Genomic DNA, 72,089 nt, shown 5'->3' on the forward strand with positions numbered 1-72,089 from the left:
GTGGAAGGGAGAAGTGGAGCTACAGACACTGCTCAAATCAGTCTCTCTCATGTGCCTCTGCACACCATTTTCACCAAAGGGCTTAGATACTTTTATAAGAGCTGGGATAAATTTTTGTCCTGGGGTAGGAGCCACCGGGGTGTTTTGTTTCTTTCTCAATGGAGGCAAGATCTCCTCCAGCCCTGTTGTTGTTAGGTGCCGTCCAGCCTATTTCAACTCATGGTGACCCCATGTTTCAGGGTAGAAGTACTTTATAGGGTTTCCTAGGCTATAATCTTTACGGGAAAAGATTGCCAGGTCTTTCTCTTGAAGAGCCACTGGGTGGGTTCAAACCATCAACCTTTTGGTTCCAACCAAGTGCTTAACCTTTACACCACTAGAGCTCTGTCTTTCAGCCCTAAATTCCATAAATATTCTGGCTGGATTGCTTATCATGGAGCTATGTAGCAAACAAAAGTGTGTTGGGGGGGACGGTATTTGGAGAATCATTCTAATAAGGAAAAGACTTAAAGAACTGAGCGAACTGGGTAGTGTAGATGGATATTCCTGCACAGAGGACACTGGCGTGAACTTCTCGGTGACATGAAGCCTCAGGAGCCTGATTCTGATGAAGGCATGGCCGAAGGGCCAGAGCTGGCCATGCTGCTATGGTGACCCTGCTCTGTGGGTCCAGATGCAAGCAGTCGGAAAGGACCTTAATGCTCACACACACCTGATGGGCATCAGAACATCCTCAGAAATTTTTGGAAAACACACATTCCTGGGCCTTCCCCAGACCTACTGTAGAATTGTCTAGAATTTGACTTTTTAGCTTCACTACATTGATATTGATGCTGCCAGCTGGTCATGGTCCTTGGACCTGTAACGAACACCATTTATCCCCAGTATCTATGCCATTGGCACATAAAGAAACATTGACTCAATATACTCTTTCCTCTGCAAATGATTGTTTTTCAAAATTCACAATTAACTGTGTTGCTCCTCATTGACTATCTTACTTATAATCAATTAGATTCATCAGATGAAAAAAAAAAGCCATTACTTATTTATGAAACATACTAGATTATTTGAAGGTCCTTGGGTGACACAAAGAGTGTGTGCTTGACTACTAATCTAAAGTTTGGTGGTTCAAACTCACCCAGTGGCACCACGGAACAAAGGCCTGGCAACCTGCTTCCACAAAAATTGCAGCCAAGAAAACTCCATGGGGTCACTAGGAGTCGGACTCGACTCAACAACAACCAAGTCTACATTATGTGATCATCCTTTCTAAGGTGAAAAAAACATAAAGCTCCTGCTTTTGAGGTTAACAGAACAAGGAGCTAGAATTAGGAAAGCTGGATAAATGAATACGTTTGGCAGTCGACTGAATGACTGAGTCAACACACTTCACCTGCGACCGTTTTTCCACTCTTCGCTTTCTCCGATTTTGAAGTGTTAGTTCTCCAACTCTTCTCTGAGTCACTGTATACTATAAAATACTACAGCTTATAAATTCAGTTTAAATTTGGAAAAGACATCTCAGGCATGAGCTTTGTCACCGGTAAAATCAAAAACAAATTAAGGGAACGCCCATCACTCCTCTCCTCTCTGACCAAGACACAGCCAGCGGTGCAGAGGCCGCTCAGCACACATCATCATATACATATGTGGAAACTTTAAAGAGAGTGCAGCCTAGTTTTATTTTTCTGCGTTGCTAATCATTCACTTGCCTGTAATTCATCACAGTGTGTTTAATTTTGAAATTAACTCCCCAGCTAATTTTAAGATTTATGGCTTAGTCTTTGTCTCAAACACCGATCACGTTATTAAAAAAAAAAAATTTCAATTGAAAAAATAATTAATCTGCTATTTTAAACTGCCTTCACTTTGGGTTTAGATGGGTACATTATCAATCCAATGAGCTAAATCAAATTTTTTAATAAATTAAAAGCAAATATATATATATGACCAGAAACCAAACCCACAGCTGTTGAGTCAACTGTGAGTCATAGCAACCCTATAGGACAAAGCAGAACTGCCCCAAAGGGTTTTCGAGGCGAGGCTGGTGGATTTGAATTGCTGACCTTTTGGTTAGCAGCAGAATACTTAACCACCATGCCACCAGGTCTTCACGCACATATAAGCAGTCATTTAAATTTTTCAGCAAGTCAAGCGACCAACTATGTCTTTAATTCTGGAAGAAAAACGTCATATCTCAATGAGGGGTCTTAAGAGAGAAATGACCATGATTTAAGTATCTACACTGCAAGGTCTCTTATTCAGTCATTGTTTGTGGTCTCTGGGGAAGATAGTATCAACTACATTTTATGGGCAGATGGGGAAAACAAGGCACACAGCAATTATACCGTCTGCCTGAGGTTGGCACACACCTGGAGAGTCCCCTACCTCCCCCACCCTCCATGCCAGCCTCTCCTCCTGCTTCACCTGTGCTCACAGGCCTCATTGTGAGGGCTCCACCAATAGGTTAAGCTCTTTTCTGACTTAGGGACTTTTTGCACTGTTCCCTCCTCTTTGTCAGGCTTTTCTCTTGCTCCTTCTAGTACTTCAGGTCTCAGCATGGGTCCCTTGAGGCTTTCCATGATCATTGCATCTGAAAATAGATCCAAAGACCCACAGGGCAAATTCAAATTATTTAATGTGTTTTTATCATCAATCAACTTCAGTCTTCCTTTCAGGATGCTGGCTTCCTAAAATGTTCTGGAAAATATACTCTTAGTCTCATGTTATCGGTCACAGGGGCTCCAAGGAAATCACATCTTAATGGCTGCCAAGGGGTACAAAACAGCTTTTTTCCAGAAGGAGCTGAGAGGCATGGCTTGAGCACATCATTTGGGAGAAACTATTACATGAGTTTGAGCCATATCTCTTTCCCATATCTGATGTGATTCATTGCCTACTTTGGGGTCAAACACAGAGTTCAGTGAAGAAACCAGGTCAAACAGGTGCTCTCTGAGAGCTCAACCCTTCATTTCCCCTGGGAGTCCAGGCAAAGGTCCAAGCTGTCGCTTTCTGAGCTTCACACCAAAATTCCTCAGCCTGTACCCAACACCTAAAGGATGCTAGTCATGTTGGGCCATTGACCTAAGAAAACATGGTGAGGACAAGAGCAGAGGAGATGTACTTGGGGTAAGAGGGACAGATGGTGCTTTATTTCACCTGGCCATCCAAGCAAACCAAACACGTCGATTTTGACTTATGGTGACTCCAAGGGTTGCAGAATAGAACTTTACTCCGTAGAGTTTTCAACACTGTGACCTTTCAGAAGCACTCACCAGGGCTTTCCTTCCAGGCATCACTGAATGGGTTAAAACTGCCAATCTTTGGTTTAGTAGTCGAGCACTTAATGGTTTTTGACACCCAGGGACTCCATCATCTGCCCAAGTTGTTGTTGTTGTTAAGTGACATGGAGTTGGGTCCAACTCATAGTGACCCTACGTATAATAGAACAAAATCCTGCCTGGTCCTGTGCCATCCTCACAATCGTTGCAATGTTTGAGCCCATTGATGCAATGATTGTGTCAATCCATCTCATTGAGGGTCTTCCTCTTTTTCACTGACCGCCTACTTTACCAAGCACGATGTCCTTCTCCAGGGACTGATCCCTCCTGATAACATGTCCAGAGTATGTGAGACAAAGTCTCACCACTCTCACTTCTAAGGTGTGTTCTGGCTGTACTTCTCCCAAGACAGATTTATTTGTTCTTCTGGCAGGCTGTGTTATATTCAGTATTCTTCACCAACACCATAATTCAAAGGCATTAATTCTTCTTCAGTCTTCCTTACTCATTGTCTGGCTTTTGCATACATATAAGGCAATTGAAAATGTCAGGGCCTGGATCAGGCGCACCTTTGTCCTCAAAGTGACACCTTTGCTTTTTAACACTTGAAAGAGGTCTTTCGCAGCAGAGTTGCCCTATGGGGGGGTGAGAACTGTCAACCTTTTGGTTAGTTGTTGAGTGCTTAATCTTTTGAGTCACCCAGGGACTCCATCATCTGCCCACGGGGAGGCACGAGTCAGGAGACTCCATGAAGCAAAGGGAAATATGAATTCTAACAACGTTGGATGTAAGTTTTTCTAGTTGCCATATGTAATATTCTTCAAAAAATTTTCAAGATAGATCTTTAAAAAAAAAATTGTATGGCTCAGTTATAGTCTCTGTAATTTGAAAAAATGGCCAGTATTTGTTCTTCCCTTTTTTACCACCACAAATATATATATCAACCAGTTGCCTTCTACCTCCCTCACCCCTCACCCCCTCCCCCGGGGAGCTATGCAGTTGTTATTTATCAACCGCCAGTTGGTTTAACAGGCTTATTACTAGAAGGGGACTCAGTCAGCTTTTCTAAGGCCTTTCAGGTGTCTGAAGATCAGAATGCTCACATAGAAAGTGAGAAAAACCTTTGTCTGATACCTTTCCAGGTCATTCTACCTCGCCACTGCTGTGTTTGAACAATGAAAGCGTAAGAGGGAAAAGATAACTAGGAGAGATAAATAGTCTGGATTTGACATTGTGCTTTTTGGCATGAAAATGTTTTAAAAACCTTTAGACATACCAAGTTTGAAAAAGCAATAACTGTATTCCACACTTACAGCGTCCATCTGTAGATTATCCCGCTGACCAAACGATGAGTGAACAACCCCAAAGTTGGCTATTTAATAGAAAGTATAATTTTTGAAGGTTAAAAACAACAAAATCTTGTATTTAATATGTGCTCGATGTACGTGTAAGGATGATTTGATATGATTTTAAGCCACTTAAACAACCAAATAGCCAATAAAATCTATCTTGCCAAAAAAATAGCTCCATTTATATAGCTAAAAGCATAAACCGTTAATTCCCATGGAATGGAATATGTAAGGGCGGAATGTTTCTTCCTGTGTTTGATTCTTGTTTTACAATTGTTTCATCATTAAACACACTGATCAATATATCAATAGAAATAGTTAAACATAATTTTGCAAACAACTAAGGAAATAAACCAAACCTGGATAAATATTAAAGTTTCACATCGATGCTTTAGCATTATAAATAAAAGTAGGTTTTATTTTTCTCTTCCAAACACAAAACTGGATAAAAAATGAAAATGTAATTCAACTGGGATTTGAGGCCCTGCAGCTTTAAATAAACATCTGGATTACCTTTTAACCAAATTCATTCATTGCTTTTAAACCACATACAATGAGTATATTTAAATACTTTTTAAGAATACGGGAAACAGAAAGATTTTATATAAAGATGATTAGAAAGACGACTTATTTTTCTTGTATATTAAGTAAGCTAATACAGAAAGTGATTTTTTTAAACATTTAAAAAAATATCTTTAGCATCCATGAGACATAAGTGTATCAGGGTTCAAATTTCAGCCTGCAGCCCAAAATTGTCCCATGATCTTAGGAAAGTAACAAACTCTCTAAGCTTCAGTTTCCTCATCTATGAAGTAAAGAGAATGACAGTTATCTACTGTATAGATTTGTCAAGATTTAAAAGGACACTGGATGTGCCTCTATGAACAACTGCTTCCTTTGCCATGAGACCAGAAGAACTGGATGGTGCCCAGCTTCCATTACTGAGCATTTTGATCAAAGATTCTATAGAAGAATCCTAATCAAAAGGAGGAATATGTAGAACAGAATTTCAAATTCTCAAGGTCTCCAGACTTGCTGGATCCAAGAAGGTTGAATGAATCCCTGAAACAATTGCCCTGAGATAATCTTTAAACCTTAAGCTAAAAATATCCCCTGAAGTCTTCTTAAAACAATAGCTTAGCTTAACTAGTAAAAAATGTAGGCCTTGTGCATTATGTTCTTTTAAGAACTAGCTATATGGGATCATATTGACACCGGCAACTAGAAAGATTAGATAGGAACATAACGGGGTAATGAGTTTATGTTAACGGGGGAGGCACATAGCTCGAAGACTGTAAACCACATCACTGAATACTAGATGTAGAAACTGTTAAATTAGTATATGTTTTGCTGTGTATATTCCCAACAACAACACAATAAATAAAATTACGTACGTAAAAAAAGATAATGCATGTGGAGAGTTCAGGATGGTGTTTGATATTTTAAGTCTGTGGTATTTCTTAGCTGCTATCATTATCTTATCATCATCATTGTTGCCTTCCAAGGTTCTACTGTGCTTGTTAAAAATTCAATACACTAAATCCTGCAAAAGTCGGAACCTGTGTAAGGCGGAAGCCTGTCAGAGAAGGAAAACCCAAATATTTTCCTCTAATCAAGAGCAACAGAAAAGTGATAAGACTGCACCCTGTCAAAGGGGGAAAACTTCTGAGACCTCGAAAAACAGAGCAGTCCCACGGAGCTCTGGCTCTCACAGGTTTCAATGTATTTCTAACCATAGAATCAGGAGTCACCAAATGACTCAGCAATCCACTGGTAGACATATACTCAAAAGAACTGAAAGCAAGGACTCAAACAGATACACCAATGTTCATTGCAGCTCTATTCACAATAGCCAAAGGTGGACACATCCCAAATGTCCATCAACAGTTAAACGGATAAACACTGTATGGTATGTACATGAAAAAAAATATTATTCACCCATAAAGACAAATAAAATTCTGAGATATGTTACGACACGGATGAACCTTGGAAACATTACGCTAAGTGAAATAAGCCAGACACAAAAGGACAAATACTGTGTGATTTGACTCATATGAAATATCTAGATTAGGCAAATACATAGAATCAGAAAGTAGATGAGTGGTTTCCAGGGGCTTTCGGGATGGGGGTGAATGGGCCCTGAGCTTCTGTTTGGGGTGATAGAAAAGTTTCAGAAACAAACAATGGTGATGGTTGCACAACATTGTACCACATTAATGCCACTGAATTGTACATTTAAAATGACTAAAATGGCAAATTTTAGGTTATATATATATATATAACCACGGTAAACAATTTAATTCAATATTTTACTTGATATCAAGCTTTTTTACTTGCTATCTTACCTTTTTAATAACATGATGTTGGTTTTGGGGAGGTAAAACACACCTGGGATAGTCAGAAAGCACTCTTTAAGGCTACTCCTATCTGTAGATCAAAGTATGGAGACAAGGGAAAATGTAACGGCAACATGAGGGAAACACATGATGAAATGTGTAAGCGATTTTATATCAAATTAGAAAAACCTGCCACATTGTAAATTTTCATAGTAATGAATTTGTGTGGCGTGTGTGCCCTAGAAATGCTTTTATGCTGAGCATCTCGGACTCTCTTTCCATTTATGATAAAGGACAATAAATGGTACAACTGACGTGTTCCGATGACTTGCTAGACTCTCCGGAACAGCCTACGAGAGGCCATTCAGTCCATACTCAGTGGTGCCACAGTTTATAAATCCTTCGGGATTAGCTGCTCATTGACAAGCAAGCCTGGGAAATGTCTTGCGGGTTACCTTTGGTTCCAGTTCGTATTAATAAACGTTAAAATACTTACCTAGAATATTCGGTGCTGATTAGATACAAACCCTGAACAAACTAAAATCCAATTCAATGACTAGCTTTCAAGTTTGGGAGGTTTTCTCTCTGTTTCAGGAAAGCGCTAGAAGAAGCATTAATTGCAAAGCACATTTAAATATAAAGACTCCATGGAGCAATCAATGCTTCCTTAGGTGGACTTTCAGTAGGAAAAAAATAGGTCTTTCATGAAAAACAATCTCAAACTACTCCCTTCCACTCAGAATTCATCATTACGCTTAATCTGCCGCTCCTCTGGCTCGTTTGCAAGTCCTGTTGGCAGGTAGTGAATACAAAATCATTTTAATGGGGGTCCCCTGGGAATGGAGCAAAAGTTTTGAGCATTCACCATCTCACAATGGAGTACGCCCAGCTGTTGGGCGCCCTGAGTGCCAGGGCCCCAGCTCCCCCCGAAGCAGGCATTTGCACGGGTGGCTTCAGGTTAGCGACCTGGAAAGGAAGAGGCGTCTCTGAGCAAAGGGTGGCCCTGCGTGAGAATGGGAAACGCGAGAGCTCAATAGCACGGGGCTCGCCAGCAACAAAGCGGATCGCGGAGCCAATGAGCCAGACAGGGAAGCGCTCACGGGATACGGCGATGCCCAGCGCGGGGTGCGCTCAGGCCTGCGCTCCTTTGGCGAGTGCTGATGAGAGTGGGGCTCTCCGGAGAGATGGGAGATGCTTGGCTCCGTCAGAGGAGCCATTCAAAGCTGCACTGTCTCCACCACCCACTCATCAACTGCCAAACCAGCTTAAATTACTATCCTCTCCGCATACCTTAAAGGTATGTTTACTTGGGGATGGGACAGACAGGGAGTAAAAGAGAAAACATTTCTAAATGTGTGTGTGTGTTAGATGCTGTTATGTTGAGTGCATTGTGATTGCGTACGTGTGTGTTTTAATCTATATTTAAAATAAATTTGAAGGGACAATATTACCAATTCCAAAGAAAGCGGTTTATGTTTATCAAAATCATTCATTTATTCATTCATTCACTCATTCATTTAAACAGGTGCTCTTCAGTGTTTAGGGCATTAGATTATAAATCGCCTTTGCCCTTTAAAAAAATAAAAATAAAGCTGTTGTGAAAGAATTTTCTTTAGCTGTTTTTTTTAAAAAAGACGCTCATTCTCCAGCTGTCAGCATTTTAAAGAGGTACTGGTGGCACAGTGGTTCAGAGCTCAGGCTGCTAACCAGAAGGTCAGCAGTTCAAATCCACCAGCCACACCTTGAAAACCCCCTGAGGGAGTTCTACTCTGTCCTATAGGGTGGCTATGAGTTAGAATCGACGCTTGGCAATGTTTTTTTTTTTTAGATAGTTTGCTTTTTTTTTTTCTCTTGGGAAAATGATTTTTACAAACAAAATGTATTTATTGGTCATTCCTGATTTCTCTAGTCCCTTAATTAGAGGTAAAGATTATGTGTGTGCGGATATACATGCATTATTTGCTAATAAAAATATTTTACTAAGCACCTACTATGTGCTGGTCTTTGGAATAAATGCTAGGTCCCTGGGTGGCTCAAACAGTTTGCCCTCACAAACCCACCCAGAAGTGCTGTACAAAAAAGGCCTGGTAGTTGGCTTCCATAAATATTACAGCTAAAAATACCCTATGGAGCTGTTCTACTCTGTAACACATGGGGGCGCCCTGAATTGGAATCAGCTCCCCAACGATGTTTTTGTTTTGCTTTTTTTTTTATCTAAAGAGTAGGACACAGCCATGCCTCCTGAAACTCTCCCTGGTAATGGGAAGATGTGCACGCATGTCAGCAAGTCGGGAGCTGAAAGCTGTTAAAGGCTCTGCGAGTAGTGAGTATCCGGCATGATTGCAACCCAAAAGAAAAATGTCCTCAACATCACGGAAGGTCTTAAAGGAAGATATACTGGACTTGGATCCTGCAGCTATAGTGAATTTCTAACTAGTATCTCTCTCATTTTGAGCAAGCCCCATAATTAGGTTATGGTTGGTAAGGCTTAAAAAAAAAAAAAAAAAGGCTTATGGAGTATTAAATGGGCAAGAGCCACACCTTGAGTGGGAGCCACAGAGCCCTGGACTGACAGGATGGAGTGATCAGAGAGCCTGCACTTCTAATATGTGCATTTTTCACATGGAAAGCCCGAGGCCTGCACAGTGAGAAGGAAGATGTCTGGAGTCATTGGCTTGGGCCCTTCGGCCCCTTTAGAATCCAGAGACACCCCAGCAGCTCAATAGTCAATTAAAAAGGGAAGAAGAAAACCCTAGATCAGGAGATCTTTTAATTCAATACTTTTTCATTACAGGGGAACATTTATTAAATGTTTCTAGAATCTAGAGTTTTTTTGTAATCTTAGCTGGCTATAGGATATATAATACACACTCACGGGCAGGTGAGCATACGCACAAATGAACACTTCCAATGGCAGTAAAATCAAGTACAGTCCCTTCTTAGGTTGTGTATCTGGTATTTGTGCCTCTGGGTCCCTGACAGTTGGCCAATTCCTTCATCAGCAAACATATATCAAACACCAATTTGTGTTAGGCACTATTCTAGTGACCCGCAAAGAGTTCAAAGTCAAGTGGGAAGGTCAAAGAGGTGAATTAAATTAAAAATTATAATATGGCGTAAAAAAGTATAAAGATAAAAACATGAACAATGCCGAACAGTTTTTACTACTAATAGTAAAGCCACTGAATAAAGTAAGAATCCAAGAGTCTAAATGGATATAAAACCATCACTAAAGGAAAAGTGAAAGCCAACTAACGAGGCATGACTAACTTTTGGGTGAGAGTGAGAGACAGGTAACAGAAAAGTAATTAGTGCTCAAGAATAGAGAGCAGGCAAACAGTAAACTGAGCTCACCTGGATTCATGTGTTTCTGTGTTTGCTTAGGACCAGTTTATAAAGTACAAGATGATCTTCACTAGCTGCTGTTTCATTCTGCTGTTCCAGCGTTTTCAGTGCTTCTACTTCAACAAACTGCATGGAGTTCTTGAACCTGTGGTCTTAGAAACCAAGGAACAATTGAGTAGAACCCAAAGACTGTGGCTAAGCTTTATACATATACCTATTATGTGTACGTACACAGGCTGTATGACAAGTGGTGGTGCTATCATCTAATTGTCGATACTCCCACATTAAAAATACTGACAAGGATTCTGGCCTCACTGTAATGTTTTTTTTTTTAACCCTCCCAACCCCAGGAGTCCCTATCCCTTAATCTGGATCACTTGAGAGTAAGTAGTAGATGTGATACCTTGCACCTCTGAATTCTATATCCCTCGTTATCACCTGAAATGTTACTTAACTTGTATTTATGTGTTTGTCTCCCCAAAGAGTAGGTAAGTGTGGTTGGAGCAGGTAGGTAGGTAAGTGTGGTTGGGGCAGGTAGGTAGGTAAGTGTGGTTGGGGCAGGTAGGTAGGTAAGTGTGGTTGGGGCAGGTAGGTAGGTAAGTGTGGTTGGGGCAGGTAGGTAGGTAAGTGTGGTTGGGGCAGGTAGGTAGGTAAGTGTGGTTGGGGCAGGTAGGTAGGTAAGTGTGGTTGAGCCAGCACTCTATCCTCTGTCTCAGCACATAAAAACTCCTCAACTACTATGTATTAAGTGAATCAATGTTTAATGCTTATCCTTAAGGATACGTATAGAAATAGAATGCTTGTAAGCATATATATGTTTTCTTTAGTCAGGCAATTTTTAAATCTATCAAAGTTGGACCCAGATTTTTTTTTACTAGTGTTGTAAATTTATAAAATTTTAATCGCAGCTCTTCTGGGATATGCCCTGGTGCATAGTTACAGGGTCAATTACCCCTGGTTAGGTTGGCAGCCCATAAGGGACCCATCAGTGCCCCATGGCCATAGGTCTCCTTGGGACAGACCCTCTGCCCTAGACTGGTCCGTCCAACCACAAGCCAAGAACCGGCCACCTTTGACCACCACGTTTCTGTGATCTCCCCTAAGGCTCCAACATCTCTTAGAATGTTTTTGGGATTCTGTGAGGGGTTCACCATTTTTGCCTCTATGGGTTAGGGCTGGCAGGAATAGTTCCTGAGGAAAGTATCACTGTGAATTAACTTCCTCAGAAAACAACAGATTATTTTCTCTATGGCCTTTTTCAATTCCTCTTTCAGAAACCTTCCCTGCATTGGTGGGAGTAGGACAAAACATCTGTGCTTAATATTCAAAAGCCATGGCTTATATTCAAACTGCTGCTTTCCTAGTGGGGGAAATCTCAACTGGTAGCTCCTAAAAGTTTTTAACTCCTTCCTGCCCCATGACTTCATTTTATGTGCAAATATATATCTAGGTCTTACAGTCTGGTTCAGGTAACGATAAGGCAAATACCACTTACCTAAGGAATCAGGATGGTATGTCGGAAAGAGTACAACGTTAAAGTCACACAGATTTGGGTTTGAGCCCTAGTTCTTCTACTGGCTTTGCCTAACAGGTGACCTTGGATAAGGGACTTAATCTCACCGGACTTTAAGTTTTTCAGAGGTTTTAACTTCTGCTTCAGGGGGGCTTGAGGAGGATTAAAAGAGAGAACAGATGTGTGCCACCCAGCACGGAGCCTGACTCGGAGTCGATGCCGATTGGTTAGAACATGCGCATTGCATTAACCAGCTGCTGCGGAGTTGATTCCAACTCATGGTGACCCCGTGTGTACCAAAGTAGAACTGTGCTCCACAGGGTTTTCAATGGCTCATGTTTTAGAAATAGATCACCAGGCCTTTCTTCCAAGGTGCCTCTGGGTGAACTCAAACCTCCAACCTTTCAGTGAGCAGTCAAGTGCATTAATTATTTGCACCACCCAGGTACCCCCATTGCATTAGACTGGCACATAGTAGGATCTCAATAAATATTTGTAGGATGGATGAATGAATGCATGTCTGAAAAATGTGAATTCCATGCCCCCTCCCTTTGCCAGAAGCTCCAGACCCATTTTATCCCCCAAATTTTCATAGAAATAGTAGCATTAATGTTACTAAAATTAATCAGTGTGAATGCTTTGATATTGCATCCCTTCTGGTCATATTCATTGCCAGGAAGGTCTTAGAGATGTATTTGCTTATAGAGATAAACAAAACACAGAGAGGAAACAATACTTTTGTTATTATTATTTTTTCCTGTTAGCAAAAGCCTCAGTACAGTGGGAAAGCCAAATTCCCTAGCAGATGGCTCCGCCAGCAGTTGCAGGGGCGGGGGCATTTCTTAGTTATCTACTGCTGCTGTAACAGAAATACCACAAGTGGATGGCTTGAGCAAAGAGATATTTATTCTCTCACTGGCCGGTAGGCTACAAGTCCGAATTCAGGGCGCCGGCTCCAGGGGAAGACTTTCTCTGTCAGCTCTGGAGAAAGTTCCTTGTCATCAGTCTTCCCTTGGCCTGGGAGCATCTCAGCATGGGAACCTCAGCTCCAAAGGACACACTCTGCTCCTGGTGCTGCTTTCCTGGCAATGTGAGGTCCCAGCTCTCTGTTTGCTTCCCTTTCGTTTTATTCTTATAAGATAAAAGGTGGTTACAGGCCACACCCCAGGGAAACTCCCTTACATTGGATCAGGGATGTGGCCTGAGCAAGGGTGTTACATCCCACCTTAATCCTCTTTAACACAAGGAGAGATTATGATATATAACACATAGGACAATCGCAAAATGGAGGACAACCACACATTGCCTAACCTAGTTAAAACATGTTTTTGGGGGACACAAAATGAGATATTCAATTAATATATAATTCTGGGCCCATCCATCACAGTCATTTATTTTATTTTGAGTTGTTTGATATCTGAAGACAACTTTTCAAACTGAACTGATATGGCAGGTCATTGACTAACTCGGCCACCTATTCTTCCTCACTGTTTATGACAGAGACATATGGATAGTCCCAAATTTTATAGTCTCTTCTTCCACCTGTGTCATAGCTAGACTACATTTCCCAGTTTCCCTTGCAGTTAATTGTAGCTATTGTCTAATTTCTAGCCAATGTAAAGTGAGCAGAAATGAAGTACACCACTTTCAGGCATGTCCCATGAAGCTTCTCACTAGCTGCCTTCCATATTTTCCTCCCTCTAGTTAAAGGAAGGAAACCCTGGTGGTGTAGCGGTTAAGTGCTACAGCTGCTAACAAAAAGGTCAGCAGTTTGAATCCACCAGGCACTCCTTGGAAACTCAAAGAGGTAGTTCTGCTCTGTCCTATAGGTTTACTATGAGTCGGAATCGACTCAACGGCTATGAGTTGGTTGGTTGGTTGGTAGAGGCATGGAGACAACCCCAGGGTGACCTCAGAAGCTACATATTGAAGACGGCTGCAAGTCTTTAAGTCCCAATCTCTGAATATTTTGTGGAGAACAGCCATCTGCCAACCTGTTCATCTGCTTTTATGTAAGCAAAAAGTCAACTTCTTGTGTGTTAAACTATGGTGACATGTTGAACCATGGTGACCTCCTGTGTCGCCGTGAGTCAGAATTGGCTCCATGGCAAATTTTTTTTTTTTTTTGGTATTAAACTGTTATACATTTGGGGGTCAATTCGTTATAGAGTTCATCCTCTATTAACATACTGCAAAGAAGCAGACTTTCCACATCAATCATATCCTACAGAAATGAAAGAATTATAAAATTGGCCAATCTCAAAATGGGTACTCAACATACATATAACCTTACATTGCCTTTATTTTGAAATTCTTTATGTTCAAGCATTTTCAGAACAAATATAAGAATGTTCCACCAGTGTTTGTCATAATGTCTTAATACATTTTGCACTGAGCATTTCTTTAGCTAGTACTGAGATAAATGATATCTATATTCATTTCCGGAATCTTGGTGGTGCAGTAGTTCAGAGCTTGACTGCTAACCAAAAGGTTGTCAGTTCTAATCCACCGGCTGCTCCTTGGAAACCCTATGGTGTAGTTCTACTCTGTCCTATAGGGTCACTATGAGTCAGAATCAACTTGACGGTGAGTTTGGTTTTGGTTTATATTAATTTCCACATTTCTATTATCAATCCTTAATTATTAAACAGATACTTTTTAAAAAAAAATTACTTTTGTTGTACTTTAGATGAAGGTTTACAGAACAAACTAGTTTCTCATTAAACAATTAGTACACATATTGTTTTATGACATTGGTTAAAAACTTCACGACATGTCAACACTCCCCCTTCTCATCCTTGGATTCCCAATTAGCAGCTTTCCTGTCCAGTCCTGCCTTCTAGTCTTTGCCCCAGGGCTGGTGTGCCCCTTTAGTCTCGTTTTGTTTTATGGGCCTATCCAATCATTGGCTGAATGGTGAACCTCAGGAGTGACTTCATTACTGAGCTGATAAGGTATCCAGGGGCCATACTCTCAGGGTTTCTCCAGTCTCTAAACAGAAACACTTTTTAAGGAATTGTGCATCCTATACAAATTTCAACAGCCTGCATATTCTTCCTTCACTCCATATGGTGAAATACGTGAGGGGAGGTCCGGAATATCTTATCTAGGAACCTCTTGCACTTAGTAGAGTGCCTAGCATATAGGAGGCACTCATTAAACGTCAGAAGAACAACTGAAGCATTTGAGTTCTGGTGTTGGTGAAGAATACTGAATATACCATGGACTGGCAGAAGAATGAACAAATCAGTCTTAGAAGAAATAAAACCAGAATGCTTTTTTAAAAAGTGAGGATGGTAAAACTTAATCTTGCATCCTTTGGACACGTCATCAGGAAAGACCAATCCCTAGAAAAGGATATCTTATTTGGTAAAGTAGAGAGAGGGTCAGCGAAAACGAGGGAAACCCTCAATTGAGATAGAATAGCACAATAGCCATAACAATGGGCTCAAACATATCAAAGACCATGAAGATGGTGCAGGACCAGGCAACATTTCCTTCTGTTAGACATAAGATCTGAATGAATCAGAGTTGACTCGATGACAACAACAACATTAAACATCAAGCTTTTTGCAATCAGAGAAACACAGTCATGGGAAATATATTTTTGGATTAACTCAATGTTTCTATAGTTTTAGTCAATGGATGGCAGATTATGTATTCAATATTTGCACAGCAACAATACAGACTATTTGAGAAATGGCAAAAATGGAAAAGAAACAGAAGAAATGCTCTCTTTTATTAATGAGTTTCATGAGAAGCACAACACAACAGAGATACAGGGTAGGAGGATGTGGCCCCAGCAAGGGACCGGTGCTAAGTCAGAGAAGACTCCATGTCGCTCTGGTTTTTCGCCCATTGCATCTTGTGTACACCATGCCAGATACAATGCTTCTGTTAAAGGCAATTTTAAGACTCAGCAGCCTATAAGCCCTTCTTCTTCTTCTTTTTTTTTTTTAATAAAGAAGCTTTCCTAAGCCTTTTTGTTACACAAAGAAAAAGCTGTTTCTCCAAAAATAAAGGATTGCTGAAAGCCAGAAGCTTTTGATTTAACAGAAACCTCCAAACTCATCGATTTTAATCAACGCCAAATTGGTAGCTCTCAGGATCTTAGATTTTGTACATTTCTTAACATCCAGTGTTTTATAGAGTATTTAATTAAATCAGCTACCTGAAAAAAATAGAGAGTCAAGAAAAAATACAGCAAAATGTCTCAAGGCTTACATAGAGACTTCTTTTATTCATTGAAAAAGCTGTAGGTTCATGGGCCTATAATCCAAGAAAAATTAATTCATTCATCTTTAGCCATATGCATATATGTGCCTCTGATATTTTTTACCCTGCCGACACTAATTCTTAACTGTCCATCAACTTTTAAAGCGTTGATTATGTCTGACGATCTAGGTGAATTTAGCCGGCCACCTTTTAAACTCCTCCTACAAATCATTATACTTCCTTCGGTGTCAATGATAACCACCTAAATGGAGTCAGTCTTCTTTTCAAAATCATATTCCCTATTCCCTTACTTGCTATAAGTCAGTATGAAAGGCTTTGTCATTATTATGAAAGTAACATGCACTTAAATACCACACTAAAGACATTAGCTAAAAGAACCAATTTTCATAATATGAAACTGTTCAAATTTGCTTTTAAGACTTCTTAACCTTCTTGGAAGTTTTAACAGTTTATGTTTTCTTCTCTATTATGGCCGATAAATTATTTGCCAACATTTAAAATTCTTAAAGTATTCTGGATGTTGTTCAGGAGCCCAGCTTTGCCATCAAATGACCTACAAATCTACCTTAAATGTTCGATTTAATGAACCACATGTGGGTATGACCACATTTCAAGAATCAATGCCTTTGAATTATGGTGTTGGTGAAGAATATTGAATATAAAGTGAACTGCCAGAAGAACGAACAGATCTGTCTTGGAAGAAGTACAGTCAGAATGCACCTTAGAACAAGGATGGTGAGACTTCATCTCACATACTTTGGACATGTTACTAGGAGGGATCAGTCCCTGGAGAAGGACATCATGCTTGGTAAAGTAGAGGGTCAGCAAAGAAGAGGAAGGCCTTCAATGAAATGGACTGACACCATGGCTGTAACAATGGGTTCAAACATAGCAACGATTGTGAGCATGGTGCAGGACCAGGCAATATTTTGTTCTGTCGTACATATAGGATCGCTACGAGACCAAACCAACTTGACAGCACCTAACATAACATCACATAACCAATCCGCTTTGGAAAACAAAAAAGATTATGTATTACCTTTTATAGTAAATGTTGTATTTTTTAGTTTTTGTTTGGTGCATTGTCTTTTAATTTATTGAAGTGAAATTCATGTAACATAATATTAACCATTTTAAGGTAAACAATTTAGTGCCCTTTAGTACAATCACAATGTTGTCCAACCACCAAGTTTATTTAGCTCCAAAACATTTCCATCACTCCAAAGTAACTTTGACCTCATTATTTTAACCCTTTTCTTCTCCACTGTCCCCACCAGACTCCCACGTTCTCCTCCTCCCAGGGCTGCAAAAATCCTTACATGTCAACAACACCAGAAAGCCTTTTCAAACAGGAAAAATAAGGTATAAAATTATAGATCAACATAATTATTCTACAAGTTCATCTATTATTTCCTGGGGAAATACGTGTATTTGCATCTTTGTTGTCTTAAGAAAGCTCAGTGGTTCTCTAAGTATCGAGAGGCATAAGGTTGAACAAGATCTCTTTAGAAACTCTAAACCTTTCTACATTACTACATATCTCACAGGCGTTTAAAATGCTTTACTACGAGGAAAAGATGATTTTCAGTTTGTTGACAAGATATGCTATGCGTTACTGGGATAAGCATAGCATGTTGATAACAAAGATTTGGCCTCATAGATTGGTCTGTAGTTATAGAGAACATTTTCACATTCAGAGCAAAAAGAACTGGAGGTATGAATTCCCCAAGACAAAGAGAAAATGGAAACCATTTCCTAATTTATCATCTGTAAATTTGTATTAATTTGCTAATGATAACATCCCTTTCTGCCAATAATTTACAATTTTAAAATTCATTAACTAGGACCACTGAGATGACTTAGGAGTGTATGTATATATATATATATATATGTGTGTGTGTGTGTGTGTGCGTGTGTGTGTATGTTTAAAACCAAAACAGTTGCTATCGAGTCAATTCCAACTCATAGCAACCCTATACAGCAGAATAGAACTGCCCCATAGGGTTTCCAAGGACCAGCTGATGGATTCGAACTGACAACCTTTTGGTTAGCAGCCAAATGCTTAACCACTGTGCCACTAGGGATATATATACACATATATATATACACACACACACAAAAATATATATACACATGTGTGTGTAAACCAAACCTGTTGCCGACAAGTCAATTCTGACTCAAAAAAAAAAAAAATACATATAAATAAAATTAGAAGTACATATTATTAGGAATAATAATATATCCATGTAAGCTGTTCAAAATATAAGATTATGTCTTTAGGTAGATGATTAAATTGAATACCTGCTTCATTCATATGGTGTTGTAAATAGACACCAGTAATCCCCAGTCCTTGACAGCCATAAACCTGCATATGTATTCATTTATTAGAGTTGATATTTATTAAGTATCTCCTGTGAGTTGTGGATGCTGGTAGGCACTGGGACATAGCAATGAATAAAAGATCTCACCATCATGTAGCTTACATCCTAGCCAAGCCATACAATTAAATATGTTCCTCACGTGAACCACACATGCAAATGTGCTCTTTATTTTGTTTTCATTCTATATTTAAGTTAAACACATTCCCAAAAAGCAAAATAGTCGTCATCATTCCACTCAACTTCAGTCTCTTAAGGACAAAAAAAAATGTGTAGGCTTGTAATAGTTTACAAGTATCTTTTTATAGAAAGTGTTAAATGTTTTTGAAGTGTTTAAAAATGTCACGTTCAAGCAACAAGTTTCAGTGAATTTAAAAATATCTTGAGATTTTCTTCCTCTCTGCTCTTCCATTTGTGTTTTTAAAGTAACACTTTATACAGATATACCTGTAAGTATATGTAGAATAAAAGAATGAATATTTTTATGTGACGTATGAAAAACCTGGTGGTGTTGTGGTTAAGTGCTACAGCTGCTAACCAAAGGGTTGGCAGTTCGAATCCACCAGGCTCTCCCTGAAAACTCTATGGGGCAGCTCTATTCTGTCCTATAGGGTCGCTATGAGTCGAAAACGACTCAACGGCACTGGGTTTGTTCTTTTTTGGGTTTTGATGAAAAGCAATATTTGAATCTTTAAAGACCAGCTATGTTTCCATAGATTTTTTTGCAGTTCCAAAATCACATACAAAAATTATTGGTGTTGTTTTTTGTTTTTGTTTTTAGTCTTTTTCCCCTTACTGTTCTTTCCCCTTGTCATCTTTTTTCCCAAAATGGGGTAACTGGAGACGGGAGAAACAAATCTTTGTTTTTATTTTAACGAAAAGATACCTCTTCCCGTGATGACTATTCTCTGGCCCCCACTGAGACTATCCTACAAACTTTCTAAAATGGTCAGCTGATTCTAATGGCCCTAAGGTTTCTGTCTGACCACTGAGTTTAGTGTCAATGCAATTTTTACTTTGTCAAAGCTTCCAAAACAATCATTGAAGTGGTCCCTGGTCACCACTGCTTTTAAGCCCAACACCATGGTGCATCACAACCACAGAGCCTATGAGAAGTACAGTGTCTGAGAGCTCATTTCCCAGTAACTATAGGGTCGCTGTGAGTCGGAATCCACTCAATGGCACTGGGTGGTGGGTGGCGGATGCCATTTGATGGAGCCCTGGTGGCCCAGTGGTTAAGAGCTACAACTGCTAACCAAAAGGTTGGCAGTTCGAATCCACCAGCTGCTCCTTGGAAGCCCTATAAGGCAGTTCTGCTCTGTCCCATAGAGTCTCTATGAGTCCGAATCGACTCAACAGCAATGGGTTACGCTGTCTGATGTCGCATTGAGCATCTATAAAAATATAGGTGCAAAGCCGGGCAGACTTTTCTTTGGAGCAGTAGGAGCGGCTGCATAGATGACACAAGCTAATGCTGGTTCCATAAACAGCAACATGGAGGAGGCTTCTCCTACACTAAAACCAGAGAAGGCACGCCGAATGAGAAACCAGCCTGAATCTGAGGACTTTTTCAGACTATCCACAAATTGACTATGACTTAATAAAGAGTAGCCCTTTGGCTGTTTGCTGATGAATCCGAGTCAGATATCCACAGGATTCAGAGTACAAGGGCCGACAGCAATATTAGAAGCTGCAACAGCAAGCAGTACGCTGTCAAACCAGATTCCTTGAATAAAATAAGCAGGATGTAGGATGTAAGGAAGAATAGCTCAGAAAAAGAGGGTGAAAATGGCTGCACAACTTGAATATGATCAATGTCACTGAACGGTATATGTAGAAACTGTAGAATCAGTGTGTGTTTAGCTGTGTATATTCACAACAACAGCAACAAAATAAAACTTAAAAATCAGGATGTAAGTAACTACTATTTACATATAACAATTTTTTTCTCTCTCACTGTATCCAATCTAGAAAAACACTTTCCCCTCCCACTCATAAACATCTCTTTTTCACCCATTTGTAGGGGTGGGAGTTTTCTCTGTATCTTGGAAAAGAAAGAGGAGGTTTTGGTAACGGCTTTAGGAAAGGAGTGGAGAGGTTTAGACACTGTCTCTCGCTGTGTCCAGCTGAATCATGTTGACCTACTACAATGACCAGGGATTAAAGGCCAAAGTTGATAGGGTTATTCAAAACAGACTGTGTGGAACTGGGTACAAGGTGATGGGACCTTTTATCACGGAAGTGAGCCCTGATGGTACAGCAGTTAAGCGCTCAGTCGTGAACGAAAAGGTCAAGAGTTTGAACCCACCAGCCACTCCGAGAGAGAAAGATGAGGCAGTCTGCTTCCTAAAAGATTACAGGCTTGGAAATCCTATGAGGCAGTTCTACTCTCTCCTCTAGTGTTTCTATGAGTCGGAATCAAGTCGACAGCAATGGGTTTGGTATCAGAGAGAGACGCAGGGTGGGGTGGGATATAAACTCCTCCGACCCTGAATATATCTTGGAATATTGGTATAATTGGAGACTAGGAAGTGTTAGAGGCATCCAGGGACACTGAAGTTACCATAGACCATGGCAATGAAAAGTTTTCTAAGTAGTGTGTGGATACACATGGATATGTGGGAGCCTGAGCTGGAGAAAACACCAAAGTCAAGTTTGTATAGACTCTTGCTAACAGATCATCTTGTGGGCTCATGTGAGGCATTCCTTTAAATGCTCCCCAAAATAGCTCAGGGCTTTCTATTTGGGGTGGGCCTGAGGTCCTACTACTAGGAAGATTGCACTGTTACCTAGTTGTCTAGTGCTGCCATAACAGAAATACCACAAGCGGATGGATGCCTTTAACAAAGAAAAATTTATTTCCTCATAGTAAAGTAGGCTAAAAGTCCAAATTCCAGGCATCAGCTCCAGGGGAAGACTTTCTCTCTCTGTCAGCTCTGGAAAAAAGGTCCTTATCCTCAATCTTCCCATGGCTGAGGAGCTTCTCAGGCACAGGGACCCTGGGTCCAAAGGACGCACTCTGCTCCCGATGCTGCATTCTTGGTGGTATGAGGTCCTCCTGTCTCTCTGTTCGCTTCTTTTATATCTCAAAAGATTGCCTCAAGACACAATCCAATTTTGTAGATTGAGTCCTGCCTCACTAACACAACTGCCACCATCCTCCCCCATTAACATCATAGAGGCAGGATTTACAACGTATAGGAAGATCAAACAATGCCAGAAATCATGGCCAGCCCAACTGATACACACATTTTTTGGGGGGACATAATTCAATCCATGAGACAGACTGTTTCTTGAAAGCTTGTTTGGAAATTCTAGCAAAAGAGGCCTATAGCTTATAAAAACATCTTTGAAAACGTCCTTGTTATTTTTTGCTTGAGCAATGTCAGACAGGCTGTACCTGAAGAAGCAGCCCAACCAGCCAGATCAGTCCAATCAATCCTGGGATCAGCAAGGTGACAGACAGACAGATGTAATAGAGAGATAGATGTCTCAGCCAGATTATTCTATGTCGCTGTTCTTTCTGGAGTCAAAAGATCTTTCTAGCTTTTACTTTCAAGGAATTTTGTCTTTAGCTTGTTCAGTGAAACAAACTCTCCTTCCCTCATCCCACCTCATTTCCCCCACCCCGCCCCATCCCCTGCCAACATTTAAGTAACTCCTTACCTTGTCCTAAGAAAAGGTCAGTCTTTTAGGTATACTAAATGCCACCACCTGTCTGTCAGTTTGTCATATTGTGGTGGCTTACATGTTGCTAAAATGTTGACAGCTTGAATCCACTAGCCACTCCTTAGAAAACCTATGAGGCAGTTCTATTTTGTCCTATAGGTTCGTTATGAGTTGGAATTGAGTTGATGACAATGGGTAACATTTTACTATGACGCTGGAAGCTATGCCACAATATTTCAAATACCAGCAGGATCACCCAGGGTAGACAGATTTCAGCAGAGCTTCCAGACTGAGACACGTTAGGAAAGAAGGCCTGGTGAACTATTTGTGAAAACTAACCAATGAAAACTCTATGGATCACAATAGAATATTGTCCAAAACAGTGCTAGAAGATGAGCCTCTTAGGTTGGAAAGTACTCAAAATATACAGTGGCCACAACAATGGACTTGAGCATACCAATGATCATGAAGTTGGCACAGGACCGGGAAATGTTTCGTTCTGTTGTACATGGGGTGACCATGATTTGGAGCCAACTCAATGGCTACTAACAACAACAAAAACAACAAATGGCCTACAATGAAATTTACCTAAAAAACTCTGTAGCTCTCCAACATCCTGGTTTTTCTTTCTCTTTAATTTTTGTTGTTTGTTTACTTATTTTTGTTTGTTTTGTAAACTCCCTTAAATAGAACATGGTGCTCCAGTACGTACTGTTTCTCCAGGTGCTCTCATTTGCCTATCTGAATCAAAGTGTATATTACTTAAGCTTGGCAGCTGGGCACCCTTACTTTACTCTTGTCCTTATTTTCAGCTCTCACTCTTCCCTTTTGATCAGTGGTACCTGTAGCTCCTCTACTATGATTACCTATGTCTAAATTTTTTCTTGCTAGCTTTGATCAAAGCTCTTTTGATGTATATTTTTATAATGTAATCTATCTTTGGTTTATATTTTCATCATACTTTAGAGAAGAGTCTTTTTATGTAGTACTTCATGGTGGCCACCATCTTTATTTTATTGTCAATATTTAGCTCACAAATGAAACACTACAGGAAATGTTATCTCTATTCTAAAGAGCCTAATTTTACTATATATTTCAATTTAAGCTTCAGCCAAACTTCCATATCTTTCAAACTTGGTTAAGGAGGACTTGGTATCATTTTGATGTTTAAAATATTCAAGTTGAGAAGGAGTAAAGCTTGTTCGTTAGGAACACATACCCTGAAAGTAAACTGAAAAAACAAAAAAAACAAACCCACTGCCGTCGAGTCGATTCCGACTCATAGCAACCGTATAGGACAGAGTAGAACTGCCCCATAGAGTTTCCAAGGAGCACCTGGCAGATTCGAACTGCCAACCTTTTGGCTAGCAGCCGTAGCACTTAACCACTACGCCACCAGGGTTTCTGAAAGTAAACTACGTGGGCTCAAATCCCAGCCCTAGGCCTTCTAGCTATACGATCTTGGGTAAGTTACTTAACCCTATCCACAGTTTCCTCATCTTTACGATGGAGACACACTTGCATCTACCTCATTAAGTTATTGTGAGGATTGTATTAATTAATGTAGGGATTAGAAAATAGCTTGGCACAGAGTAAGTGCTACGTAAGGGCATGCTATTAACAAATATTGTGTGTATTTTTGCTTATACAGAAGAATCATTGAAACATTCCTTTAACTCGAAAAACCTGGCATCTTTGCTGTCATTGTTATCTAGCACCGCTGTAACAGAAATACCACAAGTGGATGGCTTTAGCAAGGAGAAATTTATTTTCTCAGCCTAGTAGGTTACAAGTCCAAATTCAGGGTGTCAGCTCCAGGGGAAGGCTTTCTCTCTCATTCAGCTCTGGAGGAAGAGTCCTTGTCATCAGTCTTCCCCAGCTCTGCTCCTGGTGCTGCTTTCTTGGTGGTATGAGGTCCTCGACTCTCTGCTTGCTTTCCTTTCCTTTTATCTCTTGAGGCCACACCCCAGGGAAAGTCCCTTTACACTAGATCAGGGAGGTGACCTGAGTAAGCGTGGTGTTACAATTCCACCTTAATCCTCTTAACATAAAATTACAATCACAAAATGGAGGACAACCTCACAATACTGGTAATCATGGCCTAACCAAGTTGACACATATTTTTGGGGGGACACAATTCAATCCATGAGACTTGCCATGTATCCTTGCCTTCCTCTGTTACTGGCAAAATAATATTAGCAAAAGTTCCCCCCATCACCCATCTGTCAGTTTGGCATACTGTGGTGGCTTGCATATTGCTGCGATGCTGAAAGTTATGCCACTGGCACTTCAAATACCTGGAGGATTATCCACAGTAGACAGGTTTCATTGAAGTTTCCAGACTAAGACTAGGAAGAAAGGCCTGGTGATCTAATTCAGAAAATTAGCCAATGAAAACCCCAGAGGTCATGGCTCCCAGACTCTCTGTTAGCTCAAAACTAAAGCCATTCCCGAAGCCAACTCTTCAGACAAAGATTAGGCTGGACTATAAGACATAAAACGATACATGAGACTATGTGGGCAGCTCCTCTCTGGAGGCAAGGTGAGAAGGCAGAGAGGGGACATGAGCTGGTTGAATGGACACAGAAAATACAGGGTGGAGAGGGGGAGTGTGCTGTCACATTGTAGGGAGAGCAACTAGGGTCACATAACAATGTGTATACAGTTTTGTATGAGAAACTGACTTGAATTGTAAACTTACACTTAAAGGACAATTAAAAAAAAAATTATGAATCACAGCAGAATATTGTCTAATATAGTGCTGGAAGATGAGCCCCCTAGTTTGGAAGGCACTCAAAATAAGCCACAAAAATGGACTCTAGCACACAAGTAATTATGAAAGGTGGCACAGGACTGAGCACCATTTTGCTCTGTTGTACATGGGGTCTCCATGAGTTGGAGCCAACTTGACAGCAATTAACAACAACAACAAAGTTGCTCTCATAGTTCTAAATATCCCTGCATCTGGTGGGGTTCAAGATAAAACTATTTTATCCTGAACTATGCATTATAATGTTTTAAGAGGAGCCTCTCCTAGGACATCCAAATTATACTATGGTGTTACATATTGAAGAAATTATCTTCATATTTGGCAATTTTGCAGAAAACTGGCTAGACTGCCTGTTGGTGTGAATTAGTTTGGAAACTCTTATGTGCTTTGTTCTTGTGCAGTTTAAGATACCAAATCCTTGGGTTCATATATTTTTGAGGGAGGATTACATTTACCAAGTAAAATTTTGAAAGGGCAACAAGAAGGGGTTGTTGTTGTCAGGTGCCGTGGAGTTAGTTCTGAATCACAGCTACCCTATATACAACAGAAGGAAACACTGCCAGGTCCTGCACCATTCTCACAATCATTGTTATGCTTGAGACCGTTGTTGCAGCCACTGTGCCAGTCCATCTTATTGAAGGTCTTCCCCTTTTTCACTGCCCCTCTACTTTACCAAGCATGATGTCCTTCTCCAGGAACTGATCCCTCCTAATAATATGTCCAAAGTATGTGAGATGAAGTCTCACCATCCTTACTTCTAAGGAGCATTCTGGCTGTACTTCTTCCAAGACAGAGTTGTTTGTTCTTTTGGCAGTCCATGGCATAGCCAATATTCTTCACCAACATCATAATTCAAAGGCATCAATTCTTCTTTGGTCTTCCTTATTCATTGTCCAGTGTTTGCATGCATATCAGGTGATTGAAAACACCATGGCTTGGATCAGGGACACCTTAGTCTTCAAAGTGACATCTTTGCTTTGTAACACTTTAAAGAGGTCTTTTGCAGCAGATTTTCCCGATGCAATGTGTCATTTGATTTCTTGACTACTGTTCCAATGAACAATTGATTGTGGATCCAAGTAAAATGAAATCCTTGACAACTTCAATCTTTTCTCCATTTATCATGATGCTGCTTACTGGTTCAGTTGTGAGGATTTTTGTTTTCCTTATGTTGAGGTGTAATCCATACCGAAGGCTGTATGTACTCTCATCTTCATCAGTAAGTGCTTCAAGTCCTCTTCACTTTCAGCAAGAAAGGTCGTGTCATCTGCATAATGCAGGTTGTTAATTAGTCTTCCTCCAATCCTAATGCTCCATCCTTCTTCATATAGTCCAGCTTCTCTGATTATTTGCTCAGCATATAAAAAAATTGTGTAAATGTGGTGCAAGGGTATAACCCTGACACACACCTTCCTGACTTTAAACCACACAGTATCCCCTTGTTCTGTTCAAACGACTGCCTCTTGATCCACATACAGAGTTTTCATGAGCACAATTAAGTGTTCTGAAATTCCTATTCTTTGCAATGTTATCCATAATTTGTTATGATCCACATAGTTAATAAAACACAGATAAACATGTTTCTGGTATTCTCTGCTTTCAGCCAGTATCCATCTGACTTCAGCAGTGATATCCTTTGTTCCACCTCATTTCCTGAATTCAGCTTGAATTTCTGGCAGTTCTCTGTTGATGTACTGCTGCACCCACTTTTGAATGATCTTAAGCAAAATTTTATTTGCGTGCGATATTAATGATATTGTTTGATAATTTCTGCATTCAGCTGAATCATCTTTCTTGGGAATAGGAATAATTATGGATCTCTTCCCATCGGTTGGCCAAGTAGCTGTCTTCCAAATTTCCTGGCATAGGAGAGTGAACACTTCTAGGGCTGCATACATTTGTTGAAATATATCAGTTGATATTCTGTCAATTCTTGGATGCTTGTTTTTTGTCAATGCCTTCAGTGCATCTTGGACTTCTTCCTTCAGTATGATCAGTTCCTGATCATATGCTACCTCCTGAAATTGATGAACATTGACCAATTCTTTTTGCTATAGCAACTCTGTATTCCTTCTATTTTCTTTTGATGCTTCCCTGTAGAATCCTTCAATATTGCAACTCAAGGCTTGAATTTTTTTTCTTCAGTTCTTTCAGCTTGAGAAGTGCTGACTGTGTTCTTCCCTTTTGATTTTGTACCTCCAGATCTTTGCACAAGTCATTATAATATTTTACTCTGTGTTCTTGGGCTACCCTTTAAAATATTCTGTTCAGCTCTTTTACTTCATTATTTCTTCTTTTCATTTTAGCTACTCAATGTTCAAGAGCAAGTTTCAGAGTCTTCTGACATCCATTTTGGCCTTTTCTTTCTTTCCTGTCTTTTTAATGACCTCTTGTTTTCTTCATGTATGATGTCCTTGATGTCATTCCACAATTCGTCTGGTCTTCAATCATTAGTGTTCAACGAGTCAAATCTTTGAGATGGTCTCTAAATTCAGGTTGGATATACTCAAGGTCATACTTTGGCTTTTGTGAACTTGTTCTTATTTTCTTCAGCTTCAACTTGAACTTGCAAATGAGCTATTGATGGTCTGTTCTGCAGTCAGCCCCTGGCACTGTTCTGACTGATGATACTGAGCTTTTCCATCATCTCTTTCCACAGATGTAGTCCATTTGATTCCTGCCTATTCCATCTGGCAAGGTCCAAGTCTATAGTTGCCCTTTACGTTGTTGAAAAAAGGTATTGACAGTGAAGAAGTTGTTGGTCTTGTGAAATTCTATCACGTGATATCCAGCATCATTTCTATCACTAAGCCCATATTTTCCAATTACTGATCCTTCTTCTTTGTTTCCAACTTTTGCATTCCAATCACCAGTAATTATCAATGCACCCTGATTGCATGTTCCATCAATTTCAGACTGCAGTTGTTGATAAAAATCTTCAAATTTTTCATCTTTGGCTTTAGTGGTTGGCGCCTAAATTTAAATAATGTTCATATTAACTGGTCTTCCTTGTAGGCGGATGCCTATTATCCTATCACTGACAGTGTTGTACTTCAGGATAGATCTTGAAATGTTCTTTTTGACTATAAATGCAAGGTCATTCCTCCTTAAATTGCCATTCCTGGCATAGTAGACCATATGGTTGCCCAGTTCAAAAAGGCCAATACCAGTCCATTTTACCTCACTAATGCCTAGGATATGATGTTTATGCATTCCATTTCATTTTTGAAGATTTCCGATTTTCCTAGCTTCAAACTTCCTACATTCCAAGTTCTGACCATGAATGGATGTTTGTAGCTGTTTCTTCACATTTTGAGTCATGCCACATCAGCAAATGAAGTTCCCAAAAGCTTGATTCCATCCACGTCATTAAGGTCAACTCTACTTTGAGGAGGCAGCTCTTCCCCAGTCGTCTTTTGAGTGCCTGCCAAACTGAGGCACTCAACTTCTGGCACTGTATAAGACAATGTTCCGCTGCTATTCATAAAGTTTTCATTGACTAATTCCTTTCAGAAGTAGTCTGGCAGGCCCTTCTTCCTAGTCTGTCTTGGTCTGGAAGGTCAGCTGAAAACTGTCCACCATGGGTGACCCTGCTGGTATTTGAATACCAGTGGCATAGCTGCCAGCATCACAGCAACATGCAAGCCCCTACAGCATGACAAACTTACAGACGAGTGTTAAAACAACATGGTTCCCAAGTTGCAATGATTAGATGGCTGTGAGCAATGCATCCCTCCCTCCACCTTTTGATTTATTCCTCCTATAGAGATATTTCCCCCCTCCCCCCCCGTCCCCAGGAGATGGTAAAGTAACAAGACTGGTTCTTCAATATCTACAATCGTTTGCCAGACAACCCAAAGAAAAGAACAGAATTAGGTCTTCTGAGACAGTGCAATGAATACTTAAAATGAATGTCAGGATTTCTGAACCTATAATGAACTCATGTTCTAGCTATTTATAAGGATCTTTAGACTAGGTCAAATTTCAGAATTAAAATATAAGCCTCAAATATTTCTACCAGATTATTAGACTTTTACATTTTATATTCTTTAAAGCTGTATTCATGACTCTGCTTTACAAGTAAAAAGAAAAATATAGTTGTAAGAGCACTTATGTGTGTGTTTGTTACATAATGTAAATACCTTCTTTGATCAATATCATTGAATTGAGCAATTGTTTTGGTACCATTTTGAAATGTGAAAAGGATGGTGTAGAACTGCGCTCAAGTTCAGGTGTATTTATAGTGGAACAGCCTGGGTTTGAATGTCACCCTTTTCTCCTAATAGCCTTAGGCTAGTTACTCAACCTCTCTAAGAATCAGTTTCCTCACCTGTAAAATGGGAATTAAAAATACCTCCCTCACAGTGTTGTTATAATGATAAAATGAATGATAACAAGGGCTTGGTCAACACCAAAGACAGCTTCTACTAGTGCTAGAAGATTCAGACGCTGTCTAGATACTAAGTATCTGATATGTCTTTCTTCAAGCATCTAGTTTATTCTACAAGTCTTAATCAGATTTTACTTTTGTTTTCTTTAGGTGTTTACTTGCTTGAGCGAAACATGAAGCTGTATGTAGGAACCCTGTAGGTTCATTTTAGGAATCAGTTTGATATCTTAAACCAAAGTGTCGCCTGAATAGGTTTAATTTCTAAACTGATTTCAGTGCATTTTTGTATGTTGACTGGGGTGAGGAGATGTGTGCTAGTGCTGAATAAAGGCTAAGGCCTACGAGATTCCATCTCTGTGAGTATCCTTGTCTGCTCAGCCTGCTCTAGGTGCAGTGGAAAATCTAAAAGAAGGTGACTGTCTTTTGTTAACAGCTTTCACACAAGGTGAAAAGAAAAACTTGAATATGAGGAATATTTGCAATACACTGTGAGTGTACATCAATACAAGAAGGAGTGTTCTGTGAGAGAAAGGGGGGAAAACCTATTAGGAATTCCATCAATATTTCTCACATTGAATTGCACTGAGTCATTTTAGGCTGCATTGCATGAGAAGGCTTGGAGGAGTGTGGCTGAGATACTGGCAGTGAGTGAAAACACATTTGAAGCTAAGGGAGTATAAATGACCATTGTTAGAAGTGAGTGTGGAGGGAAGAGGGAAAGGAGGCACCTAATTACCCCAACAAGACAGAGCATTTGTGTGGAGGGAGGTTAGGCAGAGCCACAAGCCCAAACAGCAGGACAGCATGTTGTAGGGGTGAAGGTCAGTGCTTTTGGGACACAGTGCCTAAGGTCAGCTACTGGCCCTTCTGATTAAACCCATGTGACCCAAACCTCACCATGTCACGGTATCATCACGTATATAATAGAAAGGAAAACACTGGCTCCTCCATTAAGAGGTTGTTATGAGAATTAAATAAAATGATGTAAATGAGCCACTTAGCATAGAGCAGGACGCACAGCAGTCAATAATATTAGCTATTAATATATATTGAGTAGTAACTGTGTAACATATTTATAAATGCAGCAGCTACTTAATACTCAGACAAAGTCATCAAGTGGGTGTTTTGTCTTCATTTTGAAAGCTGAGAAATCAGAGGCTAAAAAAAGTGAAGTAAGTTGCCAAAGTCACACAGCTGCTAAGTAGTGGATTCCATACATGACCCAAGGCCTGCCTGCTTTCATAGCCCATGTTTTTCCCGTTATACTATGGTACTTAAGCCCATCAGATTAAGTAAACTGGAGCTGGTTAATGGAAGGCTTGGTAGCAGCAACATGGTCCAAAAACAGACAAGTGGACTAGCAGCAGTCATAATCACCGGGGAATTTGTTAGCAATGCAAATTTTCAGGCAACACAGCATACCTACTGAATCTGAAACAGGGCTTTAAAATTCTGGTTTGACCTCCTGCTGAGAATTTGCATTTCTACCGCACATATACTGAATCAGAATCTACATTTTGACAAGATCTCCAGGTGATTTTTACGTATATTAAAATTTGAGAACCACGGCTCCACTAGTGGTTCTCAGAATTGGTCCCTAGGCAGCACCATTAGTATTGTCTAGGAACTTGCTAGAAATGCAAATTCTCAGGAGGGATTCAAACCTGAACAAACCAGTCTGAAGCCCCAATCTAAAACTCTGGGGGCAGGGCCAGCAATCTAACAATCAGTGACTTAACAAACCATCCAAGTGATTCTGACGCATATTAAGTTTGAGAACCACTGCTCTAAGTCCTATGACTTCTGTCTTATCTAGCGCTGTTATAACACAAATGCCACAAGTGGATAGCTTTAACAAACAGAAATTTATTTTCTCACAGTTTAGGAGGCTAGAAGCCTGAAAACAGGGTGCTGGTTCTAGGGGACAGCTTTCTCCCTCTGTCATCTCTCGAAGAAGGTCTTTGTGCCTTCAGCTTCTGCTTCCTGGTGCCTTGGAGATCTCCATGTGCCTTGGCATCTATCTTACCCCATCTCTCCTCTGCTCACTTGTTTAATCTCTTTTATATCTCAAAAGAGATTGGCTCAAAATACACCTTGCAGTAATCCTGCCTCATTTACGTAACAAAGACAACCCATTCCCAAATAGGATTATAACCACAGGCATACAGGTTAGGATTTACAACACATATTTTGGGAGAACATAATTCAATCCGTAACAACTTTGAAAAGATAAAAAAGATAATGGGACAGAGGATTTGTGGCACAGTGGTTAGGAGTTATGACTGACTGCTAATCAAAAAGTCAACAGTTTGAATCCACCAACCGCTCCTTGGTAACCCTATTGGGGCAGTTCTACTCTGTCCTATGGGATCTCTATGAGTCAAAATTGACTCAGCGGCAATGGGTTATGTTTTGTGGTAAATTCAATAGGATAAAGTAGGCAACTGTCAAAGTTCACGTGTCAGCCAAAGATTAAACAGGCCTTTTTTATAAGATTAACAAACAAAATGGAAAAAAAAAAGAATGACGTAGGCAAAAAAAAAAAAAAAAGTGGCAATGACTGTGAACTTCAACAGTAGGCTTCAAGTCACACCACCAATCAAAGGCACTGCTGATGAATAAAGTCACTAAAGAAAGGTGGTATTAGCTAAGAACTTGTGAGGCAAATTTGCAGAACCACAAAGAGATCGCCTAAGGAATACATTGAATAAATCTCTACCTATACTCATCAAAAGGAAGAAAGAGAGCTTTACACACACTGTATGCCTACTGTGTCCTTCCATCTGCAGTCCAGCCCCAGGTCTTGCCACTGTCTGCCTCGATTATATTTAGCAGTGAATTAATTGCAACTTTCTTCCCCATTGCATTTGTCACTATTCTTCTCTGGAATGCTCTGACTTTCCTTCGTCATCTGGCTGACTCCTGCTCATCCTTCCAACTTCGTCTAGGTGTTATCACCTCCACGAAAGCTTCTCTGATGCCCCAAACCACTCTAATGCCCCGAAACCTCTCCCTCTATTCTCAGGCTGACTGCTGACCCTTTCTCTGCTCCCAGAGATCCTTCACACTGAGCACAAGGAAAGCCTAGTGGTTCAACGTCTGAACCCTCGAATTTAACCTCCTAGGTTCTAATCTAAGCTCCAACAATTACTTGCTTGAGCAGCTTACTCGAGTTCTTTGTACCACAGTCTCCTCATGTATAAAGTGAAGATAAAAATTGTATGAGACACATAAAATACTTAGCACAAATAAAAGACTTATAAATCATTGTTCTTGGTGCACCATTTATCTGAGTGTTTGATAGGTTTCCCAGCTAGACTTCTTTTATGGCCAATAACAATAGAGTTAATATATATAATAATATAGTTACTTCCAGATTTGTATCCCCAGCTCCTGGTATAAAGTCTGACATATAGTAATATTAAACACACACACTCACACACACTTGTAAAAACTAAACCAGATATAAATCCCAATCCTGTCAATGGAATTAAACTTTTTATTTTGTGTCATAGATCCCTTTGGCAGTCCGATGAAGCCTATGAATTCCTTCTAGGAATAATGATCTTAAATACATAAAATGTGTCCTAGGGTTACAAAAAATTATTGATACAGAGTCATTAAAAATATATAAAGACAAATTGGTGACATCATTTGGTCTCTGCTTATTTCATATGAAGTAACAAGATCTAGCAGCTGATCTAACAGCCGTAACTTCAAAGAAGTGATGCGTTTAAACAATATTGGGAACTATCTGCAATGCAATATGAAAATAACTGTGACCACTAGGGTGACACAGTCAATGGCACTGCTAACACTATGGTGGCAAGTTGTCTTGATTCATAACTGAAGGAAGTGCTGCCTTCAGTTAGAGGTTAGTGAAGATATAGACCTAATGTTTTCCAATCTACGTTCACAGTCTTCCCTTGACACCAGGTTAAGGTCCACAAGCTTGAAGCCTGATTGATAAAAATCCACACATTCCACTACCAGCCTGCCATAGTGATTGGACCAAGCTGTCAATTGAGCCTTCACTCAAAAACTTGACAGGCTAAATCCGCTCCAACACCTTTGATTGGTAAGGACTGTCCAGCGTGATTGATTCTGCACACCAGGTGGTGATGTCGCAGAAACAATATGGCCTCTCCTGGCCTTTCCTAATTCTTTCCTTAAAAGGTAGTACCATTGAGAAAACTCCTACTTAATGGATTCATTATTGCATTCAGAAATGTAAATATGATACTTTGGCTTTAGCTGGAGAGGAAATATGTCCCATTTACAATGCTGGCACTGTGTCGAAGTGTGAGGCAATTTGCACTAGAGAGAGATGGTTCTCCTTTGGACAGGAGCCAGGACTCACGATAATGCTCCTGTTCATCAGAGTGAATCCTCGGCTGCTGCCCCGTTAAGATGTTCAACCTCTTTTCATTTTAATTCTGCCTTTTTAATACAGTACCAAAATCAAGCAGGATTCTATACTCCCTGTTCCTGTCCTTTAAATGGTGTTAATTTGCATCATTTTTGTGTAGGGAGAAGGCTTGGGGAAGGTGAGAGAGACATGAGTAATTTTACCAGTGTGTCTATAACTACTTCTGCAGAGGAAAATTGGACATCATATAGATAATTCCATATTTATATATTATTAAAACGTTTTTATTTATTTGTTTTACAATGAATTCAGAATCATGCATTACTTTAAACTGAAAAGGCAACAGGAAATGACAAAAGCAGATGACTTTAGCAAGCCCTTTTTTTTTTTCTTCTTGGGGGACCTTGAGGAAGCCTGTGGCAGTCTCTAGGCACCACTTTGCTGATCTGTAAAAATGGGGTCAGTGTGGCATTCTTCACAGTGCTGTTGTTGTTGTTGTGCACCGTTGAATCAATTCTGACTCATAGGGATCCTATATGACAAAATACAACTGCCCCATAAGGTTTTCCAGGCTATAATCTTTAGGGGAGCAGATAACCAGGTCTTTTCTCCCTCAGATTCACTGGGTGGGTTGGAACTGCCGATCTTTTGGTTATCAGTGAGCACTTAACTGTTATGCCACCAGGGCTCTTTTGTGATGCTGTTAGGGGGATAAAATTGGATAATGTAACAGTTAATTTTATATGTCAACTTGACTAGACTAATGTGTCCAGTTGTTTGGTCAAACACTACTTCATTCAATCAGTTGAAGGTCCTAAGAGCAAAAACCGAAGTTTTCTGGGGGAGAAGATTTAGTATTGAGATTGTCACATAGCTATCCTGCCAGAGTTTCCAGTCCGCTGTTTGACATACCCCGACAAATGCAAATAACATATGTGAAAAACATGCTGTAAGCTATAACCGAAACCAAACCCATTGCTGTTGAGTCGATTCCAACACATAGCAACCCTATAGGACAGAGCAGAACTGCCCCATAGAGTTTCCAAGGAATGCCTGGTGGATTCAAATGCCGACATTTTGGTTAGCAGCCATAGCACTTAACCACTATACCACCAGGGTTTCCTGTACGTTGTAAAACCAAAAAAAAACAAACCCAGTGCCGTCGAGTCAATTCCAACTCATAGTAACCCTATAGGACAGAGTAGAACTGCCCCATAGAGTTTCCAGGGAGCCCCTGGCAGATTCAAACCTCCAACCCTTTGGTTAGCAGCCATAGCACTCAATAACTATGCTACCAGGGTTTCCTGTATACTATAAAGCACCATGCAAATTGTAGTTTAATTATTAGATTATCCATATTACATTCTCTATTTTATTTTGCTGGTACAGAGCTATTGTAATGATAAAAGTTATGTAATATTTGCAGTATTAAAATGATTCAGCAAGATAGAAATTAAAAAAGTGCATTTCTGAAGATCAATATATTTTTTGGTAGATTGGGAACCATGACAAAAAAAATGTTTTTTCTAAGAAATATTGGAATTACTAAACCTTAAAGATAGTTTATAAATGCTAGTAGAGTTAACACTTAAAAGCTGTGATGATCCAAAGGCTATCCAACACCCTGAAGACTGGCATAGACATGCTCAACCATTTCCTAAAAGTAGAACAGCTTGTTGAGTAGGCAGTTTTACAAGGTATGCTCTGGTTTGAGGATTGGTATCATACACTTAGTGAAAAGACGGAAAGCTACTTTAACTCAAAGGCTAGAATCCTTTTTTTTTTCCCCCTCCAAACATCTGAAATATCAAGCTGCCCTGGATTGTTCTATTAAAGCAGTGTTAATGTTAGTTCTCTTCATACTCCAGTGTAAGACCCATAGAGCAGGGCTGAGAAAAACGTTATCCATTGGGATTGTATATTTGCAAAACATAAAAAAAACACACAGCCCATAAACCACTGGAACAAAATAAAGAAGTTCTGAGTTCCTTCAATGATGAAAGGTAGAAATGTGTCCTTAATTATATTATAAATCACAGTAAAGACATTGTTATAGAAATGGCATTGCACCCTTGCCACTCTGTTCATTCAGTTTTCATTCTACATAAGGTTTGGGGGCTATTAATTCTGTCAATAAGAAGAGTTCTGTAATTACTTCTGTAGTGTTATTTGTCTTGTGCACTTTTTTCTTCCTTTTCTTTATTCAAAAGAGTGAGGCGTGTATGAATGAGCAGTGACAAGCTTAATAAAACTTACAGTTGGGAGAGATTTATAGCAGAAACATGAAACTTAAACAGCATTCATATTATTTTGTGATTTCAGAAGTCCTCTTTTCCATTTCATAGGATTATTACAACTTAGAATAAAAATTGTAATGTCAATAACAGATAAATGTAATACTAGAAATTACAATTGTAGATTGTATTTATGCAGTTTAGATGTCTGAAGCTGTAGTGTACCGTTATTCTATGTGACAAAACTTTGCATGCTTTAAAAGGTAATCTTGCAATCTAAGGTTGACATATTTTCAAAGAAACGAGGGTTGGTTTTAAAGGAACTGTTTGAGGCATGCAGTAAAAAAAAAAAAAAAAAAAATTAGGTGATTTCCCCTTAAAATACGGTCTATCTGGTTTGTCACAGCTCATCCTCAGGGCCAAGTCACGTGGCCAGAAGCTGAATGCAGGGCTTTGCTGAACCAGGTGGACCTTATTTTTACAGACTTACGTCCAGTTTGCTGTCTGTCATCACATGGACTGAATGCTGGGAACTGACAGGTTTCAGATATTGATGGGCCAACGCTGGTAGATTCAGAAACTTGGAACTTGCCCAAAATATCCAACTCTCACAAGTCTGCAAAATCAGCCAGGGAAGCAGGCTGTGTTGTGAAATGTCCACAGTCTCCTATTTTCACACAGGATTAAAACATGCACACACACAAGCAAAAACTGTCCTTTTGATATCTTAACACATGAATTTTGGGATGTTTCAGCACCTGGGTTTGGAACTTACTTTAGAACAGGTAATACACCCCTGTGAGACAGACGGAATAAATCTTTTCAAGTATATTTGAGACTTAAAAATTTTTCTGGGGAGTACTTGTTATTTATTTATTTTTTCATGAATTCCTTTTCCCCTGTAGTTTTCTGGGTGTGTCAAGAGGGAATATGAAATCCACTCACTGCTTTAGAGAGTGTCATGGGCTCTCAAGTAAGCCTTCTATCTACATGGTCTGGTCTCGTTTTGTGACAAGTACACTACCTGGAGTCTTGTATGGCTCAAAGAAATCCATGTTGCTTTTTGGCTTTGCTGCCCACTGTATTTTTTCTTTTATGTATTGAAAGAGGAAACAAACAAACAAAAAAAAAAAAAAACCAAACTCATTCCCGTCGAGTCAAGTCCGACTCATAGCAACCCTATAGGACAGAGTAGAACTGCCCCACAGAATTTCCAAGGAGCCCTGGTGGATTTGAACTGCTGACCCTTTGGTTAGCGCCATAGCACTTAACCACTGCGCCACCAGAGTTTCTGAAGGAGGGAAAGACAGGTGAAAATTGTGCTGCCTGTGTGTAGACAGACAGAGTGTGACCAGGCTCTCAAGCACTTCTCACCTGGAGGGTTGATCTGATATTCTTAATTATTCCATGCTAACCTTTTTGTCCATGCTTGTGTTTGTGGCTAGTACTGGGGAATTGTTGAACGTGTAAGAAAATAACCGTTCCACACCATCTCTATAAAGTTCTTACTCTGCGTGTGTATGCATGTTTAAGACACAGATACAGAACCAGGTTGTGCGCACTTGAAACTCGAAGGCTGAAGGAGAAAGCAGATTTTGGGATTTGAATAATTTCATTTAGTCAATAAAGGGATAAATCGCTCTGCAGTAGCTATGTTTCCTTGACACGACTTTGGATTGGAAAGTCAGTCCATCTCAGAGAAGCACTTATGCAAATAATGCTAGCAATTGTGGTGCAGCGGATCACGTTTAAACTGGGGGTCACTGGATTACCTGTGCTGCTGTGATGAAAAGATCAGTGCGTTCCATGTTCATGCTGAGATGAAATGAGACAAGGCATTGGATCGTGTCATCAGCAAATGTCATTTTAATAGGACTACAAATCAGTGTGATATCAACAACCTCCAATAAATCTTCTGAATATTTAAACGCATTGATTCTTCCTTGAAGGCCAATGAAAGATGTAAAAAAAAAAATACCAAAGAGAATATTTCAGTCACAGAGATAGCAACATCCAGAAAGCAGAGTTTTTCATTTATTTTAAGCTATAAACTAACCTAAATGACCAGAGGACACGTGATGTGGTGGCTTTTATGGGACTGTGGATGAGTAATTTCCAAACGACTTACCATCGAATCAATGCCAGTGTTAAAGGCATGAAGAACAGTGGTACATATATATTATAGGCAGGAAAATCAGAAAAAAACATATATATAGGTTCACTCTTCATCTCTCTTATCACTGTATTCACGAAGAAAAAAAAATGCTCTAGGAAGCAAGGACTGTTTCTGGTAGTAGTTTTCAAGCAACCTGGATTTTGGTAATACGTAGGTCATCAAACCTGGAATTTTCTTATAATAGAACTACTCAAAAGAACTATGATGTCACACACTACTTTCTTGATCACAATATTCTATGATCCTTCTATGAAAAAAAAAAAAAAAACCTCTACAACAAAAAGAAAAATAAATAATCCCATTAAAAATGGGCTAAGGATATAAACAGGCATTCACCAAAGAAGACATTCAGGCGGCTAACAGACACATGAGGAAATGCTCTCAATCACTAATCATTACAGAAATGCAAATCAAAACTACAGTTAGATACCATCTCATCCCAACATTACTGGCATGAATTAAAAAAACAGAAAATAACGAATGTTGGAGAGGCTGTGAGGAATTTGGAACTTTTATGCACTGCTGGTAGAAAAGTAAAAAGATACAAACATTTTAGAAAATGATATAGTGCTTTCTTAAAAAGCTAGAAATAGAAATACCACACGATCCAGGAATATTACTCCTAAGAGTACATCCTAGAGAGATAAGAGCTGTCATACAAATAGACATACGCACACCTATGTTTATTGCAGCATTATGCACAATAGCAAAAAGATGGAAACAATCTAAGTGCCCATCAACAGATGAATGGATAAACTATGGCACATACACACAATGGGATACTACACAACAATAAAGAACAATGATGAATCTGCAAAACATCTCACAACATGGATGAATCTGGAGGGCATATGCTGAGTGAAGTAAGTCAATCACGAAAAGGACAAATACCGTATGAGACCACTATTACAAAAACTCATGAAAAGGTTTACACACAGAAAGACACAATTCTTGATGGCTACAAGGGAGAGGAGGGGCAGAGAGGGAAAAACACTAACTAGACAATAGATAAGTGGTAACTTTGATCAAGGGTAAGACAGTACACAATATTGGGGAAGTCAGCACAACTTGACCGAGGCAAGGTTACGGAAGCTTCATAGATACGTCCAAACTCCCTGAGGGATCAAATTACCAGGCTGAGGGCTGAGAACCACGGTGTCACAGAACATCTAGCTCAATTAGCATTACATAATTTATAAAGAAAACATTCTTCACCCTACTTTGGTAAGTAGCGTCTGGGGTCCTAAAAGTTCATGAGCAGTCATCTAAGATACTCCACTGGTCCCACCCATCTGGAGTGACGGAAAATGAAGAAAACCAAAGACACAAGGAAAGATTAGTCCAAAGGACTAATGGACCACAGTTGCCACAGCCTCCACCAGACTGAGACCAGCACAACTAGACAGTGCTCGGCTACCACCACCGACTGCTCTGACAGGTATCACAACAGAGGGTTCTGGACAGAGCTGGAGAAAAATGTAAAACAAAACTCTGACTCACCAAAAAAGATCAGACTTTCTGGTCTGACAGAGACTGGAGAAACCCTAAAGTATGGGCCCTGAACACTCTTTTAACTCAGTCACTCCAGAGGTTCACCCTCCAGCCAAAGATTAGATAGGCACATAAAACAAAATGAGACTAAATGGACACACCAGCCCAGGGGCAAGGAGGAGAAGGCAGAAGGGGACAGGAAAGTTGGTAATGGAGAATCCAAGGTGGAGAAGGGGAGTGTTGACACATTGTGGGGTTGGCAACCAATGTCACAAAACAATATGTGTGTTAATTGTTTAATGAGAAACTAATTTGCTCTGTAAGCCTTCATCTAAAGTACAATAAATAAGTTAACAGCCCATGCCCTAAATTATTTTGGCAATATTTGAATCAACTAATAAGATCAGATGAGTAACTAGGAATGTCCTAGAAGCTATGGTAATTATATAGTAACTGTGACTTTGAGCTCCATCGAATATGCATAAAAAATAAGACATACAAAACAGTACATTTTAAGCATTAAGTAGTATTTTATACTTAGCTGTGCTATTATTATTCCTTTTTTTTTTATTATTCCTTTAGTTTATTTCAAATTATTAGAGACTTAGAAGAGAAAGAGGAGGGAAGTAATAGAGTAAAAAATCAATTTGATGCGTCCTTTGGGTGCCCTTTAGAGAAGTAAATTTAGGGCAGCCTTTAAAACACTTATTGCCTAAGAAGAGTCATTCTCTTACCTTCTTAAAAGTACAAAAAAAGGCAAATATGAAGCCACAAATGCTATGATTACAACAACAGAATCCTCAGTAAAGCCAGGAAAAGGAATCTTGGAAATGTACTCTGAGATTTGTTAGATCCCTCTGGCTGGAAGTTCGGTGGGTGGGATACTGAAGGCAACCACAGACATTATCCACATGAGGGTATTCCAAGCCGCGCTGATTTGTACATCTTTAGAATACAAAAGTGTTTATGATGTGTTCTGTCTGCAGATGAGAGTGTGTGGTCATACTTGAAGCTATATGGAGGCCAGAATCATTTCAGATTTAATAAGACAATGCCATGTAAAAATGGCAAAAGATTACTGAAAGTGTAATTTTGCAGAAGTTTAGGAAAGAATGAAAATAGCTTATTTATTCTACCAACATGGATTCTCCAACCTCCCTCACTTTGCAGCCTAGTCATTGGTGTTGGCACCCACAAAAATAAACTATTTCCCCCAATTACAAGTGGGATATCCATTAGTCTCATATTGTTTTCGGAGTTTTTTTCCTAGATCAAAATGTCCCCTTTTACCTGTTTATTTAAAAACACACCAGTCTCTCTGGGAAAATCCTTTTTGCTTATCTCCCATTTTCTCTTAATATCCTAGATATACGAAGGCTGCTTTGCCAATATTTACATTCATGGTGACACAGGGGATCATGTTGTTAGGCTAGGTGGAAACTTTTCAGTACTGGACATACTAAATATCACTTGCTAAAAATGCAAAATTATGCTCATGGCCATTTTCTCCCATTGATGAAATTTGATATAACAATTACACTATGAGAATAATGGTATCGTTTAACTCTTTTTTCCATTCCAAAGCTTAATACATGTTCCCTACTGACAACTGATTTTCTTATCCAACCAATTCATGAACTTGTCAATGTATAATTTACTTCTAATCATTTAGTCTTCACATCTTCCTAGCTTAAAAAAAAAAAGTCTCTAAGTAGAGAATCTCTGGAAGGTTAATTACTTAATGAACAGAAGGACATCTTAACCCTAACAGCACCCCTCAAAAAATTAAACTCTAACATTGAAAACACTACTTTCTCTTCATTTTTAACTATATAATTATAAGCTCTAACTTGTGTGGCGTTATATAGCCTGGGCTGTAGATACATCTTCACAGAGCTAGCTGTGCATTTAGTAATGATTCGACAAGTGAGGTACAGGCCATAAAGGCTATTATTAGAAGGTATGGATTCTCAAGAACAATCATACTGAAGAACTGAATTTTCTCAGGATTTCCTTGGGATTCTCCAAGTCAAAAAGGAGTATGAACAAAGTTGATATGTCTGGACTGGGCACTGTTGTAAATAAATGAGATAAGACATCCTTTGATAAGGAAGATACAACCACAAAGGGTAATTCAGACTTTGGAATTTTAAAGGAGTGAAAAAAAAATTTTTTAATTGTGTGACCTATATGAAGTTGTCAACCTAATGTCGACATTAATGACATTGCTATTAATATCTACCATCTACTAACATACCAAGAGCCCTGGTGGTGTAGTGGTTAAGAACTTGGCTGCTAACCAAAAGTTTGGCAGTTCAAATCCACCAGCTGCTCATTTGAAACCCTATGGGGCAGTTCTACTCTGCCCTATACGGTCACTATGAGTCAGAACCAACTCAACAGCACCTAGCAACAATAACAGCAACTAACATATCACTTAGAAAATGTTTAAGAATCAAGGACAAGTCTTTAAATTCATTTAATTTTTTTTTAAATCATTTTGCTACAAACTAGTAAAAACTATTTCATGGAATTGCATCCATTCCTTTGCCAACATTCGTGAATCACTTAGGTGAATGTGCCCAAACTTAATAGTCAGACACCTTGATCATTTATTCCTTCATTTATTCACTCTAAAACTATTCACAGAGTACCTTCTAAGCACTGGTCACTGGCATAGACACTGGATAAGGTTGAGGAGCCAGGACAGACACCACTCTAACTTACGGGCTAGCACCTCCTTTCACTTAGCTCTGTGACCTCATAGTAGCTACGTGAAAACTGTGAACCTTGATGGGTGTCCTCTTGGATCACATTGGAAAAACAATACCGCCGTTGAAGAGCTGAGAGATTAACTGACATCCAACAGACATTTAACCAATGAGAGTTATCATCATCAAAGATCATGAAATGTTGAGCCATCTGTGCCAGGCTTGCCCTGGGAGGAGAAGCACACAGAGAAGTGGCAGGTTGTCCTTAAGACATTTCTAATTTCCCAGGCCCTGAGGGCACAAAGACAAATGCAGTTACTTCTGAAGAAATGACTATGGTACCAGCACAGACAGATACTTCCCTGATAAGGTGCCCACAAATCTATTAAATGTGTCTGAGGAATAATTTCATCAGTTATTGGGTACAAGTGCACACAACCGCCTCTTAGAATGAAAATTTACAATTTGTCATAGGGAAATGGCCAAAAGATTTGAGATAAAATCTGAATGGTATCATCTCTGGGCTCCGGAATTACATTTTTGTGAAAGGTTGTACAGCTTAGAAGAATCTAATAAAACATCTGACAAAAGCAATAGATTCCAGCTGACAGCATAGCCTGCAGGCATGCACTCCCACTGCCGAGGAAGTTAAGATGTCACAAAAGTCTTCCACCTCTTTCTTCATTTTAACCTCTAAGTATTGGATGTGAAGTAGAGTAAAGGCACTGTCAAGTGTAAATTTTAAATAGATACGTATGTAGCAACATCTTTTTTTAGGAAGATTTCTGACTCGTTTCTCATAGAATCCACTGTCAAGAAGCTAATAAAGCCTTTCCATAAACTGTGTTAGGGCCCTTGGTGTCAGCGGTATCGTCATCTATGCACAAAGCACAACCTTGAAGAAACTGTCTTGATAGTTCCTAATTAAATGACATACTAAATGTTTTTCCATAGAGTCTGCTAGGGGTAGGTTTTGCAAGTTCTCTCCTCCTTTGTCAGTTTATTGTACTGTGGCAGCTTCCATGTTGCTACGATGCTGGGAGCTGTGCCACCAGTATTTCAAATCTCAGCAGGGTCACTTATGATGGACAGGTTTCGGTGGAGTTTTCAGACTAAGACAGACTAGGAAGAAAGGATTGGCAATCTACTTTTTAAATCAGCCAGTGAAACCCTATGAATCACAACAGAATATTGCTTGATATAGTGCTAGAAGCTGAGCCCCTCAGGCGGGAAGGTACTCAAACTAGAAAAGAACATCATGTTTGGTAAAGTATAAAAACCAAAAGCCAAATCCATTGCTGTCGAGTCAATTTTGACTCATAGCGACCTGACAGGACAGAGCTGAACTGCCCCATAGAGTTTCCAAGGAGCACCTGGTGGATTTGAACTGCCGACCTTTTGGTTAGCAGCCCTAGCACTTAACCACTGTGCCACCAGGGTTTCCTGGCAAAGTATAGAATCAGTGAAAATGAGGGAAACCATCAATGAGATGGAGTGACACAGTAGACACAATAATGAGCTCAAACATACCAACGATCAGGAATATGGCACAGGACTAGGCAATGTCTCCTTCTGTTGTACATAGGCCACCATGATTTGGAGCCTAACTAGAAAATAACTAACAATAAAAACTCCTGGGTCCTCCTTCCTACTTGGTTAAAATAGTATCTATAGATCCAAGCCAACAGCACTCTCAGTTTTCTCTTTATGTTTGTATGAGTCTTACTCTCAGATTCTTCATTTTGGCTGAAATGTAATAATCTTTATTGGCTCATTTATTTTATACAGATATGTGCTAATATGCTAGGTACCAGGGCAAAGTGTTAGAATCACAACAGACAGGTTAGGGATAGAAATTTAACAAAAATTGCTCAATAGGCAGGGTTCTGTCCCTAAGGAAAACTCAAATTCTTCCTCTGAGACAAACCCTATGGGTGTACACTGCACCTCAGGACTCTGTGCTCTGGTGCTCCATCAACCCTCGGCATTGCAGGAGAAAAAGAGGGAGGAGGCCAATACTGAGTGTGTAGGTCTGGCAGATACGTTTCGTGTGAAAGCTTTCAGTCTTCTTCTTCATGTAGGTTTAACGACTCAAGATGAGGAAATATTTCAACAAAGAAAAAGATATTGCAAAATAGGGCTAATTGTCTCCTGAAATCACAGACATCATTTTTTTCCTTTGCTCCACCAGCACATATTTGGTTCTGTTTTAGTACAGTCTATGGCCTGTAATCTCAAAGCTCCAGGTAACTACAAGATGGTTGGTTTCAGTGCAGGCTGCACGTTGATGGCTATCTCTCCATGATATTCCTACAGCCCATGACCATTCAGTCCTGAACACGTTTACCTCACAACACCTCTCACACGGGTCCTTCTCTTCATCTGCCTTGTGTTGATCAACCTCTTTCAACTTCACAACAGGGTGGTTTGTATGGACTCCTAACTAGATTTCCTACCATCATACATACACCACCACCAGCACCACCACCCTGCCCTTCATCATCAATCCATTCAATGACACGCACCATGGTTAGGAAATAGGCAGCAGGTTCCTAAAATGCTGCTTTTATCCCCTTACTCCCCTCAAGAACTTTCCACTACTCTCAGCTATGGAGTCAGTAAATAATAAAATCTAAATACCTCAGCTTAACAACCAAGACCCAATCTTACCTGTTAATATTCGCTGTACAAACTTTATGTTCCTTCCACCCTGGTCAGCTCAGCAATTCCTGAGCATGCATTATGCCCCTTCTCCATATTATTTAAGCTGTTACCAATTTTCTATCTTTAAGTCTTTCTCTACGCCCTCTCTGACCTTTGAACTTCTTGATACACTTTCAGATCTAGTCCACCACCAGACTGAGGGAAGGGCTCTGCTGGGAGTGTCATCATTCCTATCATTTACTGGTAGTTACTTTTGATGTGAAAAATGTTCCCCCAAATTGCAAAAATATCATAATGTATTATCATTCAGAATCTGGTGCAATGATATTTTAGGGAGTTCTACATCTTCTTGATTTTTTAGACAAAGATTATTTTTTCTAATGTTCCTAAACATTTTCCTGGCAAAAGATAAAAAGGAAACTAGAAAGTGGTAGAGGAAACAGATTTTATTGCTCAAAAGTAATCACATAGTTATCTTTCCATCATTCCAAGAATAGTGGGACGGCACTAGTAAACAGCAGCAATGGCTCCCAGGTCTTTTTATATAGATCTGATGCCATTCTAAGAAGAATGGCACAGGAGACTCAGGGACTTACGGCCAGTGGAAGTCAAGAAGAAGTCAGGATAGAAAACACAAGTCCCATCAATCTGAAAGCCTTACAGCAGAGTGGTTGTGTGTTGCTGCTAATCTTAAAATGTGTGCCCAGCTTCATGAACTACTGAAAGCCTGTTGTGAAGAATGATTCAGAGTGAGGCAGACTGGATTCTGATCGGGTGGACAGCCAATGGATGAAAAAAGCATTCCTAAACAATTAGAAATGGATACGGAAGATATTGTTGAACCCATTCATTCATTGGTTAGTTTCTGGAGATACAATAAGGACGAAAACATGCATGGTTCCTGCTGTCATGGATCTTAGGGTCTAGAAGTTGGTATATTGCAGCTGAGACAAGAAGGGGGAACTCTTTTAAAAGGAATCTGATAGTTTATTCCAAACCTGGGCTCCAAAGAAAATAAAACCTTGCCAATTAGAGAAGTGAAATTTAGTTATGTTGCATCCTTATTACTGCAATATAATATTGTCTATTAATTGATCCTCTACCCTACTCCTACATTTCAGTTTTTCACTAGTCATATAACATTTACCCATGTGAAATGTGAAGGGTGTTTTGCTTTTCAAACAGATAATAAAAATGATATTCTGACAGCCATCATACAGAGATTGAATGGGGAGGGGAAGAAACTGGCCCTGTGTAAATGACTTCTATTCTTATTCACTGAACACTCACCTGTATTTTACAAGGTCACTTTGATCTTCCCACGTAACAAAAAGAATTCTAAAGATCTTTGCAAACCTCATAGATAATATCAATGGATTTATAGAAAGAAAGGAAGATGTAGAAACATTTGAATATATGCAGGAGCCCTGGTGGTACAGTGGTTAAGTATTCAGCTGCTAACCGAAAGGTTGGTGGTTTGAACCCACCAGCCGTTCCAAGGGAGAAGGATGGGGCAGTCTGCCTCAGTAAAGATGTACAGCCTTGGAAACCCCATGGGACGGTTCTGTTCTGCCCTATTGGGTCTCTATGAACTGGAATCAACTCTATGGCGGTGGGTTTTGTGTATTACACATACAAAAATACACGGACTTGTGCAGGCATATGTATAAAAAAATACATTATGTATATACACACATACATGTGCACATACATGGATCTTATACACAGACATACACGTTATTACACATACGACTGGTGCTGTCTCCAAGAAAAAAACTATTCTAGATACATTAACCTTAGGTCGTTTTCTTCTCAAGTTGTCTTTTTTTTTGTTATCTTTAATGATTACTTAAAGATTTAAAAGAAAGACAGTATTTAATGTTAGCAAGGATTTGGAGAAGTGGATACTCCTATATACTGCTGCTACCAACAAAATTGGTAAAAACTTTCTGAACAGTAATTCAGCAATACAAATCAAAAACCATATGAATGTATATGTCATTTGATCCATTAATTCCATCACTAGATATTTTCTAAAAGGGCTATAAACACATAAAGATGTATTTATAAGGACATTCCTTATAACATGATCTATTAACAGAAACAATTAGACCCCATCTACTTATGATGAAGTACCCTTAGTCATAGAAATGAATTCTATTCAGCTAGCAAAAACGAAGACATAGATATGTATTTACTGACATGCAAAGATGTTCACGATATATTAGATGAAATTATCACAATAACTAATACTTACATAGTGCTTACTTACTAGGCACTAATAAAGCCATTCATTTAAACCTCACTCAAATTATCCCTGGTTTGTCAAGAAGAAACCAATCCCAGAGATCTTAAGTGACTTGCCAAAGATAAAACAGCTAATAACTGACAGATCTGTGATTTAAACTTAGGCAGTCTGGCTGCGGAGTCCTCACTCTCAATCACCCCAACATATGCTGTCTTTGTATAGTTGCATGTGAGATTTTGCCCATAAATTTACCTTTATATGTATACATAAAGCCAAAAAACCAAACTCGTTGCCATCGAGTTGATTCTGACTCATAGTGACCTTATAGGAAATGTAGAACTGCCTCCTACGGCTTCCAAGGCTGTAATCTTTATGCAAGCCAACTGCCACATCTTTCTACCACAGAGCAGCTGGTGGATTCAAACTGCTGACCTTTCAGTTAGCAGCCAAGCACTTAACCACTGAGCCACCAGGGCTCTTATATGTATACATACAGAAAACAAAATACACAATGACATCCATTAAAATTTAGTATGGTTATCCTTGAGTGATTGGATTTTATTTTGTTTAATATTTAGTGAACAATAAGAGGGGAAAAAAGAGCAAGGCCTACAAATACCTTCTGCTCAGCTGTAGTCAGGATATATACCATGTGGCAGTATTCACACCTTCCCGACCCAGCTCATGGGCATAGCAGCTGAGGCACTCCCAAAGGCCACAGATAATTCCCAGCACGGGCAATCTGCGTGTGGATAATTGAAAGCTGAGTAAGCTTTATTCTCTTAGCTTCCCTTCTATGCACTTCCTTGAAACTGAAGCACCTTGCGATATTGAATTAGAAGGCATCGAATTACTTCTTCCTTAGAAAATGCTAAATAGTGCCGCCGTGGCCTGAAGGAGCTCATGTGGCATCCCGAAGTGTCAGACTCTAATACAACCAGGGTTCATGTCAGCTGTTGAAGCAGGGGGCTCTGAAGTTCATTTCTAGGTCTAATTTACTTAAAACTTATGTATGTTGTTGTTTACATATGTTGTTGTGTTGATGAGTCCATTCTGACTCATAGTGATGGCATGTGATACAGTAGAACTGTCCATGGGGTTTTCTAGGCTATAACCTTTACAGGAGCAGATTGCCAGATCCTTCTCGCGCAGAACCACTGGTGAACTTGAACAGGCAACCATTCAGTTAGCAGCCAACGGCTTAACAGTTGTGCCACCAGGGCTCTTTTGCATTTTTTTTTTTTTTTTTAACATATAAGGTATTGCAAAATACAACTAGTCACAGTTTCAATTTGCTTCAATTTTTAAATTTAACCAGTTTGGTTTGTTTGCTACTTCCTTTTTTTTTTTTTTTTTTGGCTCAATAAGCTTTAAGAAGAGAGTGCTGAAGACACCTGAGAAGAACATGCTCCTTGAATGTATTTGCTCTGGACGGAATTGAGCCACATTTCCCTTGTATCTCAGAAAGGAGATTTCCGTTCCTCCTGGTTGCTTCCACCAACAGTGCCCTCCAGGCCTACTCAGTAATAGAGTTGTTCTTGTTTGTTTTGTTTTTTGCCTTTCTGGTTATCGCTGCAGTAACAACAATAGTCCAATGGAAAGATAGTCCTTCCTTTTTTTTTTTTTCTTTCTTAAATAACCATCCCTTTGTTTTTATGCTGTTTTACAAGCACTGTCCTACGAGCAGATTACACAAGCTGAGCACAGCTTCCTTCAAGAGGTCTGCAACGTTGTCCGTGCTTTCGGGAAAAGCCACGTTTTCAGGGACTGAAACTTCAGCCCTTGCCGCTTGCTGCTCTGCTCTGAGCTCTGAGATTGCTTCGTTATTTCTCCCCTGAGGATTCAATGGATTTGGTTCAAGCACCATTGAACGTGATGCTGTATTAATTGCCCTGGAGGGTAGCGAGGCCTTTGAACTGTAGCTGTGAGGGATATTTCGCTATAAGACATGTGTCAGCACTTGGCTGGTTAACTCTGGGCCTGGGCTGTGCAGCATGCTGGGACCGAGGGTCTGGAAAACTACTTTGCATCCTAATCTTAACATCTGTTTTCCATCATGCGGCGGGACTGACTGGCCATTCTACCAGGGAAGCATCATTCTGGAATAGCCGGAGTCTAAGTACAAATATTGTACTGTCAAAGAATATTAAGAATTTTCCATCATTTTTTCAAGTTCTCCCCAACAGCTGGCATACATAGGTGAATGGCTGATGCAACGGACTAATTACCTGACCTTTCACCCCACGAGGAATCGTCTGTGTGTAAGTTAGGTGTCAGCATTATGATACTGAAAGTTAAATGGAAGCTGATGCCTCTGCTTTCAGCAAAAATAAAACCGTGTTTTCCATTGGCCTGATTTTGAACCCATCAGGTGAGTCTTCGTTCCACAGGGCCACTCAGAGCTTATTCATACTCAGCTGCAACACAGAGTTACACCTGAATTGTAATCAACATTCTTCTTCATAAGAGCAGTCAATTCACCTGCGATCGTTTCTTCTTTCTTCCAAACTTTTTGGGTAGTAACTGCCATTCCCTTTGCTACAGGTGGGGACACCTAAGAAAGTTTACAATCACACAGCAAGTCCATGGTTATACTTCTACATTGTAATCATGTTCTTGGGTGCTACCTAGTAGATTCCGACTCATAGCGACCCTACGTGACAGAGTAGAACTGCTCCCTGGGGTTTTCTTGGCTGTAATCTTTACAGAAGCAAATCTTCAGGTCTTTCTCTTATGGAGCCTCTGGGTGGGTTTGAACCTCCAACCTTCTGGTTAGCAGCCAAGTGCTTGCTTAACCAGCGCATCACCAGGGCACTTCAGTGTAATCATGGGACTGTAACTACATTGTTAGACTTCTGAATATCAGATCGCTCATGTTTCCTTGGGAGGCTATGGCTTCTTAAACAATATTGGTCATTGTTAGTTCAACAATATTGGTCATTGTTGCAAGTCAGCTTTTAATGGTTATAGATATACTTGGCAAATGCCAAATGCGTATACTTGGCAAAAGAATACAAAAAAAAAAAAGAAAGAAAGAAACCCAAACCCGTTGCCGTAGAGTTGATTCCAACTCGTAGCGACCCTACAGGACACAGTGGAACTGCCCCATAGGGTTTCCAAAGAGTGCCTGGTGCATTTGAACTGCTGACCTTTTAGTTAGCAGCTGTAATTCCTAACCACTACGCCACCAGGGTTTCCTGGGAAGAATACAGCAAGGGCCAAATTTCCACGGAAATGTCAGTTTTAAGAGTCATTTGTTCACAAAATTTTGCAATGAAAAGTAAATGTGAAGATAATTGTTGCCTGTCTCCTCATGTGCCACTTTAAATACTTGACCCCCTAAAATGTCTGCATACCTCCTGCTTCTTGGGTGAAGGGCAGAGATTGGAAAGCAGGGCCTGGTAAGAGTACTTCCATAGAGTGTGTGGGAGGAGAAAAGTGATTGATGGTGTGGATGTAAAGCCTTTTGCAGGGAAACCTCGAGACGTGCATTGTGCTTTTCCCTTCTAAAAATAAAGTTAATTTTTACTGATTGACTGCTTAGCAGATTGAGTTGTAGAAAATGCCACCATACTCATGATTGCAACAGAGCTGACAGAGCGTGTTGAAAACTGTCCTGCTTTCCTTTCCATATTTTTAATTCCAGGGTTGATTTTAGCAAGCTCTTTGCAGTCTGGGATCTGGCTTAGAAAGGCTCTACATATGCTCAAGACAGATCCTAGAATATACATTAATGGAAAGTGGCCCGGTGGGCAGTTTTCGAGGCCATTGATGCTTGAAGTAGACCAATGCCTTTGGAGTCCTAGAATCTGTAGTTCATCCCCTTTCTTCCTTAGACCTTTTTAGGGGCCCATCTCAACAATCTTTGGGCAAAGTTTTTACTTCTTGGTGTTAGTACTTGGTTACTATGACTACTGTTAACACAGATGCATGCCTTTTTAATGGGCATCTGCTCATTCACTCAACAACTATTTATCGAGCTCTTTCTGTGTGCATACATGGGAGAGGTAGCTTTGCCACAGAGAATCGATCACTATATGGAAAACTATGATCTAGTCATAATATAAACTAGTTTCTATGGAACTACAAAAATGTTGAGAGAAATCAGGGCCAACGCATTGTGAAAGTATTGTGTCATTCTAAAACACCTTGAAAATGTAAGCTCTTATTACAGAGAAGAAAGGATAAACAAAAGAATTTCAATCTGACAAAGTGCTCAGGTTGATTACAGTGATCTGTAATGGTATGTTGGGCACTAAATTTGCAATCTGTGTTTTAGGGTCTTGTCTTGCAAGTACCACCTCGAATTAGTGGGGGGGAAAAGGATGGATTTGACTTCTGGCTTTTCTATTTCTAGGTCAATCCCCTTAACCTCTCTGAGCCTAAGTCTTTTCATCTGTTATTTGGGAACCAATATGACTTGTGAAAAATAAAATGATGTTTGTAAAAGGCCCAGCAAATCGATGATTCTCAGTAGATGGTTAGTATTATTTTAGTATAATTATTGTTATTATTATTATTGTTACATGTTACTGTTATACCCCACCCCCCCGGAAAAAGTATTATTTATAGTCATAGCTTCTTCTTAGAAATAAAGAACAATGTCTATATTATGGCTAGATTTATGATGACTAAACCATTTGTTTTCTATTTTAAGCAGTTGTGACTTTATATAGAAATAGAAAAGCTTCTCTAAAGAAAAACTATGCACGTCATGGAATGTCTGTCAGAGAAATAATTCTGCTTTCACAAAATATTTAAGTGTGAAGTACTGGCAATATTTTAGAATATTTGAGAGACTAAGATTTAACATCCTATTCTGTGCCATCCTCCTTTAGATTAGGTTGTATTTTTTTTTCTATAGCATTTGCAGTCTAAAATTGGTGAAAATTGATGGAGTTGATAATGAATTCTTGAGCCAAATGCATGATAATTAGTTATAAATTGAGATTTAAGTTTCCATTTCTTTGTCCTAATCCATGTTTCATATATAATTATAGAAAGATACAGATATCATTAAGAGCAAAGTGAATTCACCACCTACTATTCACTAGAGTAGAATAGTAAGGGCAGATGAGTGAGGAATAAGGTAAAGGTAGGAATAAACAAACTTGAAAAATGAGTATTGTGTACAACAGAAAAAGAAAGCTTATTAGCAAAAAGAACGAGAAAATTTGAAGGTTCAACAACAGAGTCATGGTTAAACCAATGATGGTAGAGCCTAAGATGAGTACTTTTATCACCCCAAAAAACACGTTTTATTCTTCAGTTATCAGTTCAGCCAATGGTAGCATTAACTCTAGATCCACCCCCAGAAGAGCCTCTGATTAAGACGGATCTGTGACTTGAGAAAAGCTTTACGTTAGTGCAAGTCAATAGAGGTTCCTCTCCCAAAGCTGCCCTCCATGGCCTGGGGCCCATCCCATCACACGTTCTCATTTACATAATATGACTCTAGGTTTTTATAAGTCTTCTCTTTTGCCATACTTTTTCATACATTTTCCTATACATTATTTAATGTAATCCACACAGCAACTTTCGATAGAGGAAAACAAGGCTATGAGAAGTTAGTGATTTCCCAAGGAAATGGCCATTTTCAAATCCAAAGGCCTTTACTTTTGTACTACGACTGCCTCAGAGATGGACCCCTAATTTCTATTTACCCTTTCCTTACTCTGGCAAAAAAAAAAAAAAAAAAAGGCTCACTGATGGTAAATACCTATGGTTGTGCTATAGTAAGAACGAATATTATAGCAACAGTAACTAGAGCACTTTACTATTTGTAAAGCATCTAGCCCAAAGCATGGCTTATAGTAAGTGCTGTGTAAGATTTTGTTAAACTCAAGATGAATAGATTGATGTAGCCCTTATAATTCAAGAGAGTAGGCTGCCACAACCTAGAGATGAACATGGAAAAATATTGTATATGGCTGACTGCCCAACTCGACACTAAGGTCCAGGTGCTTGTGTGTGGAGAAAGGGCAGCACTGAATTCCAAATCGGTACTAATTTTGCTTGCTGAACTGTTAGTGACTGATCTAGAATCCCTGACCCTGTTCTGGTCTGCCAGCATCCCCACGATCCTGCCTTTCTCTATTCCTTGCTGCCCTTCCCCGGGAAGCACTAGAATGCGCTTATCTGAAAATACCTTTGCTAAATTCTTTGCCCAGACTTCCCAGCTACCAATGAATAGTAACATACCTCCATCGCCATACCTTTCTCTAATACCTTATATGGTTGCCAAGATGGTACACATAAATATTCTGGTGCAGCCAAATTATTCTTGGGTAAATTATCTAGGTGTTTCCCTACAGACTTAATCACATTTTTCTCCTGAGAGGGAACATCCCCATTCTTCTCTGGACTCTCAAATCTCATCCAAACTGTCAAGGTTTGGGTCAAATCTCATTCCCTCCTTAGAACTATAGCAAGGTATAGCAGAAAGCGGTCAATTTTTTTAATCCTTAGCTCTACCATTTACTACCTACATGACCTTGGGCAAGTCACTTTCCACTATGACTGATTGCTTCATCTATAAAACTGAAAATATCTACTTTACAGAATTTTTGTAAGGATTACTTAAAATGGATATAAAGCACAGAGTAGGAACTCAATACATGATACTTTTTAAATTATATTTCAAAGAGTAATTGTTTTTTCTTTCTATCCAAAATTTATCAGCCCATTTATTTTACCCTACTTTGTTTGATACTGCAGGAGGTTTTAAAATATATCCACAAATTCTTTGGCACACCTTTCATGTAGATATTGAGGCTAATTTTCTTCCCCTTGAATATGGGTTGAGTATCAACTGGCTTTAGAAACTTGCTTCTAATGAATAGACTAGAATGGAAGTGACACTGTATGGCTTCCAAAGCCAGGTAATATGAGGTGACAGAACTATCTTTTGACTCTCTTTCTTGGGACGTTTGCCCTTGGACCACAACCACCATGTTGAGAGGAAGCCCAGCTACACAGAGAAGTCCATGTGGAAGGGAGCCAAGACTCCCAACATTTTGTCCCTTTTTCACTCCCATCTAACAGTAGAACCAACTTGCTGGCCATGTAAACGAGCCATCTAGAATGTAGAGCATCCAGCTCTCAGCCAAGTGGCCCCAGCTGACACCACGTGAAGCGAGACCAGCCTTCCCTGCCAAGCCTGGCCCAAATTGTAGTTTCATGAGCTAACTAAATGACTGTTGTTTTAAGCCACTAAATTTTGAGGTGATTTGTTATACCACAATACCTAAGAGGAACAGGATTTATACTCAAAGCCAAGTGCTAGAAGACATCATCTTACATGCAGGTATCTACCTTCTCTAAAGACACTTCTCAGGGATAAAAATAGCATGTTGTCTGCCCAAATATCAATACTTGGAGCACAATAAATGCTATGCTATTATTAATTCATTGATTGATTTGGATGTATTCATAGACCCAAACACATTGTTTTTCTCTTGTTTGAATTGAATAAGTATGTTGTATGGCTAGAAAAATATGGCATTAGAACAAAAGTGTCATATTGCAATTTTCTCCTTTGAGATCAAAACAACTTTTAAGAAGCTGTTACTTAAGCTGAAAGTTACATTTTACAAGCTAGACATTGCTTGTCACCTTGAAATATTTGGGAGAAAAAAATATATAGAATTGGAAGTTTAAATAGGTAGAGGTGACATTTTCCCATGACAAGAACTGTCTTTTTCACGCACCTGCCTTCTTTGTTCACCACTGATTATATGTCAGATTGGTATCCTGAGTTTTTAAAATGAAGAACAAAATATAACCCCCTAAGTGGATGAGTTCTGAAACCTGGAACATGAATACAGCCAACTGACTTTGGTATTTGGGGTCTCGGAAATCCTATACTCTTCAATAAAGTTCAGGATGGGAGGAAATTAGAGCCATTCAACTTTTATAAATTCCTTAAAGTAGTGACTTCCTTCACATTCAGGGAGAAAAGAATATAAAATACAGATAGAAATTATATTTCTTGTTTAAAGCAATAATGAAATATGTGGGAAGTGTAAGTTGTTGTTGTTAGGTACCATCAAGTCAGTTTTCAACTCATAGTGAGTCTACGTGACAGAGTAAAACTGCCCCCATAAGGTTTCCTAGGCTGGAGCCCTGGTGGCAAAGTGGTTAAGAGCTCGGCTGCTAACCAAAAAGTTGGTGGTTAGAATCTATCAGCCATTCCTTGGAAACCCTATGGGGAGGTCTACTCTGTCCTATAGGGCCACTATGAACTGGAATTGACTAGTTGGCAATGGGTTTAATCTTGAAAGAAACAGATGGCCAGGGTTTTTTCTCCCTCAAGCTGCTGGTGGATTCAAACTGCCAACATTTCAAAGACAAGCCTAGCATTTAACCATTGCGCCACCAGCCTCCTAGAAGTATAAACAGACCATGTTAGTGGCCCACAGGTTTCCAAAGGATGTTTGGTAGGAGAAATGGACTGTGGATAAGGAATCTATTTACGACATGGGGAAGAAGGTGCCATTCAACTGTAACAGATTTAAAAATCTGCAGATAGCTCTTGAGGGGGTGGGGGGGGCAGGGCAGGAAGATGTGCTAGTGGTCCTAAGAAGTTTTCTCATCTCCCTAAAATCCTGAGTCAATTTTTTATTTTTTTGTACTTAGATGAAGGTTTACAGAACAAACTAATTTCTCATCAGTTAGTACACACACTGTTTTTTGACATAGGTTAACAACCCCACGACATGTCAACACTCTTCCTTCTCAACCCTGGGTTCCTATTATCAGCTTTCCTGCTCCCTCCTATCTTCCAGTCCCTGCCCCAGGGCTGGTGCACCCCTTTAGTGTTGTTTTATTCCATGGGCCTATTCAATCTTTGGCTGGAGAGTGAACCTCAGGAGTGGCCTCATTACTGAGCTGAAAGTGTGTCAAACGTTTGAGGCATTGTCTATATAGTATAGCTAATTAAGGTCTATAAGATGGCAGCAGCAATCTGGTTAATTCAGGCAAAAGTAGAACATGGACTTGAATCATCCCAGTGACTGTACTTGACTATGTACTTTATATCAGCCGAGTAGACTTGATATTAGATCTTCATTATTTTCGTTGAAATGTAGAACCAAATTGACATTGATCAAATCGAGGTTATGTCTCTGAAAAGACAAAAATACCTATCTGTGCATTGGAAGTTACCTATCAAAATCTCTGCGCAGTGTTCTCTCATGGTGGCTTTCAAGTGTTGGCTGTGATGTTTGTAGGCGGATCCTGAAATAATCTGTAAGAACTGGAGGGTGGGGGGAGAGGAAGAGAAGGAGATGTTGGAAAGTACATAAATGACCACATTCTAATTTACAAAGTGATTGGTGCTATAAAAAGAGGTTTAGATGTCCATCAAGAAAGGGAACATTTTGTTCGGTTTTGGAGTTTTACATTATAAACCAGGGGCCTCAGGTACTACGATGGATTTACCACAAACTTGCTTTGGATCTAAGGCTACTCACTTGCGTTCCCTCTTTACTCGTGTGCAGTGAAAACATTATTAGGCTAGTGGGGAGCCAAACTTCTTCGCTATACAAATAGACTTCTACATTAAATTCTACAAGAAATGGGAGGACAGTCCATATAGGTTTAGAAAAAGAAGTTAGCTCTACCTAACAACAAATGAATATCCATGAGTACACTACGAATCCTGAAGGTAGAGATGGGTACCGTATTTTTTACGCAAATAACTCGCATCTTCTGTATATGTTTGCCGGCCATGCCCTCCCCCTTCGAGGTATTTTCATAAGTGCACTATGGCAGATTTTTGTTTACAGCAACATACGGAAGAGGATTGGCACGGCAGCGCTTGCGAGGGTGCTTCGAGGGGGAAGGACACAGCCAGCAAACAAACGCAGAAGATGTGAGTTATTTGTGTAAAATTACGGTACTACCAACCTGGAACATATTCTGTTTTTTGAAGCTAGAAAATCTTGTTTTACTGAATAGCTAGTTTTTAAAGTAAAAGAAGCTAGTTAAACTTTCCAAATCCCAACTGTCAAACAATACATTTACACTAAAATGTACTTTGGAAGCATTTACCAAGACAACTTACTTGAGGGACATGTAACAAGTCAATTGCAGACTAAATCTGTCAGATGAAATATGAGTGCTCTGTCTGACTCTGTCTTACAAAGTTGCCTCGTTATAGAATTTTGAAGACATTCTTGGAATTTTCAGACCTTGAATTGATTTCTATGTTGATATTTAATCTGATCAAGTTTAAACCATCTGTCTATAAACCTTCGGTAATTTTTTTTTTTCCTCTAGCTTTTAAAAAAATCAGATCTACAAGAAATAAAATGTAATAAACCAACTGGTGGTAATTTCACTATATTGTGGTGTTTTAGGATCAATTATTGCGTATGGGAATGTAAACCATTTTAATAAGATAAATAGCTATGTAGATATATACATATATATACACACACAACATAATCATTTCTGACTCAGTGTAATAAAACAAATCCAGTTTGCTATTCTTTTTTTAAGCACACAGTATAAGAAATTTTATTGAAACTTAACTCTTGAATATTTCTAAACATTTTCCGTAAAGTTTCTTCTTCAGGGACCGCGCTTAGAGATTAGAATTCTAGAACCACATTCAATTTTAAGTTACATTTACATTTTCTTTTCTCAAGTGCAAATGCAATTTTATTTATTTTGTATAAAATATTATATAGACTGATGGTAGGTATATTAAAAGCTTTCTAAGTGCACTCTCACTTATAACTCTAGAATATTAAATGAGTTTGCATTTGTATTCAAAAATATGTCTCTATTAAAATGTATCTTTTTTAGTTGTTTTTCTTAGCACACAATTTTATTTTAGTTGATAGGACTGAGAAAATAAGGCTAAAAAAAATACCACAAGATGTATTTTTGAGTGTATATATTATATGTGTGCATGTGTACGTATACAGACATGTGTATAAATAAATAATTATTTTTAATATTTAGTTAATAGACAAATATTTCACCTAAAGGCTTAAGGTGGGGTGCCAGAATTTTTTTTTATTTTCTTTCAAATCTGGCTCATGCTGAGGTCATTTTCGTGGGTTATACAATGCCTCTGGGTGGAGATTACTAGCTTCTTGGCCTAGAAAAAGTTACAGTTTTAAAATCCTGTTTAAACTGGTAGGGGTCTTCAGTAATGGAGAGGTTCAATGTTTCCTAGGAAGAATGGAAGAAAAAAATCATTCTTAAATATACTTTGCAAAATAACAACTTGCAGGCTAAGAAAAGTCATAAAATTGAAAACACTGCCATTCAACTAAGTAAAATGATTTCATTCTATTTGTATTTATTCTTATATTAGAAAGAAAAAATAACTACCACCTTCTGTACCAATAATGCATCTTAAATAATTCTAGTTTTTAAATGGTATTAACACCCACACAGAATTCATACCTTTATTTGTGAAATTGGTGGTGCAGTTGTTAAAGTACTCAGCTCCTAACTGAAAGGTCAGTGATTCGAACCCACCTGCAGATCTGTGGGAGAAAGATGTGGCCGTCTGCTTCTACAAAGATTTACAGCCTTGGAAACCCTGTGGAGCAGTCTTACTCTGTCCCATAGGGTCTCTGTGAGTTGGAATCAGAATCGGCTTGAAGGCAATGGGTTTGGTTTTTTGGTTTTTGGTATTTGTGAACAAGCATTTACAAGGATCATTACCCAGAAACCACTTGAAATATCAAATGATAAGTAAAAAATAACACTCTCAATTCATGTATTTCAGTAATTTTATGTAACCTTTTCTTTCATATCTACTTTGCTGTGTTTCTTTGCCAACCTATAGTCCTGAACATAAAAAAGAAATTATATTTCCAGTCTATGCAAATAGTCTTCTGGTTTGATCTTCTTACATTTTTCCTAGCCTAACTGATGCTTTTAAAAATTCCTTTAAAAAAAAAAAATGGAAAATTACTTGTAAGCAAAGGAAAAAATATGACCAACAGCTTTATTGTTTGATTGGGAAGTCCATAAATCTCTAACCTCCGGCTCTGCACTCTCCTCAGGGATCATTTTATTTATCTCTTGACATTTCCCCTAGGTACACCTCGAAGATTCCACAGTTTTACCACTCTCCTGAAACCCGACCCTGTATCTCTACGTCTTCAATCTAAGCAGATAACCTCCTTCCTGCTTTTCTGGAGAGGACTCAATAATAAACACCCTGTTTTCCTCTACGGACCACCACATGAGTCTCCATCTTCCTCCTTCCTCAGTCTTTCACTTCCCATCTTTTCAGAAGACTTGTCCCTCCTTCTGTGCATTGCTAACCTCTGCACCTGTGTTCTCAAGCCTCCTCTTTTCTTGCTCTTCTTGTATCATATTTCCATTCCTATTAACTCATTATGTACATGGAACCCTGGTGGTGCAGTGGTTAAGAGCTCAGGCTGCTAACCAAAAGGTCGGTGGTTCGAATCTAGCAGCTGCTCCTTGGAAACCCTACAGGGCAGTTCTACTCTGTCCCATAGGGTCGCTATGAGAATCGAAGGCAATGGATTGTATACATGTTCAAGTCACCTTCACTGTAAAACTAAAACCTCCCCTTTTATCTTGCTACCCCCTTCAATCTATTATTTTTCTTTGCATTGTCTAGCTTTCTGAAATGAAATTCTGTCCTTGCCATCTCCTCCTCTTCACAAAGTCCATTTCCCCTTTAACAGGTGCAATGTGGCTTCAGTCCCATTCACAGTACTGATCTCATAATTACCAATCACCAAATGATCTCATAATTATCAATTTCAGCCACCAGATTCCTCAGATCTCATTTTCTTAGCCTTGCTTTAACATAAAATACTGAAAAAGAGAAGCCAGGAAACTTCTAAAAAAATGTGTCACCTTCTTCCACAGTATGAATGTATTGCTAGGGAGAGGTCAGCCAAATCTTGTATTCCCTGAACAAATAGTCAAGTGCTTGGCCACCAACCGAAAGGTTGGTGGTTTGAATCCACCCAGAGTTGCCTGGGAAGAAAGTCCTAGCAATGTACTTCCAATAGGTCACCGCCATTGAAAACCCTGTGGAATGCAGTTCTACTCTGAAGCATATGGAGTTGCCATGAGTTGGAATCAAGTTGACAACAACCAGTTTGGTTTTTTGTTTTAGTTGTAGCCAATGGAATATAAGCAGAGGGAGGCTTTTTGCACGTCTCTCTCTCTCTCTCTCAATAAACAACAGCAAGCCTTGTGTGGGTGTTGGTGCCTCAAGATGGAAGAATCTTATGTTCTTAAATCAGCCAGCAACTAAGAATACCCATCTTAGACTGTTATGTGAGCAAAAATTAAACTTCTATTGTACTAAGCCAATAAAAATATTGAGGTTATTTGTAACCAAGACCTATTATCTCCTAACTGAAGCAGACACGGTAGACCAGTATCTCCTCCGTTAAACACTTTCCTCCCTAGGGTGTTATGACATGTATCTTCCTGACTCCTCCCTACGCTCTGATACCCCTTCCCAGTTCCTTTTGATTATACCTCTTTCAATTCCAGCTCCATAAACAAACTGATTCTGGACTCAAGGTTTTTATTTTCTGTCACTAGACTCTCCTCCTCAGTGTTCTTTCATGCTCATCTGTCTATGGTTTCAGTGATCACCTCCATGAGCATGACCACAAAATTCATACTCCTAGGCTCCATTGGAAACCCTGCTGGCATAGTGGTTAAGAGTTTGGCTGCTAACCAAAAGGTCTGCAGTTCAAATCCACCAGGCACTCCTTGGAAACCCTATGGGCAGTTCTACTCTGCCCTATAGGATCCCTATGAGTCAGAGTCAACTGAAAGGCAATGGGTAGGCTCCATTAGCACATTTCCATAGATCTGCCCAATTAGTAAGGAGCCCTGGTGGCATGACAGTTAAACACTCAGCTGCTAACTGAAAAATTGGCAGTTTGAACCCATTCAGTAACTCCACAGGAGAAAGATCTGGCCGTCTGCTCCCATAAAGATTACAGCCTAGGAAACCCTATAGGGCAGTTCTACTTTGTTACACGAGGATGCTATGAGTTGGAATCGACTTGATGGCACCTAACAACAACAATAACCCAATTAGTTAAAATTATTTTGGTTGCTTAGGCAAGCAAAGAAAAAAAGGGGGAATTTTTAGAAAGATAGAATAAGACACTGTGATTACCTCAGTTTTGGGAATTTGGGGTCCTCTGCCTCTGCTCAAAAGATGGTTTATTCAATACATTCTTTAGTTTAGCCGATAATCTTTTTGTAGCAAGACTTTCTTGATAAAGAAAGCAGTATCTCGATTTACATTCTGGCATTAGATCCTTATCTCACTGCAGACATCCATTTTGATGAACACAGGTCGAGTTCTACCACTGACATGAAACAGCTACCAGCTACTCCCCTAAACAGAGAATCTGATTGTCCAGCTTCAACAAATTATTTATGCTACAGTAGGATCATGTGTTAAAGTTTGAATAGAATTCCAATTAATTAAATGAAGTCCCTAATTGTTCTCCATCGCAGAGTGTTACCCAGAAACTTGGCCTTGATTCCCCTTCAGTGGCTCAGGACTGAGCTAGCATCTGACATGAGGACTAGCTCTGTGTTTCTTACTTAATGACCTGGTGATAATATTAATAGTTAACATAGCTGATTACTCATTGAATGAGCCAGACAACCTTTTAAATAGTTACCTGCATCTCTTTCTTCAGTTCTGACAATTTTGGGAGGGAAGTATTGTTTGTACGCCTGCTTTATAGATGGGGAAACTCTAATCTAAAATAATAATATTGATTCTTCCTACCCTAGATGAACAAATGACACAAAAGCTCAAGAATACTATAATTGTGGTCACCAGAAATATTCACCACAGTTGTTTTAACACAACTGAAGGAAACTATCAAATCATATTAGAGTATCTTTATTCTTTCATTCAACGAATATTTGCTGTGGATCTCTTTGATGCCAGATTCTGTGCTTGGTCTGGTAATACAGGGATGTGAGGTTTAGTCACTGTCCTCAAGGAGCTTAGAATTCGGTAGGGAACACTAACAAATGAACTCTTACAGAGTACTGAGGATCATGGTAGACACACTGGGAGTAAAGAAAGCAGCATAAAGATCTACATGGAGGCACAGAGAGGCACGCCCAGCCCAACCCCATGGGAATAAAGAGAATTCCCAAAGGATATGTTGAGCCTCTCTCTTATAAATGGTATATGACTATAAAACTAATACATGTAGAATATCTGAAAAATGCAGGTAAGTATTAATAAAAAAAACAAGTCAACTATAACTGTAATCACAATAAGCATTTGATATATTCTCATCCAATCTCTTTGTTTATACATACAGCTTTTAAATAAAAATGAACATTATCATATATTTACTGATTATAAGTTTTTTTGTTCGTTTTTTTACTTAGCAATAAACCATAAATATTTCCAATTTCATTAAAATTCTTAGAAAGGCTTATTTTTAATGGCTGTATAGTATTCTACCATATGAAGTATATTTGTTGTTGTATTCCACCATACGAACCATATAGTTGTTGATTGCAAGCCATAGAAACTGTTTGATTGAAGCAGGGAGGAATTTACTGAGAGGATACTGGGTATCTCACGAAATCAGTGGGAAGGCAGGAGACCCAGGCATGTAAAATGGTATGAACGAAGGAAGACATAAAGCTAGCCTGGTGAGGACTTGCCTCTTAACTCCAGATGCTGCGACTTCCAACCTGGAACCACAGCTACTACGGACCCAGAAACTGAATGTCACTCCCAGCATTACCTTCTACCTCTGCCAGAAAGAATTTTCTACTGTCCTTGCTTCTTTGTGTAACTAGTCCCCCATTCAAATTCTAGAATTAATGAACCTGATTGACTGAGACCAAGTTACAAGCTCACGTCCTATCAGAAAGGGAAGCTAGACGTAATACACTTTCATTTTCTGTTACAAGTGAGGCAGTCTTATAAAAAATGGGAAATTTCCCAAATATAAAATAGTGATTCAGAGGCTGGAACACTTAAAAAAAAGAAATCCACTATATTTGTTGTTGTTGTTGGATGCCATCAAGCCTGTTCCAACTCATAGTGACTCTATGTACAAAAGAACAAAACACTGCCCAATCCTGCACCAACCTCATAATCACTGTTATGCTTGAGCTCATAGTTGCAGCCACTGTGTCTATCCATCTCGTTGAGGATTTTCCTCTTCTTCATTGACCCTGTACTTTACCAAACATGATGTCCTTCTCTAGGGATTGATCCCTCCCGATAACATGTTCATAGTATGTAAGACAAAGTCTTGCCATTCTCACTTCTAAGGAACATCCTGGCTGTTCTTCTTCCAAGATAGATTTGTTTGTTCTTCTAGCAGTCCATGGTATATTCAATATTTTTCACCAACACCATAATTCAAGGGCATCAACTCTTCTTCAGTCTTCCTTATTCATGTTCCCGATTTCACATGCATATGAACTGATGGAAAACACCAGAGCTGGCGTCAGACACACCTTAGTACTTAAAGTGACATCTTTGCTTTTTAACACTTTATAGAGGTCTTTAGTAGCACGTTCGCCCAGTGCAATATGTCATTTGATTTCTTTACTGCTGCTTTCATGGGTGTTGATTGTGGATCCAAGGAAAATGAAACCCTTGACAACTTCCATCTTTTCTCTGTTTATCATGATGTTGCTTACTGGTCCAGTTGTGAGGATTTTTGTTTTCTTTGTGTTGAGGTGTAATCCATACTAAAGGCTGTGGTCTTTGATCTTTTTCCGTAAGTGCTTCAAGTCCTCTTCACTTTCAGCAAGCAAGGTTGTGTCATCTGCATAGCGTAGGTTGTGAATGAGTCTTCCTTCAATCTTGATGCCACGTTCTTCTTCATATAGTCCAGTTTCTCGAGTTATTTGTTCAGCATACAGATTGAATAAGTATAGTAAAATGATACAGCCCTGATGCACACCTTTCCCGGCTTTAAACCATGTAGTGTTCCCTCACTCCGTTCAAACAACTGCCTCTTGGTCTAAGTACAGGTTCCTCATGTGTACAATTAAGTGTTCTGTAATTCCCATTCTTCACAATGTTATCTGTACTTCGTTATGATCCACACAGTCAAATGCCTTTGCAGTCAATGAAAAACAGGTAAACATCTTTCTGGTACTCTCTGCTTTCAGCCAGGATCCAACTGACATCAGCAACGACATCCCTTTTCCAAATCTTCTTCTGAATCTGGCTTGAATTTCTGGCAGTTCTCTGTCAATGTACTGCTGCAACTGCTTTGATCATCTTCAGCAAAATTTTACTTGTGTGTGATATTAATGATACAGTTCAAAAATTTCTCTCTTCTGTTGGATCACCTTTCTTTGGAATGGGTACAAATATGGTTCTCTTCCAGTCAGTTGGCCAGGTAGCTCTCTTCCAAATTTTTTGGCATAGATGAGTGAGGGCTTCTGGCCCTGCATTGGTTTGTTGAAACATCTCAATTGTTATTCCATCAGTTCCTGGACTCTTCTTTTTTGCCAGTGCCTTCAGTGCAGTTTAGACCTCTTCCTTCAATACCATTGGTTCTTGATCATATGCTACCTCCTGAAATGGTCGAGCCCTGACCAATTCTTTTTGGTACGGTGACTCTGTGTATTCCTTCCATCTTCTTTTGATGTTTCCTGTGTCATTTAATGTTTTCCCTGTAGAATCATTCAATATCGCAATTCAAGGCTTGAATTTTTCTTTTTTTTTCAGTTCTTTCAGCTTGAGAAATGCCTAACGTGCTCTTCTCTCTTGGTTTGCTATCCCTAGGTCTTTGCACAAATGTGCCATGATATATTTAATTGATGCCTTGTTAACACGTTTATGTTGTGTTTCTATTTTTTACATTAATAATATTGTTACAATCAATATGTTTGTACATAATCCCTAATTGTTTATTTTTTTTAATGTATTCCAAGAAGAGAAAGATTTTGATACATAGTACCTGAAGAAATCCACTAAATTCCACTGCTGTCGATTCTGATTCATAGCGACCCCATAGGGTTTCCAAGGCTGTAAATCTCTACAGATGCAGACTGCCACATATTTCTCCCACAGAGCAATTGGTGGTTTTGAACCACTGACCTTTCGGTTAGTAGTCAATCATTTTAACCACTGCACCTCCAGGGCTCCTTAGTATGTGAAGGTTATATCAACTTTTATGCTCACTATCTGTGTTTATAAATTGTCCATTCCGTACATCCTTACCAGCACAGTGTTATCACAGATAAAACAAATCTTAGTTTAACACCATTTCTTTGCTATACTGATCTCAATCAATCCAGAGTCCGATTATCACTGATTATTTGTAGTTCTTTTGTTTTCACAGATACTTTGACCATTTTGGACTCTTCATCAGTTTCACTGATATGAAGAGTTATTTGTATATTAAGCTGCTATTTTTTTTTGTTTGTTTTACACATTAACGTAAATTACAGGATCCATGTAAACGGAGTTTATTCTTTTTTTTTTAATGTAGCCACATTTCTTAGTAGTTTTCTTTATGGTTTATATTTGTTTTTATATTTAAGAAAGACATTTCCCTATCCTAAAGTAACCTACCCTTTCCTTCACTTATTTGAAACGTCACCTATAGTACATGCTTTCATGGCATGTTTGGAAAGCAGTGGATGCGTTAACCCCGCCTCCTGAGGCCACTGGCATAAACAGAACTGATTGGGGCTTCACCAAGAGAGGTTACTTGTCTCCACCACATTAGCCAGTGGCGGCTTCTCTCCCTGTAGGAGCACCTCTTTCAGCTGTTCCACATAAGACTTAATTAAGATCATACAAACATCTGGCTTTAGTGACTACTGACAGAGAATTTACCAACAAGCATTACTTTAAAAAAGAGTGGCACTCTCTCCAGGCTACAAATTAGAATCATGACAGGGAATTTTTTAAATTAATAATGCCCTTCCTCCAGAGATACTGATTTAATTGTCAGGGCTGGGGCTCAGGCATCAGTATTTCTTGAACTTGTCAAGTGATTCTAATATACAGCCAAGGTTAAGCCATGCTTGGAAGCATTTTACGAGAAAATATCAAAGAATTAACTTTAGAAACTTGGAAAAGTACTAATAATATCTCTTCTAAATATGAAGAAATAGACCATGTTCCCAATTAAAAAAAAAAAAATTCATTATCTAAAAGTTATTAGGAAACCCTGGTGGTGTGGTGTTTAAGTGCTATGGCTGCTAACCAAGAGGTCAGCAGTTCAAATCTGCCAGGTGCTCCTTGGGAACTCTATGGGGCAGTTCTACCCTGTCCTATAGGGTCTCTATGAGTCGGAATCAACTCGACGGCAGTGGGCTAAAAGTTATTAATTCTCCCAAAACTGAGCTATAGTTTCAATGTAATCCCAATCAAAAGTTTAGCATTTTTCATAAAAATTGACAAGTTTATCCTAAAATTTTAATGAAAGAGAAAAGGACCCAAAGGATACAAAAGGCTAATGAGGAAGATAAATGGGGGGAAAACCATTCCCTCCACCAGATATCAAGATTAAGTATAAAACTAGATACAGTAAAACCTGCAAAATCCAGAACCTGTATAAGGCAGAAACCTGTCAGAGAAGAAAAACTCAAAGTTTCCACTAATAAAGATAGAAAAGCGTAAGACTGTACCCTGTCGAAGGTAAAGCTCGCGAGACCCAGGAAAACAGGGGAGTCCCATCTCATTAAGGCTGTCACAGGTCACTATAATTAAGGTGACTGAGTATTGGAATGGCCCAGGACCGGGCAGTGTTGAATTCTGCTGTACGTAAGGTAGCTATGAGTTGGAACCTAGTCAACGACAACTAACAACAACAGTAGATTTGGACATGGAAAGCAAATTGACCAATCAATAAAAAGCCCAGAAAAAAAAAAAAAAAACCCATTCATAAATAAAACTGTTTTAGAATAGCGTTGTCATATCTGATTGCTTGGGATAGATGCCATAAATTTGGTTATCTCTACAGAAAAATTAAAAAAAAATTAAAATTATCCCTGTATCTCACAATACACAAACATCAATTCTAGATGATAAAAGACATAAATGCCAGAAGGAGAACGTCAATGATTTTAGAAGAAAATGTAGGTGCATATTTTATGATTTTATATTTTGTAGGGTTGCTATGAGTTGGAATCAACTCCACAGCAACGGGTTTGGTTTTTTGGTATTTTAAGAAAAGACTTTTTTAAAAAGACATTAAAAAGTACTAATCATAAAAGCAAAGATTAATAAATTCAATCATTTTTTTTTAAAAAAACAACATACTTGAAAAATTGACAAAAGAGATGAACAGATATTTCCAGAAGAGGGAATTTGTACAGCCAACAATATAGAAAGATGTGTTTGATCTTATTAGTAATCGGGAAAATGTATGTAAAGATCAAAATCAAAAGGCAGATTTGATTAGCAAATATTAAAAAGCCTGATAACTCCAAGTGTTGAGATGCTATAGATCAATAGAATATCTTAAATTTACTATATAAATGTAAATCTGTTTAACCATATTTGACAATAATAAGGCATTAACTTTTTTCATTTATGCTTTGACTCTGCAATCTTATTCCTTGAAACAAACTAAAAATACATTTTCCAACATGTGCTGCGGGATACATGTATAAGATTGCTCATAGGAAAAGGGTTTAAAATAGCAAAATCCTAGAAACAATTTAAAAACGCACAATAATCAAAAAATGTACAAATTGTAGTATATCCACACAATGGAATATTAAGCAACCATGAAAAAATTTAAAAGGATTTACTTGATACATCATGCATGAGTTAAAGTAATCATGTTGACTGAAAAATGCAAGTCAGAGAATACTAACTACATAAAGTCTGACACCCTTTGTCATGGACTGAATTGTGTCCCCCAAAACATCCGTCAACTTAGCTGGGCCATGAGTCCCAGTATTGTGTGACAGTCCACCATTTTATGTGGTTTTCCTATGTGTCGTAAATCCTATCACTATGATGAAATGAGACGGATTAGTGGCAGTTATATTGACGGCACTGGGTTTTGGGTTTCTGGGATGTTGATGAGACATACAAGACTGGATGATGTCTTAAGCCAATCTCTTTGAGACATAAAAGAGAGAAGCCCACGGAGAGACGGGGGACCTCATACCACCAAGAAAGCAGTGCCCAGAGCAGAGCACATTCTTTGGATCTGAGTGAGGTTCCTGTGCTGAGATGCTCCCAGACCAAGAGAAGACTGATGATGAGGACCTTCCTCCAGAGCTGACAGAGATAAGAAGCCTTCCCCTAGAGGTGGTGCCATGAATTCGGACTTCTAGCCTACTGGACTGTGAGAGAATAAACTTCTCTGTGTTAAAGCCATCCACTTGTGGCATTTCTGTTATAGCAGCACTAGATGACTAAGACACCCGTTAATAAAATTCAAAAGCAAGCAAAGCTAAACAATATGTTATTTAAAAAAAAAAAAACGAAACCCATTGCTGTCCAGTGGGTTCCAACTCATAGTGACCCTGTAGGACAGGGTAGAACTGCCCCACAGGATTTCCAAGGAGCAGCTGGTGGATTAAATTGCTGATCTTTTGGTTAGCAGCCAAGCTCTTGACCACTGTGCCACCAGGGCTCCAATACGTTGTTAGGCATATACATACTCAAACTAAATATAAAAAATGTAAGGCATGTAGAAATTGTTGAGATAGCATATGTTTTGTTATGTATATTTTTACCACAGTAACCTTTTAAAAAAAAACAAAAACAAACCAAGGGAATGATCAACACAGCCATCCAGAGAGTACTTATCTCATGAGAAGCAGGGGACAACATATGGCTTGATGTGAGATATTGGTAATGTTTCAGTCCTTAGGTGGGCTTGGGGTGTTCATTATTATAGAAATAAATTACATAAGCAAACAAATAAAGGACAGTTATGTAGTGATAATTGGTTTTCAACTAGGGATTATTCTGAGGCCCTAAATGAAGGAAAAAATGATAAATTCACAGTACATTTTCAAATGCTGTTTTCAAATTTTAGCAACAATTAAGATGATATTAAAATGACTGGCAGTTTCATTTGTATACTTCCTGGGGTTAAGAGTGGTAGTCAATTTAGATTCGTCTGTAGTTTTTTCAAAAGGAGAATGTAGGTACACATTGTTTGAAGCATCACATAGGATGTTTCCATTCACCAGTAAGAGAGCACGCAACATACAATGTACTAAAAAATGCGGCGGACACAGCTTTCATACTTGAGAATTCCAGAGGGAATTAAGACTCAGGCTCTGCTGTTCAGACTTGCCTCCTAGTCTCTGCAATTCTTCCAACAACATCTTTCTCCTGTGTTTAGCCTCATCTTCAAGCACTCTTTTCTTGCATGCACGCCTAATGCCATCCAGAAGAAAGAGTTTCCAAGCCATAAACTAAAGTCCATGCCAGGAAATACCAACACAAACTGTGATATACATGGTCATCCTTAAACCAATCCTGGTGGCAAAGTGTAGGGGATTATACTGGTTGCTTAGATTAATCCTTTCATGCAAGGGCCAGGTGGGAGGCAGAATTCCCATAAAAACTGCACAGCTGGAGGCGGAGCCAAGATGGCGGACTAGGCAGACGCTACCTCGGATCCCTCTTACAACAAAGACACGGAAAAACAAGTGAATCGATCACATACATAACAATCTACGAACCCTGAACAACAAACACAGATTTAGAGACGGAGAACGAACTAATACGGGGAAGCAGCGATTGTTTCCAGAGCCTGGAGCCAGCATACCAGTCAGGTACGGCACAAGCACAGAGACCTGCTCCACCCCCCTGAACTAACCCCGGGAGGGGAACTAGCCGGTTCCACGGGCGGCGTGGGACGCAGCCGTTAGGAGAAGTCCCCGGGAGGCAGTGACTGATCTTGGAGCAGAAAGAGTAGCATCCGAGCCGGGGAACCGTCCCACAGGGATTTGGACTGCACGCAGGTACGCCATAAACACGGAGAGTTGCTCCACCCCCTGAACTAACCCCGGGAAGGTGACCATCCGGGTCGCGCGGGCGGCGTGGGACGCAGCCGGTAGGAGAAGTCCCCGGGAGGCAGCGACTGGTATTGGAGCGGGGAGAACAGCGTTCCAACCGGGACACTCGGTCGCGGCACAAGCACGGGGAGCTACTCCACCCATCTGAACTAACCCCGGGAGGGGGCCCACCTGGTTCACGGGGGCGGCACGGCCACGCGGCTGGAGGGACGAGAAGTCCCCGGGAGGCAGCGACTGATTTTGGAGTCGAGAGTGCACCGTCCCAGTAGGGGAGCCTTGACGCTGGGCGTGGGGCTGGAAGCGGAGGATCTGACCGTGACTCCAGCGGGCCAGACCCCCCGGGGGCAATCTCCACACAGACAGCACACATAGGCGACGCGCCCGCGGGAATCTCAGATATAAGAGTCATTCCAAGCAAGACAAGCAACTCTGGCTATATTCTGAGGTGCTACTCTCCTATCTCTCTGTTCCCTCCCCCACCCTCCCCAGGCGGCTTCATTAACATCTGAATAGCCTGAGCCAGAGGGAGAACTCTGATAGGGATCTGACTGCAGTTTTTTTTTAGCGGATTTTCTGGAAAAACTAGTTTCCCAGTGATGGCTCGGAGACAACAATCCATATCAAACCACTTAAAGAAGCAGACCGTGACAGCTTCTCCAACCCCCCAAACAAAAGAATCAAAATCTTTCCCAAATGAAGATACAATTTTGGAATTATCAGATACAGAATATAAAAAACTAATTTACAGAATGCTTAATGATATCACAAATGAAATTAGGATATCTGCAGAAAAAGCCAAGGAACACACTGATAAAACTGTTGAAGAACTCAAAAAGATTATTCAAGAACATACTGGAAAAATTAATAAGTTGCAAGAATCCATAGAGAGACAACATGTAGAAATCCAAAAGATTAACAATAAAATAACAGAATTAGACAACACACTAGGAAGTCAGAGGAGCAGACTCGAGCAATTAGAATGCAGACTGGGACATCTGGAGGACCAGGGAATCAACACCAACATAGCTGAAAAAAAATCAGATAAAAGAATTAAAAAAAATGAAGAAACCCTAAGAATTATGTGGGACTCTATCAAGAAGGATAACCTGCGGGTGATTGGAGTCCCAGAACAGGGAGGGGGGACAGAAAACACAGAGAAAATAGTTGAAGAACTTCTGACAGAAAACTTCCCTGACATCATGAAAGACGAAAGGATATCTATCCAAGATGCTCATCGAACCCCATTTAAGATTGATCCAAAAAGAAAAACACCAAGACATATTATCATCAAACTCACCAAAACCAAAGATAAACAGAAAATTTGAAAAGCAGCCAGGGAGAAAAGAAAGGTTTCCTTCAAGGGAGAATCAATAAGAATATGTTCTGACTACTCAGCAGAAACCATGCAGGCAAGAAGGGAATGGGACGACATATACAGAACACTGAAGGAGAAGAACTGCCAACCAAGGATCATATATCCAGCAAAACTCTCTCTGAAATATGAAGGCGAAATTAAGATATTTACAGACAAACACAAGTTTAGAGAATTTGCAAAAACCAAACCAAAGCTACAAGAAATACTAAAGGATATTGTTTGGTCAGAGAACCAATAATATCAGATATCAGCACAACACAAGGTCACAAAACAGAACGTCCTGATATCAACTCAAATAGGGAAATCACAAAAACAAACAAATTAAGATTAATTAAAAAAAAATACACATAACAGGGAATCATGGAAGTCAATAGGTAAAAGATCACAATAATCAAAAAGAGGGACTAAATACAGGAGGCATTGAACTGCCATATGGAGAGTGATACAAGGCGATATAGAACAATACAAGTTAGGTTTTTACTTAGAAAAATAGGGGTATATAATGAGGTAACCACAAAAAGGTATAACAACTCTATAACTCAAGATAAAAACCAAGAAAAACGTA

Source organism: Elephas maximus, chromosome 6 (genome assembly GCF_024166365.1).
Source record: "Elephas maximus indicus isolate mEleMax1 chromosome 6, mEleMax1 primary haplotype, whole genome shotgun sequence".
Taxonomy (NCBI): domain Eukaryota; kingdom Metazoa; phylum Chordata; class Mammalia; order Proboscidea; family Elephantidae; genus Elephas; species Elephas maximus.